At 39.4% G+C, this 60,948-nt stretch overlaps 1 protein-coding gene across 2 annotated transcripts; it reads right to left on the bottom strand.

The window, feature by feature from the left end:
• Window positions 1–2,075: 2,075 nt before the first annotated feature.
• On the bottom strand, window positions 2,076–50,526 carry SRD5A2 (steroid 5 alpha-reductase 2). Of its 2 annotated transcripts, XM_014866418.3 has the most exons (5): window positions 50,212–50,526; window positions 13,257–13,420; window positions 9,026–9,127; window positions 6,476–6,626; window positions 2,076–3,912 (listed from the first exon to the last, which is right to left on the bottom strand). In XM_014866418.3, the coding sequence occupies exons 1-5, from the start codon at window positions 50,490–50,492 to the stop codon at window positions 3,846–3,848; spliced, it is 765 nt and encodes a 254-aa protein (XP_014721904.1). In that variant the 5' UTR covers window positions 50,493–50,526; the 3' UTR covers window positions 2,076–3,845. The 2 variants fall into 2 exon arrangements, with proteins under 2 accessions (XP_014721904.1, XP_070368413.1); XM_070512312.1 differs by lacking the exon at window positions 6,476–6,626.
• Window positions 50,527–60,948: the final 10,422 nt, after the last annotated feature.

The raw sequence follows: 60,948 nt of genomic DNA, 5'->3' as shown, positions 1-60,948 counted from the left end.
AATGCTGAAAAAAATGCATTCCTATAAAGAAGGATCCTTGTTTTGGGGCCTCTGCAGTACAGGAAAACAAATCCCATGAAAAGGGATGACCCTGATGTTGGCTCATTCCTCTGGATGCTCTCATCTCCCCATGGGCATCACAGAATTTGGATGCTGCCACATGCTTCTCGGAACAATTCCTCCACCTCTTTCTCACAAGTGTCACTGCTGCACAGGCTTAAAACCATGTTTATGAGGTGAGTGGATACAAATAGAATTAAATTATTTATTGTGAGGCACAGCCATATGGCTTGTGTTTAAAGAAACTCAGCTTCTTGCCTTTTGAAAAAGGAGCTCTAAGAAGAGCTTATTCTCTTCTCTCAGAGGGACTTCCCTCCCCAGGAGGATAAGGAAAGGATGAGGGTTCTGCAACGTGGACACACGGAAAAGGGAAGCCCACTCTGTCAGGAAGAGGTCCTTTGCCTCACGTCATTGCCAGCTCTACCCCATGCCACCCCTGTTTCTCCCACATAACTCCTTACTTTTCTCCACTTTCCTTCTCTGTTCTTCTCCTCTTCCCAGCCAGCCTGCCATGTGGGAGAGGATATTGGATATCCTTCACCAAGACTCTGACTACACAGAGCAAAGCCAAACCCTGAGCCCAAAAACGTTAGGACAAATGAAACTAACACAGTTTAATACATAATTTAACCTTCTCCAACAATGTATTTCATTCATCCAAATCCCAAGCTGTGGTTGGTGGGAAGAAATGAGACACAATACAAATAACATAGAACCTTTTAAGATCGCAGCTCAGTGGACTTATAGAGAAAATGAGCAAATGTCTTATCTAGAAATGAAATCCACTCAATGGCTATTGAATCCTCCAAGTACCCACATTACCATCTGGCACCATGCCTCTTTCTTTTTTCATGGAATAATGGAGATGCCATAAAACAATCAGCAGCCTCCTCTAGAAGGTTTTGCTTTACATTTATTGTTACCCTGCTTATTTGCCATGCCTGGACCTCAGCCCACAACCTATTAGAGAATCAGAAGCCCAGGCAAGAAAGAAAATGACTCTTGATGAGTTCTTTCCTTCACGTGCCAAGAGCTTTCGCAATTGCTTCTTGGTGAGATTGCCATGAGGTTACCACAAACAGTCAAGGCAGCTATTGCAAAACTACAGGGTGGTAAAATCATAGGTTTATTTATTCATTCCTGAAAGGGTTTGAACCACCTAAATCAGTGTTTAATTGCAAACTTCTTGTTACGGGTCTTTTCTCATTCAGGATGCAGCAGAGCCAGCATTGCTCCTTGTGACGGTAAGTGTTCGGGATAAGGGGAATTTGTGACTTGAAACCTTTTCCATACTGAACACAATGTCATCTCTGCCACACCGAGTTCTCTACTACTCTTTCATTTTATCAAATAGGCCCATGATAAGGGCATCAGCATGATTCTCCCCACAGAGCGATGGAAACAGATTCCACGCAGCGGGCATGATAATCGGTGGCCATCTGAATTGTGGCTCAGCGCTTAAGCTCTGGCTATTTTTCTCCTGCATGAATTTTTCAAAGATCTAAATGGCAGCCCCTAAAGGGTAAGAATCATGACCAATTCAACAGTATCTTCCTACTCCTTACTGTTTTTCATATTATAAACACTCAATAAATGATTGTTGAGTGAATGAGTGTGTTCAGGCCTTAGATTCACACTCATCTGTGTAGGCTCAGCTGGATCTCTCTTATAAAAAAAGCCTGCTGTGCCTTCAAAAGGAAAAAAGACCAAAGGACAAGATAAGGTGGCTGCTCTGACCAGCCATGTGACCTTGGGAGGCATTTTAACACTGTGGGTCTCAGTGTCTCCATCTATAATATGAAGGAGTGGGACTGGCTGATGTCTTAAATGTGCTTCGGCTTTTAAATTCAGAAAACAAAACACTACATCTTCCAGAAGATCAGGGGGAAGACATTCCCTCTGTAAAAGTTTCAGCAAGAGCAAGAGTATCTCGTTAGCTAAGCCACTGTCACATTTTAGCCCCAAATCTAAAAAACCACTCCAAGGAGACCTGAATTAATCTTTTTTTTTTTTTTGCATTCTAGTTTTAGGAGAAAAGGGAAATATGTATAGGGATGAGCAGGCCTTCAGACCTTTGTTCTATTCAATCTGCATACACAATCTAACCCTACACAGAGAAAACAGATTGAAAACAATGGCCCCAGAGCACTGAGAATACCTCAGCTATCAAGGGAAGATTTGAGATTACACAAAGTTTATTCTACACTATATTTAAATTAAGAATCATGTCAACTTGAAATGACAACAGAGTTTTTTTAATTTCCAAATATGTAAGTCACCTTATTAAATCAGAGTTGGCCGAAGTAAAAATCTAGAGAGCACCCTCTAGTGGCAAAGAGTGCAATTGCTGAGTAGCAGTTTTGTCCTGAAATTGCACAAACTGGGCAAATGATAGCTGCCATTTATTGAGCACTTATTCCATTTCAAGGACTGGCCCAGATGTTTTATATGGTAATAAGATAAATGATTTCATAAGAGCAATTTTCAATGCCATAGAACTGGAAGCCTTTTATTTCACAGAGCCCAAGCTATACCTTAAGATTTATTTCACTGAGTGTGTTTCCACGCTGTCTTCCTGGACACTGGGGCGGCGTCCAGCCTCAGCACATTCTCCTGCACCTTTATGGCACCTGCCTGGAGTTCTGAGCTGTGGTGGAGATGCTCTATAAGTCATATTTCTCTTATATTTTCAGCTCAGAGCCCCTCATTTCAAGTTGGCAAAATGAAGACAGAAGAGAAAAAAGTAAGCAACACTGAAAAGAAACAGGAAAAACGGGGGAAAGATACAGCCCAACACCTTATAACAATTTTCATGAGTCCAAGGATCTTTTAATTCAAACAAAATTACTTAATATCCATGATTCGAGACGCATTTAATAAACAGCAAAACACTTATTTATATGATTACAAGTTGCCTTCGTCAGTGATCTACATCCTTCTCAGATCTTTCGAGTGTCCTATGTGTCTTATGTAGTGAATTTCTGTACTGAGCATCTCATCTGAGGAAACTGGTGCCCATTACTCAAAAGGGCTTGCCAAGTATTACCAACATTTGCCACAAACCGAGGCCTGAGGAGACGAATATTTTCCAACATTCTGATCACGAGTGTTCTGCCCCTTCCTTAGAGAGCTCGACGTCCCAGCACCCACGCCAGGGTGAGCCCTCCACAGAGGCTGCAGACTAATGCATCCTAGCTGACCAGGCTCCATTCTTAGCAGGCTCCATGGGCCCAGATCCTCCAACTTTCTAAACGACACTGGAATGTAGAAACCTGCTAATTTTTAAATTTTGGAAACTTTGAATGTAAAAAAAGAAGATCAAGCTATGTGTAAACACTGTCCGAGCCAGAGGTGTCCCTCCAGTCGCAGGTTTCTGCCTGTGCCCTTGGGAACTTTGAAGACTGAGGTTCCAGGCACCCTGGGAGATGCCTTCCTGACCAGATCCTGAGGACCGTGATGAAGACATCCAGAAGAGAAGAGCTGCTGGGTGCTTCTGATGTGCTCCACTGTCACCGTCAGTGATGCCTCGTTAAGGCAAGAAGCACACGCTCTTACTCACTAGTCCCCCTTACTTGATACTCCCTCGTTATTTGGATATTTCCACCAGTTTCCAAGAATATACAAGTTTGCAGTGTCTGTTGTAAATCACTTATTCGCTCTCTCTGTAGCCATTCAGAGTCATGCCTTTTTCTTTGTGGTCATTCAAACTCTTAAAAGTTACAAGTTCAGCAGCTTGATGGTTTTCAACAGTATTGTGAGAGCTGTTCTTTTTTCACTTAGTTTCTTTAAAAGATGAATGGAATGAGGGCTTTCCGAGATTTGGGGTAGTCCTCAAACATCTTGAGGTAGAACCTAAAATACAAGAAAGGAATAGTTATGAATATAATCAAGCAGTGGTCAACAGTTGACGTTTGCTGAGTCTGAAATCCCTGTTACAAATCAACCTGCAGTTCTCCAGGGCCTGACTCTTCCAGATGGCCATCTGTCCATCTTCTCCCCCTCCTGCATCCTATCTCTTATCAATGTTGAAGGTTCTTGTGTTGAGAAATAAAATGGTAAATTTTATGTAATGTATGCTTTACCATAATAAAAAAAAAAATAAGATATGCAGAAAGAAGTACTCAACGGATTCTGTTGAGAAATTCAGTGAGCCAGAGACCCCAAAGACCATGGGCAGGGTTAACCTGAGAAAACTGGCAATGTTCCCAGGAAAATATCCCCATGAGCCTAGGAATGCCAAGAAAACTTCACCTTGTATTAGGGGTTGAACTGTGTCCTCCCAAAATAGATGCTGAAGTCATAACCCCTAGTACCTAAGAATGCGACCTTACTTTGGAAACAGGGTCATTGTGGATGTAATTTACTAAGGTAAGAGGCACACAGATGAGACCATGTGAAGACAGAGGCAGAGATGGAGTGATGCAGCTACAAGCCATGGACACCAAGGATTGCCAGCCACCACCAGAAGCTCAGAGGAGGCGAGGAAGGAGTCTTCCCCAGAGCCTTGAGAGAGCACGGCCCTGCCCACAGCTTGGTTTCAGACTCCTGCCCCAGAACTGTTAGAGGGTAAGTTTGTGTTGTTTTAAGCCACTCAGCTTGTGGTCATCTGTTTCAGCAGCTCTGGATGACTAATACATCTTGGGAAAAGGCTTTCTCCTTAAGTGACCAGGCTGTCCTCTTAACTCGTTGAAGCTGGTAGCTCTCCAGTTATAATCAAGATGACACACTCTGTTAAAGCACCTTAATTTGAACTGGGGACAAATAGTAATAACATATTACAAGAGGTGGCCGACTTTCGGTGCTGTGATTTGAGAGGTCTGCTGAGCTGCCTCCCACAAGGCCCAGGTAGCCCTAGAGAAAGACGCCCTCAGGCCCTCCCTCTGGAGCAGCCTGACATACAAGATAGGGCCTCAGTTTGGATTTTGTTGTTGCTCCAGCTGGAACCCTCTGGTGGAACTGCTGTCCCTCCACTGACCAAGCCCAGTTGAGTCCTCCCTTCTCAGGGTCCCTCCAACTGCTAGATGATGCCCTTTCCTCCCCCACACCCTCTCTGCCTCTGGTGGGCAGCAGACCCTGCCTGACATGGGGAGAAATGTTATACTGACTCTCTAACAGGCTGGGGACCCTCTGCTGCCCTTTGACACCAAGTCCAGGAGGTAGCAGGAATAGCTCATGAGGAGAGGTGCTGCTTCATTCATTTCTGACAGGTCTCTGTGTAAACTCCACTCTGAGGAGAAGAACCCATGCTTAGTTTAACCTTCAAAATTATGAAATTAATCATTAGCTGGACTACAATCCCTATGCAGGAGCTTACAATGCTCCTTTCAGTCCTAGTTCCAAGTCCGTTACCCCTTGGGATAGTCTCTCTCTCTCTCTGTCTCCAGTAATCACTGGCTTTCTCTTTCCTCCAGCCACAAAAGGCATTTCATAGAAAAGATCTGAAATTCACATCTAAAGCCTGATAAAAATTAGTATGTTACCCTTTTTCTTCCAGTGAGACTTTTAGTTAGCTCTTCTGTACCCCATCCCAGGTGGGGGTTTTGGGAGAGAGGTGAGAGTTAGGAAGGCTTTAGGCTAGACCTTCAGAGGAAAGGTCCTAAACCCCTGCACTTCCTGGCATTCCCCAGGTGATGGGACAGTATTGAACTGGCACCACACAAGTAATTGCTCACCCTACCTTCCCAGGAGGCTAGCAATGACCTGGCTATGATTTATGGAAGGTGGGGATATGGGAAGGAGGGGGTACCAAAATAAGCCCTGGTTATTACACAGATCTTGGAAAAATAATCCTGGACTTGCCAGGGCTCTGTGACTACCTGAACTGTTAGCACCAAGTTTAGAATTAAAAATAACAGCCACACCAGGCATGGGGCTAGTGCTTTTCCCCAGTGGTTCTCTATCCTGGCTGTACCTCAGAATTATCTGTGAACCTTTAGAAAGTGGTGTCCATGGAACACACTTTAAGAAATGTGGCATAAGTAACTTGAAGCTTGGAAATGGAAGTTACTTCTTGTACCTCTTGACTCTTATGTATAGCCCACTGCCAACCAGAAGCCATGGCCAGGTGAGCCTGCTAGGAGGGCACAGAGGCTGGGTCAACTAACTCATGTGGACCAAGGTACTTCTCGCTGGGAAGCCTTCTTCAGCAAGGTGGCACAGTGCCTTCCCAAGTCACCTCGGGTGCCTATGTCTACACAGCTTTATTTTTGTTTATAGAAAAACATTGCTACTGCTACTTTCATCCAGCTAAATTCCAACTTCGGTGAAAGCCCAAGAAGTCAGAACTTACCAGTCCAGATTATTGTAACCTTACCTTATAAAAATAAATGTCTTAGGTTTCTACATCTGACCCAGTGCACTAAAAGCCTTTTTGGAGAAGAAAGCTACGTGCATGCTGCCACTTTGACAAGTTTACCTATGGTGGTGAAAAGCTCGCAGCCCAAGGAAACAAAGTGAGAAAAATGCAAATGCAAGTGCTGGGAGGGACCAAGAGGCCAGTGCATAGCCGCTCCATTCAATGATTTCACCAAGGAAATTGGCTCCCGAAACATAGGTGAACAAGCCACCTGCGTGCAGAAGAATCGACAAGTCAATCAACGAACTGGATCATTGTGACATTAAAACCCCTCTGCTTTATTCCAAAATACACAAAGACAGATAGAACAAAGGTTGGGCTGGAGACTCCCTTCACAGCCATTGAAGTCTGGTGGAATATTCTTGGGTAGGAAATAAAACAAAGCAACAGCAGCCTGTTGCCCTCAGAACATCCTGGAAGCCTGAGGAGTGGCCCCAACTGCTTGATGGGCCCCATCCAGATCTCTACCCACTGCTCTACCCACTGAACCACTGGCTCTGGACAGGACAAGGATGAGATGCAGGAGGTCTGGTTTTTGCTTTGTTATAGTAACGTTTCCAGGTCACCTCTAACCTGCCCACTCCTTGCCTGGACACCCACATGGCCAGTCAGCATCTTTCATGTTCACAGTCACACCAAGTGAAACAGCACACTACGTGAAAGTGATCAACCTGAACTGACGGGAGAAGTAACGAACTCTCTTTCAGCATTTGCCCTCCCGCCTCTGCAAAGCAGTGGGGTCTGTTCACGTTTATAGCAGGGAGTGGGAGCTGCAAGCCTTTGCCCTCCTGGAGGTCTGCTTCTACTGAGCTTCTAGACAGCCATGTGTTTCTGGCTGGCTTCTACGAATTTTAAAGGTTTACTTTTATATCCAACCAAGTATTTCTGACCTCAAAAGTATGTCTAGAAATCAGCACATTTCTAATGAGAGCAAATATATCTACATTCACACTTTCTGCCCCACACTAAACTGGGAAAGTTTCACTCAAAGCAAATATTTTCTTTTCATAATTATGTAAAGAATATTTTGTTTTTATAGTCTCTAAGAGCTTTTCTTAGAAAAGCAGTCTTTCAAGAGCTTTCTCTGTTTTTCTTTATTTGTCTAGTTACTGAGTAAAGATTTAAAAAATCAGAATCCTTTAAACTGATCTTTCTTAAAGATAACTTCACATCAGCAGTTCCCAATCTGTGATTCCCCAGACCCCAGGAGGAACCGCCGACCTATTGTAAAGGGTCTATAAATTGTCTACGAATAAAGCAAGTGGTATATCTCAACATATAGTGTTATTTTTGTTTGAAGTAGATACTGTTAGGATGTTAGCAACATTTAAATTCATTTAAACATGTTACTGAATTCATAGTAGCTTTGTCATTATTTCCTTAATCAGTGGATATTAACCTGCATTAACACCATGTTGTAATTCAGGAAACTTTTTTAATGTAAATAAAATGTATTTACATCGAAAAGGGTAGAGGCCATTGACCTACACAAATACCCACCCAAAAATATTGAAGGGTTACTTGGACTGGCTCACTCCCACTGCTTATATTTGTCAACTTCACACCCTGGTTCCTTAGGAATGGTTAGGGTTTCAAATATTCTGTGTCTTTAACTCTGAAAATGCACTTGTATTATAAGACCTCCCATCTTAATTTTTGATTAGGTAAATATGGTTCTCCAACCCTTTATGAATGTATAACTGGCAGTAAATACACAAGTACTACCCATGGCTACTCACTAGATCAGCCTAGATCAGTGGGAGGGGACGAATTGTTGTCCACGCACGATTCAGCTTTATTTGCTAACCTAGGAAGGATTGACACTCTGTGTATACATGATGGTTAATTTTTTGTGTCAACTTGACTGGGCCATGGGGTACCTAGATATTTGGTTAAACATTATTTCTGGTGTGTCCACGATGGTGTTTCTAGATGAGATAAACATGTGAATTAATAGACTGAGCAAAGAAGATTGCCGTCCCCAGCATGGGTGGGCCTTGTCCAATCCACTGAAGGCCTGAATAGAACCAAAATATGGAGCAAGGGAGAATTCACTCTCTCTGCCTGATTGTCTTCAAGCTGGGACCTCAGTCTTCTCCTGTACTCAGACTGGAACTTACATCACCTGCTCTCTTGGGTCTCCAACTTTCGGATGGCAGATCATGGGACTTCTCAGCTTCCATAATCATGTGATCCAATTCCTTATATTAAATCTCTTTATGTATTTATATCTTTATCTATAACATCTATATCCATATCCCATTGGTTTCTCTGGAGAACCTTAATACAGCACATGATAATCTTATTTACTGCAACTAGGTGGCAGCCTATTTCCACGCTTCCCTAAGCCTCACATTTCCCCCACCTTCAGGGTATTGTGATCTTGCACCTTCCTGAGGGCTCTTGGACCTCTCTTGGACTTCCAGGTGCAGATCAGAAATGCAAATGTGTTGTGGGGTAGGATGGGATGTGGAGGAGAAGTCAGGGGCAAATCGGGATATGTTGTGTCATTTGTGACCTCACTGTCCCCTCTCCATTTGTTACTCATAGCACAATCCATGGGGCAGGTTCCCAAGGAGAGAGGGAATCTGGAGGGTAGGGAGATATTACCTTGTGGAATTTTATAGATGATTTCTCCAGGCTTTCTGAGCTGCCGCAATATATAGTCACTATGAATGTTGATTCCCATTCCCAAGAGAAATAAGAAGACACCTTGGGAAAGAAGAGAGAGAGAAGTTAAAGAGCTATCCTGATTTTGGTGTTTTTCTCATAAGCTAAGCTTTTTTCTAACAATGAAGAAAAGGGCATTTAATTTTAATTCTAAGATTAGTACTAAGATATGGGGAAAAAAGTGGGGGGCAATTAGCCATGGTCCCAAATTTTGGTAGAAGGGCCATGCTGCTTCAAAGACCAAAAGACTGAAATTGCATAGTGTCATGTGATGCAGGAAGGTGAGAGAGGAGAGAAAGGGAGACAACACCATTGTCCAGCACTTAAATAAAAAAATAAGTAAATAAACAAATAAATGAATGAGTAAATAGCAAGCTTTGGGCTCATTCACAAAATAATCAAACTGTGGTTGGCAAACTCAACATCTAATTCCAAGACCTTCTCTTTTGCCATCCCATGCTATAGAGGCTGGAAGACTGGAAAGTGGTCATGTGACCTACTTCTGCCAAGAGGATGTAAAGGGAAGTCTTCTAGGGGCTTCCTCGGAAATCTTTTGTTTTTCTGATAAAAGGGTAGATGGCACTAGTGTCTCTACTGCCTCCCTCCTCCTTCATTGCCAGGCATGATGCCTTGAGCTGTAGCACTGTCTTCCAATCATGAAGTGACTATCATGAGGACCAGAAAGATGAGCAGAAAGATGGAAAGTTCCTGGGATCTTAATGACATCAGTAAGCAACTAAAAGAATGCAGAAGCCACCTATCTTTGGATATTCTTGTTATGCAAGAAATATAAATTCTTAATTATTTAAGCCTCTATGAGTTGGTTTTTTGTGACTTGTTGCTGAGAACATTCTTGATTGATACACCCATTCTCATGAAAGTAATGTGAGCTACATTGGAGAGCTTGGCACCAGCAAACTGGTTTCCACCACTGCCCGTTCACATACGCACTCTCCTTCCCCGTCCACTGGTACACAAAGGGCTCTGGTCTGAGGTGAGGGGAGCCAGGATCAGGGATGCTAGGTCTTACATCCCAATGGGCATCATTACAGCCCAGAAACACTCACTATTCCACATAGGTGCCCAATCTCACCTCTCAAAGAAGTGTATTTGTGCTGAGCAAATACAAGAGGCAAAAAGCAAGAACAGTTGAACTAAAAACTTTCAGATCTACTCTCACCTCATAAGTTGTGATATGAAACAATGATTTTTGATCTTGTCAAATGATCATTGGCCTGGAAGAAAGGGAAACTGAGGAGGGACACCAATGGTGGGGGTCGGGGGTAGAGAGAGGGAGGGGGGATAGCATGCACAGCAGTGGACAAAGCAGGAACCTTGGAAAAGATGTCTGTGTGTCCTTGGACAAGTCACTTAACCTCTCTCAGCATCAGTTTTCTCATCTGTAAAATGTAGATTCTAACAGTACCTATCTCACAAGGAAGGTATGAGACTCAGTCATGTGTTCATTCATTCATTCATTTATTCAACTAACATATATTGAGGGCTTAGCATATACTAAACACTGTCCTAAACACCAGGGATACAGTAGTGAGAAAAACAGTCAAGATGTCTGTTCTCACGAAGCTTACATTTTAGTGGAGGAACACAGGACTGAATTAAAATAATTTAATATTACTGCAGAGCAGAAAATCAAAGTAGGATAACAAGATACAAAGTGAATTGGGGTGGGGAGGAGGTGTTTCTAGTTTAGATGAGGTGGATAGCGAACGCTTTTCTGAAGACTGGGCATTTGTCCTGTGATTTGAACAAAGAGAATGCAAAGATCTGATGGAGAGCAACCTAGTGGAGGAACCGACAGGTGCAAAGGCCCTGAGGCTAGAACAGGTCTAGTGTGTCTGAGAAACAGAAGGAAGGCTGGGGCAGTTGAAGCTTTAAGATAGAACGGAAAGTGAGGACAGACAGGTAGAATAATAAGCAAAAAATCACATCAAGCATCATAGGCCTTGATGAGGTGTTTGGATTTTTAAGTGTAAAGGAAGCCATTGGCAGGTGTTAAGCAGGGGAGAAATAAGATCTGATCTCCGGTTTTTTATAATTACAGAAGAAGTATATACATTATGTGGAAGATTAAACAATTAGCAAAAATAAGAAAACAAAGACACTTTATTCCTACCACCTAGAAATTACCACCAATAAACACCTTAGTGTGTATCCTTCCAGATTTTCATCTTATGTAATATCTAGACCATATTCCAATTTCCTCAGATGTCCCCAAAACCCCTCTTATAGCTGGTTTATGAGAACTAAGGTCAATATAGGAGCACACCTGGCCTCAGGTCATTATATCCCTTTAGGATCTTTTAATCTAGCCCAGACCCCTGCCTTTTTGTTTATTTGTTTTTCAGGACATTGACTTCTTGGAAAGACCAGATAGTTGTTCCTCAGAATGCCCCTCCTTGGGAATTTTGGCTTACTTGCTCATGGTGGCATTTTACTTATTTCTTCATTCTCTGTGTTTCCTATAAACTGGCATAAATCAGTTTCCTGTGTGGTTACATTACCAGTTTAACAAACAGGTACATTCATTTATTTATTCTCAATTTTAGGGACTTTTTCCAACTAAGTTTTGAAGTTTCATGATCCAAAGGAGAGAATTACATTAAAATAAAGCTCTGTCCATCATCCCATTCTCTTTACCCCTAACCCTACAGGTAACCTGTAAGTCTCACACCATCCTTGTAAGATTTCCTTTTCCAATTTTACACACACATTTTCCTTTTATCCCATAAAAAGTAGCATACTATCTACACTGTTTACGCTTAATTTATTTTTATTTAAGCACATGTTCTGGAGATGTCTCCATAAGAGCACACAAAGATCTTCCTTGTTTTTATTTTATTATGTTTGTTTGTTTTTATGGCTCCAGAATACTCCATTGTGTGCATGCATCAGCATTCATACAGCTAATCCTCTGGTCGTTTGTGTTTTCAAATGTTCCCTCTGACTGCGTGTGGAGAAGGGGCTAGTGTGCCAGCCTGGTGGAGGAGCGGTTAAGTTCCCAAGCTCCATTTCAGCAGCCAAGGCTTCACCGGTGCCCATTCCAGGCGCAGACCTGCTTAGCAAGCCATGCTGTGGCAGGCATCCCACATATAAAATAGAGGAAGATGGGCACAGGTGTTAGCTCAGGTCAAATCTTCCTCAGCAAAAAGAGGAGGATTGGCAGCAGATGTTAGCTTAGGGTTAATCTTCCTCAAAAAAAAAAAAAGAAGATGAAGAAGAAGAGGCTAGTGACAGCCAGGACCAGAGGGAGGAAGTCTAGTTTGAAGGTCACTGTGGCAGTTTGGGCAAGAAGTCGTCATGGTTCAGACTAGGATGAAGTTAGTGCTGTTAGGGAGAAGTGAGCCCAACTGGCACCTGTTTTGGAGCTAGAGGCTGCAGTACTAAGCTGATGGAGAGAATGTGATCTGTGATGTAAAGAGAGGAATTAAGGATAATCCCTAGATTTTTTGTTTGAGCCAAGTTTTCAATTGCATGCCATTCTGAGCGGCATGATGAAATCTCATGCCATCCCACTCCATCCCGCCCAGGATGTGAATCACCCCTTTGTCCAGCATATCTATACTATGTAAGTTTTCAGATCAACCATCGTGGTATCACAGTGCTTGTGTTCAAGTAACCCTTAGTTTACTTAATAATGGCCCCAAAGCACATGAACAGTAATGCTGGCAATTCAGATATGCCAAAGAGAAGCAATAAAGTGCTTCCTTTAAGTGAAAAGGTCAAAGTTCTCGACTTAATAAGGAAAGAAAAGAATCATAGGACGAGGTGGCTAAGATCTACAGTAACTTTTATTACAGTATATTGTAATAATTGTTCTACTTTATTATTATTTTTTGTTTTTAATCTCTTACTGTGCCTAATTTATAAACTAAACTTTATTATAGGTATGTGTGTATAAGAAAAAACATAGTATATATAGAGTTCAGTAATATCCAAGACTCCAGGCACCCACTGGAGGTCTTGGAATGTAACCCCCAAGGATGAGGGGGCACTACTGTATAGAGAAAAGACCGGGGGGGAAGGGTGAGAGAAGGGGAGAATGGAATCTTTGGGAGGTTATTGCAATAGGGTGAAAAGAGGTGATGATGATTTAGACTGTGGGAAGGGGTGCTACCTGGGGTGTGGGTGAGAAGTGGTCAGGTTTACTTACCCACGCTAAACCGTAGGTCTGTGTACCACTCAGCAGGATATTCAGCACAGTAAACCAGGTAGTAGCCTTGGAGGAGTCCATTTCCCACGCAGAAGACAAAGCCTCTGAAAAGGAATGCAACTGGAAAAGGCCTCCCTCTAGTGAGAAATGAGTAAACAAATGTCCTGGGATATATGGAGAAGAAAGGTCAGGATCCATTAAAAAAATCAAACAATGAGATTAAATAGACAATCGCATCAAACCCATTTTTAAAAACCATTTTCCCTAAAATTTGTGCAATAACAGAATATTATTATCTGGTTCTAGAGCAATCATTTATACTATTATTTTCCTTGTTTCATTAAAATCCATAGTAGCCACCATTTATCACCTTATTTTATTCTCACAACAGCCTTGAAAGGTAAATTTCATCCCCATCCCAGTACTTAATAATACAAACCTATGAGCTCAGGATTGGAAATCAGCTTTATTTAAATCTAGATGTGAAATACAGTTTATTCTGGAAGAAATGTAGAGCCTGGCTTACCCCATGAAGCAGTGGAATGGCATTTTGGTAGCAGTCACTCAATCATATGGCTTTCCATAATGTTTCTCTAATATGATTTAATTACTGATATTGTAGCATTCCCTAGAAAGTGGACAGCAGAATCCCTTAAGAGAGATTCCTTTAAATGTTAGAAACTATGAATCTAGAAGAATCTAGGAAGACAGGCTTAAAAAATATAAATAGCCTCAAAATAAAAATTTGCCCAAGGGGTAGGCCTGGTTGCATAGTGGTTATGTTTACATGCTCCACTTCAGCAGCCCAGGGTTCATAGGTTGGGATCCCAGCCGAGGACCTACATGCTGCTCATCAAGCCAGTCTGTGGTGGCATCCCACATACAAAATAGAGGAAGATTGGGACAGATGTTAGCTCAGGGTCAATATTCCTCACACACACACACAAAAGTTTTGCCCAAGATATAAAGCTAAATACTAAACATCAAACTATGTCATCTTTATAATTTTTCTTCTGTTGTGGTGCAATATAACTGTCATACAGGAAAGTTCATGAGCCTATGTGAATAGTTTAATGAATGACTACCAAATAAACACTCATATAGTCACTAGCCAAGTCAAGAAATAGAACATTGTCATCATCCCAGAAGCTTCCCATTGGTCCCTCCCTCTTCAAAGTACCACCATCACCCCAGAGATAACCATTATCACCCCAGAGGTAATCACCATCTTGATTTTTTAATAATCATTTCCTTTTGCTTCTTTACAATTTTACCACATTTGAATGCATACCTAAAAATATAGTTTATTTTGCCCATTTTTAACTCCATATGAATGGAACCATAATCTATGATTTCTAGAATATTCTTTAGTGTCTTGTTTCTCTCACTTATCATTTTGTTTCTGAGACGGAAGCATGTTGCAACGCACAGCTATGGTTCATTTATTTTCACTGTTGTATATTATTATGTATGAATATACCACATGTATTTATCTATTTTACTTTGATGGGTATTTGGGTTGCTTCCAGAGTGTTCTACTCACTCACGGATTACTGTCCCATTATTTTGGTGATTTTCCATTTTATGTTTAAATCTTTGATACATCTGGAACTTATTTTGTTGTAAGAAGTTACATAAGAATCCAACTTAATTTTTTTCCTAATGTTAGTAAGTTTTAAATATCTCTTTCTCCCTAATATGCATTGTCATTGGTATTATATATTAAATTATCATATATATATCAAATTATCATATATATAGTCTTCTGCACTCTTGATTCTGTTCCATTGGTCTATTAATTGCCAGTACTACACTGTTTTAATAACTGTACTTTTAAAATATGTCTTAATACTGGGTAGTACTAATGTCTTAACACTTATATCATTCCACTTTTTGAGGACTTTCAAATTACTTTTGATTGTGTATTTGTCCATGTCAACTCTAAAACCAACTTGTAGGACATCCCCATCCAAATTTTAGAAATATTCTTAAATTTAAAAATTATTTAAGAGAGTGAAATGGCAGAAGGAGGACCTCCAAGAGTTCTCTCCTTCATGAAAGCAAAGAAAAAGCTGGCTGGCAAAAAAAAAATTTCAGAAGCAACTTTTTCAGAACTCTGGATATTAACCAAAGGCTTGCAGCAATGTGGGGAACATTTAGGCAAGAAAATGGCTGAATCTCAGTAAGGGCTACAAGCTTACTTTACTGGCTTTAACTTACCCTAGTCCCTTCTGCCACTTTCCAGCGCTGCATGGCCTTGAAAAGTTACAGCCCACATTCAGGACTGGAGGGAGCAAAACAGAGCTTGAGCTTTTTAAAAGCCTCATTCTCAAAGAGAAGTCATTATTTTACCTGTTTAGTTGTTCCCTGGAAGACTCCGCTCATAAGGTTTGTCTTTATTCCACTTCACTCAAACTTACCCAGTGCTAAAAGTTTCTGGGGAGGGGAGATGATTTTTACTCTTTTAAAAGCACAGTGGCCTGAGGCAATGGATTACAGGTAGGGCAAACAATAGACTAACCAAAAAGCTGAAAAGGGAAGATGAGGAATGAGAATGCCCATAAGGGCTTCAAAAATCTCAGATATATTTCTGGAAATATAGACAGCCATGCATATGCACAAGGCTATAAAGATGCTCAAAAAAAGACCTGAAAATGTCCTAAGCTCTCACCTCTGATTGACCTTGAGGTATGCACAAGTAGCAAGTGAAGCTAAAGCAGAGTTGTAAACTATGTGGGTGGCTTCTGAAAGAGTTCCCTAATATGCACATAGAAGCCCTTGGCAAAGACCAGGAGACATGCTGATTCCAGGTGTTTAAGGAAATCTCTGTTCAATCATTAATCCATCATCAAGATAACCAAGCAGTATCTTCAGTGACCACAACAACAAAAATAAAGGCTTCATAGAATGGGTTCCAAAAAGTCACTAAGTAAACAAACAACTACTACAACCAACAAACTGCAACCAACCACTACAACCAACAAACACTGGGAGGCAGAAAGAATCTGATTTCCAGAGTTGCCACATAGCATTATTTGAAATGTTTTTAGTTTTCAACAATAAACTATGGAACATGCAAAGAAATAATAGAGTATGATTCATACATAGCAAAAAAAACGACCAGTAGACACTGTCCCTGAGAAGCCCAGACACTGGACTTGTGAGACAAAAACTTTATTTTAAATATATTCAAAGAGCTAAAGGAAACCATGTCTAAATAACTAAAGGGAAGTATAAGAATGATGTCTCATCAAGTAGAGAATATCGATAAAGAGATAGAAGCTGTAAAAAGGAACCAAATAGAAATCTGGAGTTGCAAAGTGCAACTGAAATGAAAAATTCACTAGAGTGATTCAGCAGTGGACTTCAGCAGGCAAAAGAATGAATTAACAAAATTGAAGATAGGTTGATTAAGATGATCCAGCCTGAGGAACAGAGAAAAAGAAGAATGAAGAAAAATGAACAGAGTTTCAGAGGTCTGTGGGACACAGAAGGAGAAGAGAAAGAGAAAGGGGCAGAAAGAATATTTGAAGAAATAATGTCCAAAAAATTCCAAAATTTGATTAAAAACCTGAATCTACACGTCCAAGAAGCTCAATGAACTCCACATAGGCTAGACTTATAGAGATCCACACCTAGATAAATCATGATCAAACTGATGAAAGCCAAAAACAAAGAGAGAATCTTAAAAACAGCAAGAGAGAAGTGACTCATCACATACAAGCTATCCTCAGTAGATTAACAGCTGATCTCTCATCAGAAACCATGGAGGCAAGAAGGCAGTGGAATAATATATTCAGTGTGATAACAGAAAAAGAAATTGTCAAACAATTTTTTTATCTGCAAAACTATCCTTCAAAAGTTAAGGGAAGAAAAAAACAAATATATTGACCTTTATCAAAATTAAGAACTTTTGTGCAACAAAGAACATTACCAAGATAGTGAACAGACAATCTACAGAATGGGAGAAAATATTCATAAATCCTATCTGATGATGATTTAATATACAGAACACATAAAGAACTCCCACAACTCAACAACAAAAATACAAACAACCCAATTAAAAGGGCAACAAATTTGAATGGACACTACTCCAAAAAAGATAAATGAATATCCAATAAGCACGTGAGAAGATGCATTAGAGATTAGGGAAATGTCAACTAAAACCACAATGATATACCACTTCAAACCAACTAGGAGAGCGATAATAAAAATAACAAGTGTAAAATGGTGTGGCCACTTTGAAAAATAGTCTGGCAGTTCCTCAGAAAGTTAAACATAAAGTAGTCATATGACCCAGCAAATCCACTCATGGGTATCTATTCAAGAGAAATGTAAACGCATGTTCATACTAAAACTTGTACACAAATGTTCATCGCAGCATTATTCATCGTAGCCAAAAAATTTAAATAATCCAATGTCTATCAACTGAAGAACAGATAAATAAAATGTTGTATATCTATACAATGGCATATTATTAAACCATAAAAAAGAATGAGGTAGTGATATATGCTACAACATGAATGAACCTTACAAACAATATCCTACGTGAAAGAAGCCAGTCACAAAAGGCCACATATATCATTCCATTTATATGAAATGTCCAGAACAGACAAATCCTTAGAGACAGAGAGTAGATGATAGTTGCCAGAGAATGAGGGATGGAGGAATGGGGAATGACTGTTACCAGGTACAGGATTTATTTTGGTGGTGATGAAAATATTCTGAAATTAAATAGTCGTGGTGGTTGCACAAGTTTTTGAATATACTAAAAACTATTAAACTGGACACTTTAATATGGTGAATTTTATGGTATATGAATTACATCTCAATTTTTTCAAGTTAATTAAGAGAAATTTCAGACAATGTTGCACAGAGGTTAAATGTAAATTTAAGAGGTTAAATGGTAAATCCCACTTACTAGCTGTGTAACTGCCACTTAACTTCACCGTGCCTGTTTCTTCCTCTGCCTATCTCACAGGGTTCTGTGAGGATTAAGGGAGTCAGTGGAGGTAAAGTGCTTAGAATAGGATAAATAATAAGAGTTCAGTAGATGTGTTGTTTTTGTTGACATTATCTTTATTAGCTTGTTGTTAACATTACCTTTCTATTCAGGTACAGGTGGTTCCTTTCCACTCATTCATGTATTTTGTGTCCCTCAGTAGGTTTTTAAGTTTCTTCATATAGATTTTGCTCATTTTTTGTTACATTTAATTCCAAGTTCCTTATCTTTTCTAATGCTGTTATGAGATTTTCCATTTACATCTTTTAACTGGTTATTTTACATATAAAAGAAGGCCTTTGATTTTTTTAATATTAATTTTGTTTCCAGTCGCTTCCTGAATTCCCATATTATATATAACAGGGGTTTTTTTTCCCAATGTATTTTCTAGGATTTCTCAAGTATACCAGCATCTGCAAATAATGTTACACTTGTCTTTTTGAAGAATCTGGAAGCCTTCATTCTTTGACCACGCTCTGGAATGACATATACAGCACTAGAATTAGCCAGTCTTTAAATATTTGGTAGAAGACCTTTGTGAAATCAATCCAAGAAAGTATTATTGGGAGGAGGGGTTGTTAATATTATTGGCAATATCTCTATCTCTTTCATGGTAATTAGTTTATTTAGATTATCTATGCCTTCTGGAGCATCTCAACAAATTCTGGAAATTTTATATTTTCATAGAAAATCACACATCATTCAAGTTTTTAAATATATTTGTATCAGGCTGAGAAGATAATATTTTTATGATAACTTTTAAACTCTCAATATATTTTCCTATTACTCCATCACCACAAGAATCTCTTATGCTGTCCTTTCATAGCTATAGCCACGTGCCTACCCTCTCCCAACTCCTGGTAACACTGATCTGTTCTCCCTTTTCAGAGTTTCGTCATTTCAAGAACATTATGTAAATGGAATCATACATATGTTACCGTTCAAGAGTGGCTTTTTTCATTGAATAATTCCCTCAAGATTCATCCAAGTTCCAGGATATATTTGCAAGTGAAAAAGGAAAGTTGCAAAATAGTACCTGTAGTATGCCATCTTTTTGTAATCAAGAAAGGGAGATGAGACAATATGTATAGATATGTAGATGTATACATATATGTATATGTTTCAAACTGAAACGTGAGCCCATTTGTATGTAAAATTGGTAACTCAACTACATCTACAAAAGGCATCATTTCAAGTGATTTTTCAGCACAGTCCTCTGTCTGTATATCCTTAGTAGGATATATTCTAAGGATAGAAAGAATAGCATAGAAATAATAAACTTTAATTTATTTTATTTTTATCAACAATACTGGTACTGTAACTTATAAATTATCTTATGTATATTGTCAGATAGAGCAAGAAAGTAAATATGCTACTGTGATTGAGAACTAGGATTTTCAGTGTAAAAGAAAAAGATAACAAATATAAAATCAAACGTAAAGTTGTAACGTTAAATTTGAATTGGAAATTTCAAGATGGATTCATGACTTTTAAAACTGGCCCACTCAAACACCCAGGACTAATGACACACCAGCAGCAACAAGCCCACTGAGCAACCATGTCTTCATGCTAAATATCATTCCCTGAAGGAAGCGAGGCACCATGGAAAAATATCATGATCATTGCACATCAGAGGCAGGAACAGTTCAAGGTGAATCAGAGATGTTTTGTTGTGTTGGAAAGTAAGGAGACAATTGAAGATTACAGGAGAGACAAGGGTTCTCAAAATTACATAGATGCCAACTGGAAAGGCGACTGGCTAAATTTGTGATAAATTGGATATCAAAAGGAATAATGACTGTAGTTGATCATAAACATCTGTAAACTGAGGTTAATCATTACTATCTCATTGGATTCTTGTAAAAATTAAATAAGATGACGCAAGAAAAAGTGCCTGACACAGGATAATTGCTGAATAATTTGTTTCTCCTCCTATTAATTCCCCGTGAGGAATTTGAGGGCCTGAAAGTAGCTTAAGTTTTTAGAGGAAAAGCGTCCTGAAAGTCTACAGAAAGGCCTTAAAAAACAGTTGTTTGCCTCCCAATGTGGCCTGCCAGTGCCAACAATACCTCTAAAACAGATCCAAAATACAAAGTCTTTGCCTTCCAAAAACCCAGGGCATAGTGCACACAGACATGCTTCCAAATTTAAACTAGGCATGCTCCCCACAACTACTCTCTGGCCTTTGTAAGTCTGAATGCAAAGTCAATACTCATCGCATCTCATCCAAAGGAGTATGTCTGAGGTAGGACAGGCTCACTACTATAACAAACAATCTAAATTATCAGAGATTCCACATACTAAAAGCTCATTTCTTGCTCCTGCCACAGTGCAATGCAATTCAGGGTGATGCTCTGCTCCACCATCATTCAGGACCCAGGCTCTTTCAGGGACCTTCCTCCTCTATCAGGCAGACAAAGGAAGAGAGAGCATGGAGGACTGCATAGAAGGGTTTATTAAGGGCCAGGCTGCAGGCTAGAAATGCCATGTATGACTCGCACCCTCATTCCTTTGGCCTCCCTCAATTACAGGGGAGACTGGGAAATGTAGCCTAGCTGGATTTCCCAGAAGGAAAAGGAAAAGAGGTTAGGTGAGCACATAGCACAGGCAAAAGGCTCTGGAAAGCCAGGAGTCCTGGAGAACAAGTGAAATTCTTCTGATCAAACTGACTTTGCTGTTGGAAAGCTGGAAGCAGTTCAAAATAAACGTTTCCATGTAGAAAGTGATAAAAATAATGAAGAGAAAGAGAAAGAGAGTCAAATAGCCCAAGAGGTTCACAGTGAGTGCTGTGGAGGTTTGCAGATGAGTTTCAACCTCAGATCCCATGCCCGACATAATAGCTGGAGACTCAGTTTCCCTGATTTGGGACCACTTTGCCTTAATTTCCTCCTATATTTCTAATATAAATTTTCATTCTTTTATGTTTGTTCTGATATGGAGATTGATAAGTACTCTGTAAATATAAGGTTTTCTATCACTGCTAAGTAAATATTCATTTAGGGAAATTCTTATTGGAAAGGGTTAACTGAAATTGCAAATCAAAATTAAATCAAAGAAAAAACCTTTAAAATTACACATCTTGCATACACTAACTCATATTTAACTAAGTCTTCTTCAAATATAAATGCTATTGCTAAGATTATCAAGCCTATTGAAGACTTTTTACTATATGAAATTTTAGACCTCATTGTCAATCAAAATAAATCCAAATTCTATATACAAATAGAAGGCTTCAATAAACATATATTTACTTATTATGTATAGTAATAATTCCTTCTTCAATTCCATCCCCCATTCATCCACCACCCCATTTTTCCGGTTTTTTCTTTTTACGGCAAAACTCCTCCAAAGAGATGTCTACATTTGCCATCTCTGTCTTCTCCTCTTCTTTCCACTGCCTCATGGAAACTGATCTTGGTGAGACCGTCAGAGACCTCCACATTTCCAAATCCAAGAGCCAATGTGAGCTCTCTTCTTACTTGGCAAGTTAATCATCCCATCCTTCTGGAAACTCTTTGCTCAGCTTCCAGCACACCACTTTCTCTTCATTCTTCTACTTCTCTGATTTCTCGTTATTTTCCTTTGCTGGTTTCTCTTCATTCCTTTGACCTCTAAATATTGGACTGCCCAAGGGCTCAGGACTCTTTTCTTCTTTATTTACTGTGTATGTGATCTTTGTCTAGTCTCATATCTTTAAATATCACCTATAGAATGACAACTCCCAAATTTACGTCTCCAGACAGGATGTCTGCAGTCCTTGAACTCACACTCATATAGCCAACTTCCTACTAGACATCTAGTTTGAAGAATATCTCAAACTTAATACATCCAAACCGAAACTCCTGATTCCCCACCCCTCCCAAAACCTGCACCTCCAGGAGTCTACCCCATCTCTGTAACCAGCAAGTTCATTCTTCCAATTGCTCAGACTGAGGACCTTGAACCATTGCTGATTTCTCTCTCCCTGTTATTCTCTCTCTCTCACTCTCATACCCCACATGAAATCTATTAGCAAATCCTGTCAGGTCTACCTTTAAAATATTTCAAGAATCTGGCCACATCTCACCAACTCTGAGTTCAAGCCATCATTAAACCCTCCTGGATATTTACAAAAGCCTCCCCACTTGACCTGTACCTCCTCCACTGTAGTATCCTCCATAGAGCAGACAGAGTAAAGCTGTAAGCAGGATTATATTATGTTCCTCTGCAAGAACCCCTCACAGCAAAGGAAAAGCCCAAATCCTTTTGATTGCCTTCAAGTCTCTACAAAGTCTGGTTCCCCAACTACAATCCTGACCTCATCTACCACTTTTCCCCCTGCCCACCTCACTCTAGCCACTCCAGCCTCCCTGCCGTTACCTGAACAGGCCCAGCATGTGCCACCTCAGCTCTTTGTCACTTTCCTGAAGAGCTCTTCCCCCAATTTCCATAGGGCTCACTTTTATTCATGTCTCTGCTCAAATGTTATGTTTGCTGACCACCCTATATAAAATACCAAACCTCCAACGCCTCCAGCACTCATTGTCCTCCTAAACCTGCTTTCCTTTTTCCGGTAGCACCTTTCACTATGTAATATACTATATTTTGTTTGTTAATTGTCTGTCTCTTCTCACAAGAAGCTCTCTTTTCCTCTGTAGGGAGAAGAATATTATCTACTATGTTCACCACTGTATCTGCAGTGCCTTGAACAATGCCTGGCACACAGTATGCCTAGAATGAATGGTGAATGAATAAAAGAGTCTATCATATGCTTTAAACAGTATATATCATATGCATACAAATCTTCAAATTATATCCCATGCATATCAAATATGCATCATAACTTCCACTTTCAGGAAGGTGAAGTAGATGTACTTTTCCCTATTCCTCCTGCTGAATACAACTAAGTCCCCATACATTATATATAAAACAAACAGAAGAAGACTCTAAAAGGGGAGAAAATAAGTCACATAGGCTAGAGAACTTGGGATTTGAAGAACAACATGGCAGTCTGTTCTCTGGGTTTTCTTTTTCCCTCATATATCCTAGAGTTGGCGCTGAAGAAGCTGGTGCCTAGTAAGTGCCAATGGGCACAGATAAAAGAGCCCCAATAAAAATTTACTCTCTCTAGGCAAGTGAACCAGGAAAAGGAGAAACGTAGTGAGACAAAAACTTTTAGAAAATAGCTGCTCTACTACAGCCAAACATCACAGAAAAACTGTGGCCCCACCCTTACCCCACCAGCGAAATTTGATAGGGAGCCTATTAAAGGAGAACTATAAATGAATTCAGTAATGTTGCAAGATAGAAAATCAACATACAAAAGTCAGTGGTGTTTCTACACACTAACAATGAACTAAAAATGAACCTCTGAAAAAGAAATAAAGAAAATTGCATTACAATGGCATCAAAAACAACAAAATATCTAGGGATAAATTTAATCAAGGAAGTGAAAGATCTATATGCTGAAAATTATAAGCCATTGGTAAAAGAAATTGAAGATGACACAAACAAATGGAAAGATATCCGATGTTCGTGAAGCAGAAGAATTAATACTATTAAAATGTCCATACTATCCAAAGCCATCTATAAATTCAACGCAATCCCTATCAAAATTCCAATAACGTTTTTTTCATAGGAATAGAAAAAAACAACACTATACTTTTATGGAACCACCATAGATGCTGAAGAGCCAAGGAAAACCTGAAAAAGAAGAACAAAGTTGGAGGCATCATACTTCCTGATTTCAAACTATATTACAAAGCTATTAATAAAAACAATGTGGTACTGCCATAAAAATAGACACATAGACAAATGGGACAGAATCAAGAACCCAGAAATAAACCCATGCATATACAGTTAACTAATATTAGACAAGGGATCCAAGAATACTCAAGGGGGAAAAGATAGTCTTTTTAATAAACAGTTTGGGAAAACTGGATAGCCACACCCAAAAGAATGAAACTGGACCCCTATCTTACACCACTCACAAAAATAAATTCAAAATGGATTAAGGCTTTAAACACAAGAGTTGAAAGCTTAAAAGTCCTAGAAGAAAACATAGGGATAAATCTTGACATTGGTCTTGGTGATGATTTCCTGGATATGATACCAAAGCTCAAGCAACAAAAGCAAAAATCAACAAGTGGGATTACATCAAACTAAAAATCATCTTTACAGCAAAAGAAACAATCAACAAAATGAAAAGACAACCTGAAAAATGGTAAAAAAAAAAAAATATTTGCAAATCATATATCTGATAAAGTGTTAATATCTAAAATATATAAGGAACTCATATGACTCAATAGGATAAAACAAATAATCAAATTAAAAAATGGACACAGGAACTGAATAGACATTTTTCCAAAGAAGACATTGAAATGGCCAACAGGTACATGAAAAAGTGCTCAACATCACAGATCTTCAGGGAAATGCAAATCAAAACCACAATGAAATTTCACCTCACACCTGTCAGAATGGCTACTGTCAAAAAGACAAATTATAACAAGTCCTAGCAAGGATGTGGAGCAAAAGGAACCCTTATGCACTGTTGGTGGAAATGTAAACTGATGTAGCCACTATGGAAAACACTATGGAACTACTTCAAAAAATTAAAAATAGAACTACCATATGACCCAGCATTCCCACCTTTAGGTATATCTTCAAAGAAAATGAAAATAAGATATCGAAAAGATATCCACACTCCCCTGTTCATTAGAGCATTATTCACAATAGCCAAGACATGGAGACGACCTATGTGGTATATACATAAAATGGAATATTATTCAGCCATGAGAAAGAAGGAAATTCTGCCATTTGCAACAACATGGATGAAACTTGTGGGCATTATGTTAAGTGAAATAAGTCAAGAAGTGACATCAACATCATGGCAGAGTGAGTTGTTCCCTTTGTCTCTCCCCTCTAAGTTACAATCAACCGGACATCCATTCACCAACAGAGGAATAAGTCCAACAGAGAAAGACAAATACTGCATGATCTTACTTATATGTGGACTCATAAAAAAGCTGAACCCATAGGGGCTGGCCCCGTGGCTGAGTGGTTAAGTTCGCGCGCTCCGCTGCAGGCAGCCCAGTGTTTCGTTGGTTCGAATCCTGGGTGCGGACATGGCACTGCTCGTCAGACCACGCTGAGGCAGCGTACCACATGCCACAACCAGAAGGACCCACAATGAAGAATAGACAACTATGTACTGGGGGGCTTTGGGGAGAAAAAGGAAAAAATAAAATCTTAAAAAAAAAAAAAGCTGAACCCATAGAAACAGAGAGTAGACAGGTGCTTGCTGGGGCAGGTGTAGGGGTGGGAAAATAGGTGAGGGTGGTCAAAGTTCATAAACTTCCAATCATAAGATGAATAAGTTCTGGGAATCCAATGTACAGTATGGTGACTATAGTTATAAATTCTGCAGTGTATACTTGAAAGTTGCTAAGAGAGTTGATCTTAAATGTTCTTGGGAGTGATGTCAGCAAAATGGCGGAATGAGCTGTTCCCTTCGTCTCTTCCCCTTTGAACTACAACTAAATGGACATGCGTTGACCAATGGAGGAAGCCCACACAGCACAACAGGATGCCTGAGAGACAGACACAGCCATACATCTGAGGGTGGATTGACTGGCCCTCCATGAATTGGTGGAAATAGCTGAGCACTCCCTGCCATCCCCCAGCCACAGGCATGAATGCTTTCCAGCCTGGCATGAGCATCCCTTAAGAGGTAACACACCCTGGGGTGACTGTAGGAAGAGGTGGCAGCATCCCTTAGCACACACATGATCACTTTCCCAACAGTGGGGGACCCCACCGTGCCCCTGAGGCCCCAAGGAGTGGCCCTAGCTCAATTCCCATGAGGAAGTCCTGCCTACCAAGCACAGCAGCCTGTGGGACTGAAAGCACTGTCAGTGGCAGATCTACATAACAGGGTAAGCACACTCCCAGCCTGCACGAGAGCCCATAGTACCACTGAGCCCCAAAAGTATGAATGTGCCCCAGGATGACTGTAGGAAGAGGCAGTGGCAGCCCTTAGCCCATTCACTCATGATCACTTTCCCTGTGGTGGGGGAGCCCACAATGACCCTCTGGCCCCAAGGGGTGGCCCTGGATCAGTCCCCACAAGGAAGTCCCCCCCACCAAGCACAGTCTACACCAGCACCTGAATGCTCTCCAAGCTGGCACAAGTACCCATAGTACCCCCACAACTTCCAGCAGACAGGGTGGAACCAGAAACTCTGCTCCTGCTTCCCTATAGGAGTAGCAGGTGGAATTGGTGACTTAATACTACCACAAATGCCCCAACAGATTAGTTCACCAAACACCATGAGAAACCATAGCAACAATTCAAACCCGAAGGAAAATGACAACTCACCAGAAACCAACCCAGAAGGCATAGAAATTTACAATCTAAATGACAGAGAATTCAAAATAGCTGTCATAAAGAAACACAATGATTTACAAGGGAACACAGACAGTTGAATGAGCTTAGAAAGAAAATTAATGAGACAAAGGAATATTTCACCAAAGAGATTGAAATTATTTTAAAAATCAAGCAGAAATTCTGGATATGAAAAACACAATTGATGAAAAAATCTAGAATCCTTATGAAACAGAGCTGATGTTATGGAGGAAAGAATTAGTGATTTAGATGATAAAAATATAGACCTGCTACAGGTGGAGGAGGAGACAGAACTAAGATTTTTTTAAAATGAAGGAATTCTTTGAGAAATGTATGACTCAATTAGGAAAAACAACTTAAGGATTATAGGTGTTCCAGAGGAAGAAAGGAGCAGAGAGCTTGTTCAAATAAATAATAGCTGAGAACTTCCCAAAACTGGAAAGGGAACTGGATTTACAAATACATAAAGTAAATAGAAGGCCTAATCAATGCTAATCAATGCATCAATGCTAAAAGACCTTCTTCAAGGCATGTAATAGTAAAACTGGCAAAAGTCAATGACAAAGAAAAAATATTAAGGGCAGCAAGGCAGAAGAAAATAGGCTATAAAAGAACCCCCATCAATCTGTCAGTGGATTTCTCAGAGGAAACTCTACAGGCTAGGAGAGAATAGAATGATATATTCAAAATACTGAAAGACAAAACCTTCTTTCATCCAAGAATACTCTACCCAGTGAAACTTTCCTTCAGATATTATGGAGAATTAAAATCTTTCCCAGATAAACAAAAGCTGAGAGAGTTCATTGCCACTAGACCTCCCCTACAACAAAAGATTAAAGATGCCCTCACACTGGAAACAAATAGGCCATGGTCTACAAGGCTTTGAGCAAGGAGATAAATAGACAAAATCAGAAAACTGTAGCTCTCTATCAGAACAGGGAAGCAAACACTCAATTATAACTTAAAAGATAAAAGGGAAGGAAAGCATCAAAAGTAACTATAAACACTTCAACTCAGTCACAAACTCACAACATTAAAAACAGAATAATTTTTAACAACAATAACTCAGAAGGGAAGAGGAAAAGGATGGAACCTGTTTAGGTTAATGGAGATAAGAGGCTATGATAAAATTGACTATTTCGTCCATGAGATATTTTATGCAAACCTCATGGTAACCACTAAAGAAAAAATCAGAGCAGAGCCACAATTCACAAAAAGAGAGAAAACCTCATCAGAAAACCACCAAAATTAAATGGCAGTCAGAAATACAAAGGAAGAGAAATGATGGAAACATAAAACAATCAGAAAACAAGAGACAAATGGCAATATTAAGCCCTCATATATCAATAATTACTCTAAATGTAAATGGATTGAATTCTCCAATCAAAAGACACAGAGTAGCTGGATAGATTAAAAAAAAAAAAGCAAGATCCTACAATATGCTGCCTCCAGGAAACACATCTCAGCTCGAAAGACAAACACAGGATCAGGGTAAACAGATGGAATATGATACTACAAGCTAATGGCAAACAAAAAGACAGGAGGTGTTGCCATACTTATATCAGACAAAGCAGACTTTAAGTTAAAAAAGACAATGAGAGACAAATAGGGGCAGTATATAATGATAAAAGGAACATTCCACCAAAAGGACATAACACATTAATAAAAATGCACCTAACACAGGGGCACCAAAGTACAGAAAGCAACTATTAACCAACATAAAGGGAGAAATTAACAGCAACACAATAATTGTAGGGGACTTCAACACTCCACTTACATCAACAGACAGATCATCCAGACAAAAAGTCAACGAGGAAATAGGAGATTTAAATTAAATACTTGATCAGATGGATGTAATAGATATATAAAGAGAGCATTCGATCAAAAACAGCAGAATACACATTCTTCTCAAGTGCATACAGCTCATTCTCAAAGATAGACCATGTGTTGAGAAACAAGGCAAGCCTCAATAAATTTAACAAGATTGAAATCATCTCCAGCATCTTTTCCAATTACAAAACTAGAAACCAACTACAAGAAAAAAACTGGGAAGGTACAAAATATGTGGAGACTAAACAACATGCTACTGAACAAACATCAGATCAATGAAGAAATTAAAGGAGAACTTAAAAATACCTAGACACAAACAAAAATTAGAATACAACATACCAACTTTTATGGGATGCGGCAATAGTAATAAGAGAGAAATTCATAGCAATACAGGCCCACCTCAATAAACAAAAATCTCAAGTAAGTAACCCTAAACTGCAACTAACAGAACTAGAAAAAGAAGAATAAACAAAGCCCAAAGTCAGCAGAAGGAGGGAAAAAATAAAAAACAGAGCAGAAATAAATGAAATAGAGACTTAAAAAATAATAGAAAGGATTAATGAAACTAAGAGCTGATTCTTTGAGAAGACTGACAAAATTGACAAACCTTTAGCCAGACTCACCAAGAAAAAAAAGAGAGATGCCTCAAATAAATAATTTTGGAAATTAAAGAGGAGAAATCACAAAAGATACTGCAGAAATATTAAAGGTCTATAAGAGAACACCATGAAAAACTATATGCAAACAAATTGTATAACCTAGAGGAAATGGATACATTCTTAAAATCACAAAACCTCCCAAAACTGAATTAAGAAGAAATAGAGAATCTGAATAGACCAATCACAAGTAAAGAGATAGAAACAGCCCAAAAAACAAAACTTCCCAAAAAAATCTCCCAAAAAACAAAAGTCCAGGACCAGATGGCTCTCTGGAGAATTCTACCAAACATTCAAAAAGACTTAATATCCATCCTTCGCAAACTATTACAAAAAATTGAAGAAGACAGAACACTTCCTAACTTATTCTATGAGGCCAAAATTACTCTGATACCAAAACCAGACAAGGACAATACAAAAAAAAAAAATTACAGGTCAATATTGCTGATAAACGTAGGTGTAAAAGTACTCAACAATATCAGCAAACCAAATACAGCAACCTATTAAAAGGATCACACACCATGATCTAATGTGATCTATTCCAGGGACACAGGGATGGTTCAACATCCACAAATCAATCAATGTGATACACCACATTAACCAAATGAGGAAATAAAAATCACCTGATCATCTCAATGAGACAGAGAAAGCATTTGACAGAATCCAACATCCATTTCTGACAATAACTGTCAATAAAATGGGTATAGAAGGTAAGTGCCTCAACATAATAAAGGCCATATATGACAAGCCCACAGCCAACATCATACTTAATGGTGAAAAGCTGAAAGCCATCCCTCTGAGAGCAGGAGCAAAACAAGGGTGCCCACTCTCACCTCTCCTATTTGACATAGTACTGGTTGTTTTAGCCAGAGAAATTAAGCCAGAAAAAGAAATAAAACAAATCCAAATTGGAAAGGAAGAAGTGAGACTCCGCTGTTTGCAGATGACATGATTCTATATACAGAAAACCCTAAGAATCTATCAGAAAACTATCAGAAATAATCAACAACTACAGCAAAGTTGCAGCGTACAAAATCAACTTACAAAAATCAGTTGCATTTCTATACACTAACAACGAACTAGAAGAAAGAAAAATCAAGAATACAATGCCATTTACAATCACAACAAAAAGAATAAATATCTAGGAATAAACTTAACCAAAGAGGTGAAAGACCTATACACTGAAAACTTAAGGCATTATTGAAAGAAATTGAAGAAGACATAAAGAAATGGAAAAATATTCCATGTTCATGGGTTGGAAGAAACAACATAGTCAAAATGCCCATACTACCTAAAGCAATCTACAGATTCAATGCAATCTCAATTAGCATCCCAATGACACTCTTCATGGAAATAGAACAAAGAATTCTAAGATTTATATTGAACAACAAAAGACCCCGAATAGCCAAAGTAATCCTGAGAAAAAAGACCAAAGTTGGAGGCATCAGAATCCCTGACTTCAAAATATATTACAAAGCTATAGTAATCAAAACAGCATGGGACTGGCAAAAAAAAATAGACACACAGATCAATGTAACATAATTGAAAGCCCAGAAATAAACCCACACATCTATGGACAGTTAATCTTTGAAAAGGAGTCAAGAACATACAATGAAGAAAGGAAAGCCTCTTCAATAAATGGTGCTAGGAAAACTGGACAGCCACATGCAAAAGAATGAAAGTGGCCCATTATCTTTCTCCATACACAAAAATTAACTCAAAATAGATTAAAGACATGAATGTAAGACCCAAAACCATAGAACTCCTAGAAGAAAATATAGGCAGTACGCTATTTGACATTGGTCTTGGCAGCATCTTTTCAAATAATATGTCTACTTGGGCAAGGGAAACAAAAGAAAAAGTCAACAAATGGGACTACATCAGACTAAAAAGCTTCTGCAAAGCAAAGGAAACCATCAACAAAACGAAAAGACAACCCATCAACAGGGAGAAAATATTTGCTAATCATTTATCTGACAAGGGGTTGATCTCCAAAATATATAAAGAACTCACACAACTCAACAACAACAACAAAAACAATCAAAAATGCGCAGAGAGTATGAACAGACATTTTTCCAAAGATATACAGATGGCCAACAGACACATGAAATGATGTTCAACATCACTTACTATTAGGAAAATGCAAATCAAAACTACAATGAGATATTACCTTACACCAGTCAGAATGGCTATTATTACCGAAACAGAAAACAACAAGTGATGGGGAGGATGTGGAGAAAAGGGAAATGCACTGCTGGTGGGAATGCAAACTGGTGCAGCCACTAGGAAAAACAGTATGGAGATTTCTCAAAATATTAAAAATAGAAATACCATAGGAGCCAACTAACCCACTACCAGCTATTTATCTAAAGAACTTGAAATCAATTATACAAAGAGATTTATGCACCCCTATGTTCACTGTAGCATTATTCACAATAGCCAAGATGTGGAAGCAACCCAAGTGCCCTTCTATGGATGAATATAGATAAAGAAGAAGTGATATATACAATGGAATACTACTCATCCATTAAAAATGACAAAATCATCACATTTGCAATAACATGGATGGACCTTGAGTGTATGATGTTAAGCAAAATAAGCCTGACAGAGAAAGACAGATATTTCATGATTTCATTCATATATGGACTATAACAAATACATGGATAAAGAGAATGATTAGTGGTTACCAGAGGGAAGGGAGCTGGGGCATGGGCCAAAGGGGTAAAGGGGCATATATGTATGATGATGGACAAAAATTAGACTACTGGTGGCGAGCATGATGAATTCTATTCAGAAATTGATAAATATCATACATCCAAAATTACACAATGTTATAAACCATTATTATCTCAACAAAGTTACTGGGAAAAAAATTTAAAAAAAATAAAACAGAAAAAAATGTTCTCACCACACACACAAAAACATGGCAACTATGTGAGGTGATGGATGTGTTAAACAACCTTATTGTTGTCAACATTTCACAATATATACATATATTAAATAATCACACTGTACATCTTAAAATTACACAATGTTATATGTTAATTATCTCTCAAACTGGAAAAGTGTTTTTTAATAAAAATAGAACAATAAATGGAATAGATAAGTCAAATTGGAATTTTTTTAAATGTTCAAGTAATCCACAGGAAGCAGAGGAAAGAAATTAGATATGAAAAACAGATAGAACAAACAAAAAACAAAAAATAAAATGTCACACGAGCTTTAACATATTGATAATTACTTAAATTTAAATGGTCTAAATACACCAATTAAAAGACTGAGTTGATCAAAATATGACTAAACTATATGCTGTCTACAAATCTCACTCCAAAAAGCATATAGATAGGTTGGATGTAAAATGATGCAAAAAGATATATCATGGAAATATTAACCAAAAGAAAATAGGGACAGCTATACAAATTTAAGATACAGTAGACTTCAGAGCAAAGAAATTACCAGAAGCTGAAAGAGACATTACATAATGATAAAAGCGTTAACCCACCAAGAAGACATAGCAATTCTAAATGTGTATGCGCCAAACAACACAGCTGTTTTGTGAAGCAAAACTGATAGAACTGAAAGGAAAAAGTAGACAAATCCACAAGTATAGTTGAAGACTTCAATACTCTTCTCTCAACAATAGGTGGAAAAACTTTGTAGCTATGAAATCAGGAAAAATATAGAGGAACTAAATAACATCATCAGACAACAGAGTATAATCAACATTTATATTACACTCTACCCAACAACAGCAGAACACACATTCTTTTCAAGTTCCCACAGGACGCATATCTAGACAGACCACATCCTGTGTCATAAGACAAACCTCAATAAGTTGAAAAGAAATAAAATCTTATAGAATATATTATTTGACCACAATAGAATCAAACTAGAAGTCAAACAGAAAGATAACAAGAAAATCACCAAAACTTGGAAACTTAACATCACACTTCCAAATAATTTATGGTTCAAAGAGGAAGACTCAAGAGAAATCAAAAATGACATTGAACTCTATGAAAATGAAAAATACAATATATCAAAATTTGTGGGACACAGCTAAGTCAGTGCTGAGAGGGAAATTTGCAGCACTAACTACACATAATAAAAAATAGGAAAGGTCTCAAGGCCTCCACCTTAAGAACCTAGGAAAAAAAGAGCTTAATAAATCCAAAGAAGGCAAAAGGAAGGCCATAGTAAAGAGTAGAAATCAATGAAATTCAAAACATTAAAACAATAAATAAAATGAAGAGCTATTCTTTGAAAAGATCAAAAAAAATTTACACACCTCTCATAAGACCAACAAAGAAAAAGAAAGAAGATACAATCAGGGATGAAACAGGGAATATCATTACAGAACCTGCAGACATCAAAAGGATAATAAAGAAATCTGCAAACAACTCTACATACATAAATTTGACAATTTAGGTTAAATGGACCAAATCCTTGAAAAACACAAACTATCACCACTCACCCTAACAAAACAGACCATTTGAATAGTCTTATAACTATTAAGGAAATTGAATTCATAATTTTAAAACTCCCCCCCAAAAATAATCTCCAGGACCAGATAGTTTCATTGAAGAATTCTACCAAACATCTAAAGAATTAACAGCAATTCTACACAATCTCTTGATTTTATAAAGCCAGTATTACCCTGATACAAAAACCGACAAAGACAGTACAAAGAAGAAAAACTACAGGTCACAAATCCCCATGAGTATAGACACAAAAATATTTAACAAACTGTTAACAAACAGGCCTCAGCAATATATAAAAATAACTATACAGCATGACCAAGTGGGTTTATTCCAAGGATGCCAGACTGGTTCAATATTCAAAAATCAATCAATGCAATCCACCATATTAACAGAATTAAAAATGAGAAATATTATGATCATATAAATAATTGTAAAAAAAAAAGAACCCATCTGATTGAAATTCAACACCTATTAATAACAAAAACTCTGAGAAAATAGGAATAGAGGAAAACTTCCTGAACTTGATAAAGCATATACACAGCTAACATTACCCTTAATGGTCAATGACTGAATGTTTTCCCTCTGAGATCATAAGCAAGACAAAGATGTTTAGTCTCACTACTCTTATTTAACAAAGTGCTGGAAATTCTAGTCAGTGCAATAAGGCAAGAAAAAAATAAAAAGCATGTAGATCAGAAAGGAAGAAATAAAACCCTCCCTGTTTGCAGATGACATAATTGTCTCTATAGAAAATCCTAAAGAATATACAAGAAATAAAACCTCCTAATAAGTGAATTCAGCAAGTTTTCAGTATACAATAAGTATAATTACATTTTTATATGCTATTAATGAACATATGGACACTGAAATTAAAAATGCAAAGTAATATTTATGATAGATAAAAAAACTTAGGTGTAAAACTAACCAAATATGTACAGAACTTGTATGGTGAAAACTACAAAGCATTAATGAGAGAAATAAAAGAAGATCTAAATAAATGGAGGCATACTATGTTCATGGATTGAAAGATTCAACATAGTAAAGACGTCAGTTCTCCCCCAAATTGCCAATGAAATTCCTATTAAATTCTAGCAAGGTTTCATTTATATACAACACAATTCAAAAATTTATATGGAAAGGCAAAGGAATTTGAACAGCTAAAACAATTACAATAAAGAACAAAGTGGGAGGAATTAGTCTACAGATTTCAAGACATTGTATAGCTATAGTGATCCAGTCTGAGTGATACTGGTGGCAGGATAAACACATAGATCAATGAAACAGAGAAAAGATGTTGATACACATGAAAAGATGTTCAACATCATTAGCCTTTGGGAAATGCAAATTAAAACCATAATGAGACATTATTGCAAACCTATCAGAATGGCTAAAATAAAACCTGACTATACCAAATACTGGCAAGGATATGAAGAAACTGGATCACTCTTACATTGCTGACAGGAATGTACAGCCACTCTGGAAAAAAGTTGGCCAGTTTCCTCAAAACCAAAACATGAAACTACCTCATTACCCAGCAATTGCATTACAGGGCATTTATCCCAGAGACTGAAAACTTATGTTTTCAAAAACCTGTATACCAATGTTTATAGCAACTTTATTCATAATAGTCAAAGACTGTAAACAATTCATATGTCCTTCAATTGGTGGATGATTAAACAAACTGAAGGACATCCATACCAAGGAATACTATTCAACAATAAAGAAGAATGAACTAGCAATACATACAGCAACCTGGATGAATTTCCAGATAATTATGATGAGTGAAAAAAGCCAATTCCAAAAGGTTACATGCTGTATGCTGCCATTTATATAACACTGTTGGAATCACAAAAGCATAGAAATGAAGAACAGATTAATGGTTTCCGGGAATTTAAGTGGGATGCTACAGGAGGAAAGTGAGTGTGGCAACATTAGGGATCCTCCTGGTGATGGAAATGTTTGGTCTCTTGACTGTACCAAAGTCTCAATATTCTGGTTGCGATATTGTAGAACAGTATTGCAAGATGTCACCTTTGGAGGAAACTGGGTAAAAGTTAGACAGGACCTCTATTTATTATTTCTAACAATTACACGTGAATCTATAATTACCTCAAAATAAAAAGTTTAATTACCAATATGCACTGTCCAAATGTATATATGTCATGGCCAATGGTGAGTGACTAGGAGAATCAGTTTTTAGCTGTACCAGCTGTGTCCGGGGACATCTGTAGAGAGATCCTCTCTGTCTGGCTTACGAGACAGTCCCTAAATTCTCTAGGTCAGTGGTAGATGTGGCTGAGTATCAAAATTATCATGCACAGTAAATTAAACTCTCTTGGGGATTTATGAAAGCTCTCCAGATGATTTTGATGCCATAGCTTGGCACTCATCCACAGGTGAGTTCTAAGAGCTAGGCCCCAGAAAGCTCAGTTGTATGAAAGCTAATCCAGAGCCTGGTACATTTCTTGATGAAAAAAGTACTCAATAAATAAATACTGAAGATAAGTACTCAATAAATAAGTAATGGATTACTCTAAGTTTAATTCACTATATTCTATTTGGTAGTTTCTATTCAGGTAACAGTTTAGGCAAAGTGAAAGTGGTAGAAGTGCCACTTCCTAAATATGTGACTATTTCAGTTATTTACTGCTGCATAATAAATCACCCCAAAACCTAGTGGTTAAAAATACCAACACACATGTATTTCATTCAGAGTTCCTATATGTTAGGAATCCAAGAGTAGCTTTGCTGGGCAGATCTGGTTAAGGGTCCCTGATGAGACTGCAGTTAAGGTGTTGACCAGGCCTGCAATTATCTCAAGGCTTGGCTGGAGCTAAAGGATCTGCTTCAAAGATGCCTCACTCACGTGGCTGAAGAGTTGGTGTTGGCTGTGGGCAGGAAGCCTCATCTTCTCCTCACATGGACCTTCTCCACATTGACTTCAGCCAAGGGCAGATTAAGCATCCTCATGACATGGTGGCAGACTTCCCCCAGAACAAGCAACCCAAGAAAGAACGCCAACAGAAGCTATCTTTTTTATGACCTAGTATCGAAAGTCACACACTATCACTTCACCACACTGTAATTGTTAGAAGCTAGTCACAAATTCTGGTCTCCAACCAAGGAGAAGGGAATTGGGTATGATCTTTTCAAGGAAGTCATATGACAAAAAATTGTGAACATGTTTTTTAACTACCACAATGACCTTGGCAACTTAACTCCTCTAAACTTCAGTTTCCCATTGATAAAAGGAGGATAATAATGGTACCAACTTCAGAAGAGTGTTGAAAGAATTAAATTGTATAATTGAATGTAACTGGCACATATTCTAACCTAATGACTGTGTTTTTCTCTCCCCAACCAAGGAAATCTATCATTAGAGTTTCTCTGTATAAAACCTAGGGCCAGCCTAAGACCGATGGTGAAGCTGGTCTTTGTGCCCTAGTCTTTGTGTCTGCTCATATCATATCCCCTGTGGGGCCCTCTCCTCCTGCTTCTCTCTTTCTCCTAGGTTCTCCAGATCCCAGACAAGCATGACAGATATGCATGTCATACCCCAAAAAGATCATTGTTCCTGGAAATTTCCCAGTCTTCAAATATTTCCAATTATCTTATTGAATCTACCATTCCTTTGTCCCAGTCCCTCAGGATGTTCTACTTCCTATTATCTTCTAAGTGATAGTTAAAACCTCCAGCCAACAATCTTTCAGAAGTGGAGTTAGCACCTGTTGTTGAGTACATTTGCAACTGATCTTAGGACACTAAGAAAGAGACCCAAGTATCCTTCTCAAAAAACCTCTTACACCAAAGGAGAATATTGAAGATAAAAACTATCCTCTGAAAGAATTTTGAGCCTGTCATTCATGCTTCACATGAATAGTTTAATCAAATAGTAATCAGATGGCACTCACCCTACCTAACATCAGCTCCACTGTGAAAATGAGAATTGTGATTACGGAGGAGAGAGGTCATTTTACAATAGACGACACTTAGAGAAACGAAAACTCTAGACAAAGTTTTCCAATGTGGAAATTCCCTATGGCATTGGGTATCTCCAGGGACTATGAAGGTCCTACCTGAGTGACAGGAGAAGTAGTAAGAGAAGAACCCTAAATAGATGTGGAAGGAGAGGGAGATCATTTTTAGCTAGTTCTTGTGGTTGCATTGCATGTGGCAACAAAAATCATCTCACAAGGTGACTTTGTCTGGCTTATCCCCTCCAAGATGGAAGATGAGGGGTACTCAGTGGTAGAGGATTTCACACTGTTTCTCCTTGGGATCTGTTTGAATTTGCTACCTCGCTCTCCGGAAACACGTTGCTTTAAACCAAAGAAAACGGGTCGGCCCCATGGCCGAGTGGTTAGGTTCGCGCTCCACTGCGGCGGCCCAGGGTTTCGCGGGTTCGGACCCTGGGCGCAGACATGGCACCGCTCGTCAGGCCCCGTTGAGGCAGCGTTCCACATGCCACAACTAGAGGACCTGCAACTAAGATATACAACTATGTACCGGGGGGATTTGGGGAGATAAAGCAGAAAAAAAAAAAAAAGAGAGAGATTGGCAACAGTTGTTAGCTCAGATGCCAATCTTAAAAAAAAAAAAAAAAGAAAACACTTGAATGATAGGAATTTCAGACATATTTCAGGGCCACAGAAAAGAGTTGGAGGGGCAAGATGGTTCTTTGGTACCAAATCAGACTGTCTTCAGATAGAACTATTCTGTTTATGCACCCTGATGGTAGATGGTCCTGATAAGAAGGCATCTATCCTGAGTGTGTGTGTGTATGTATATCTTTGTGTCTATGTGTTTGTGTATGTGTGTGTGTTACTGCTGGGCCAGTGAAGAACATGAGGTTCAGAGAGGTGTGGTAATTTTCCTAAGGCCACACAGCTACAAAGAAGCAGCAGAGATGGGATTTAAATGAAGGTTCTCTGCTTCAAAACAACTTATTTTCAATTGGAAAGGGAAATTGAGATCAAAGTATACAATTGGAAAAAAATCCCATATGCCCTTCAAAAGGTTTTCAGTCATTTTAGCCCAAGGATCTTGTTGCACCTATAGCAGTCATTTGTTATTTTTGCCATCCAACATTCATTCTTCACTCTGATGTAACTACCCTGCTTCTCTACCAAGGACTCAGTGCCTTCCCCAGTCTTAGCCCATGAGAGGGTTCATCCTCTCCAGCGTCCTCAGCCAATCATAACAGGGATAGCCCTATCACACTGGTTGTTTCAGGGATGTGTATGTGACTGAACAAATCTCAATAGGTTTTGTTTACATTTTTTCTAGAACTGTTCTTTTCTTCATCTTCTTGGATCTGAGAGGATATAAGCTCTTGGATGCTACAGCTGTCTTGCCACCACCAAAGGACAGCCTTTCTGAGAACAGAGCCAGTAAAGAAGTAGCAAAGAGCTGGAGAGAGAAACCAGGCCCTGATGGTATCTTTGGAACCACTGCATCAATCAGACCTGAGGTTGGAATTTTCCAGTTATGAGAGTTAATAAATTCAGGTCTTACTTAAGCCTACTTGAATTGATTTTTCTGTCACTTGGAACTGAAAGAGTCATGATTAATGCACCATTCTCTTTTGAAGTAAGTATCAAGATTTTCCAAGTTTAAAGCCAGAATTGGTGAGGTTTGGGGGTTGCATTTAGTCATAAAATAGAGTTTTCCCAAAATTATTCTCTTTGAAGCAGAACCCACCAAGAGGTCTTCCCTTGTGGGAGTCTCTCTGTATGCCAAAAGGCATTAGACCAACCAGTCATCTGAGCCCTTGGCCCACTTCCCCAAGTTCTTCCTAAGAAATAAACACTGACAATGAACAGTCACTTGTCGGTATACTCTGATGGTACCTGTCATTGTAAATAATGGTTTGGGACATATTAGAGAGTGGGATGTGCAGGCCAAACACAAAGGCGACTAAACACAGAATGAGTCAGTTGGGCAACCCATCCAAGCTTACATTTTACTGTGGACCTTGTGTAGTGGGTTTAATGGTGGCCCCCAAAAAGATATGTCCACACCCTAATCCTCAGAACTTATGAATATTACTTTATAGCAAAAGAGTGAATATGATCTTATATGGCAAAAGATGTTGTTAAATTAAGGATATTAAAAAGGGGAGCATATCCTGGACAATCTGGGTGGACTCTAACTGAAATCACATGCTTCCTTATACGAGAAAGGGGCAGAAGGAGAGAAGAAAGTCACACAGAGAAAAAAGTGATGTGAAGACAGAGCACAGAGATGCGACCACAAGCCAAGGAATGCCGACAGCCACCAGAAGCTGAAAGAGGCAAGGAACATATTTTCCTTTAGAGCTTCTGAAGAGAGCACAGCCCTGCCAACACCTAGAGTTCAGACTTATGGGCTCTAGAAGGGTGAGAGAAAGATTTCTGTTGTTGTAAGCCACCCAGTTTGTATTACAGCAGCTAACAAGCTAATACAACTTGTTAGAGTAATATTAGGCCTTTGAAATTAATTTAAGCTCAGACATGCAGTAAAGGAAATACCAGCAAAAGACCACAGACAACTAATATTCATACAGTGCACACCATGTTCCAAATAATGTTCTAAGTACTTTGCACATAATAAGTCATTTAATCTTTATAATAACCCTAAGAGATAGGTATTATTATAATTGTCTCCATTTTACAAATAAGGAAATTGAGGCACAGTAAAATTAAGTTAGCACAAGGTCACACAGCTGTGAAATATCAGAGCTGGGATTCAAGTCCAGGTGGACTAGTTCCAGAGTTCACATTCTTGAGCATTTTGCTCTTCTACAGTCACTGTGTGAAAAAAATGAGTCAGTTGCATAGACATTTGTCTACACCAGAGGTTCTCACCACTGGGTGCATATTCAAATCACCTAAGAGATTTTAGAAATGCTAAAGGGGATGAGGCACTGAAGACAAGTTAATCAGAATCTCGGGTGTAGGACATTGAGCATTAGTAGCATTTAAATATTTCCCTAGATGATTCTAATGTGCACCGAGGGTTAAAAACCACTGACATAAAAGCTCCAGTGGCATATTTAACCAATTCTTTCAAATTAGCATTGACCCGATGTTTTGGCTTCTCCAAAGGCTATGTTCACACAGAGAAATTAGATTTCCAAATCTAGTAAAAGAAAGGCTCAATTCAATAAAACCACATTTTTCCCTTGCAGTGGAGTGATTGACCATTTTCTATCGAGGGCTGTATCATGGGAAAAATTCGATGTGAAGTTTCCCTCAAGGCTCCTGGGACTTCTTCCCATCTTGCTCTGATGCCCTGGAAGCGAGGACAGCCAGGTCCCATTGTCAACCCCCTGCAGATGTCATCTGATTTGAGTTATCTAGCGGTCATGATCCAGCAGATCTATTTAAATTATGAAAAACATTGAGATGCTTAGCTCATGAAGACCTAAAATATGATACATCATTTTTAAGTTTTCTGCTTATATGTTTTTAAATGTTCATATGTGTGTCCCGGTGGTATTGGAAGACCCTGGAACAGCTCACTTGCTCATTTTACCTCTTTATTCCTGCATCTATGTCAAAACAGAAGTTGAGTCTGAACATCTAATGAATTACCAAGGTTTTAAGAAACTTTGAGGATTCCTCTGAGAGATAGAAAGGTAATCATCATGGAGATACAACAGCCTATAAGAGACGGGCTACTGACTGCTGACTCTATTTATTTATTTATATTTCAGTACCCAAGAAGATCAAAATATGAGTATACAAAAAAATCAGATCAACCTCTTGGCCTGAGTAACTAATCATTTCATTTGAATAACTAGCTTATCTTTTTTTTACGTTGATCAGTCTGGGGTGGGTTTTGGCATTGTGTAGGCACACCTCCTCAACCCTCATGCTAACTGGTCATGAACAAATTAATAAATTATAAATGGTGACATGGGTGGTTTTCAGCTTGAAGTTCAGCATGCCTGTTATGGTAGGCTCAGGACAAGGCACGTTCACTGTTGGACACAAATATATCATTTCTCTAAGCCATAATTTTGTCTCCTTTATTTCTCATTGTTTGCAAAAAGAAAGTCATGGTTTTCTAATTCCAGCTTTTTGGCTTCATACGGAAGCCCAGGTTTATAGGGCTTCTGATGTATTTTGGAAGCAAAAAGCTCTGTACTGCCATGCAGCAATGAGGCCTAGATGTTGCCATCATTCTGAGAACTTTTAAGGAATTTCCACTTCACTTTCATTTAAATATTTTCCTGGGACTCGGTAGTCCTGATCAAAGGACACAACATTCAAAGATGGATCGGCCTCAGCACATCTCCTTCCTATATCTACACTCCATTATTCACTTTGACAAAAAAAGAAAAAGCATTTTCTGAAGCTTATGTGGCAGAATTTACTATATGAAAGTTTTAGACCTGTCATTCATAAGTATCTGCTGTTATCTCCCATACTCTATCCCCTGCCCTATAGCCTTAGGACCACCTGGCCAGCCACAGCTACATGGAGCCATAGGATTCGAGTAAAGGAAGCCACCTCCTATCATGCTTAGCTCTCCACAAGTTTAGAAATTTGTAACACAGGGCCCAAGGTCATTGCATATTAAGCCTGAGAATGGAAAAAGCGATAGGGTTACAACAAAACAAAAAAGACTATTATGGACTGAACATTTGTGTCGCCCCAAAATTCATATGTTGAAATCTAATCCCCCAAGTGATGGTATTTGGACATGGAGCACTTTGGAGGTAATTAGGTCATGAGGGTGGAGCCTTCATGAATGGAATTAGTGCCCTTATAAGAAGAGGCCAGAGAGCTAAAACAGAGATTGTCAGAGCTGAGCAAAAAGCAAGACTCAACCATAAGCTGCCTTCAAGAAACACGCATTAAATTTAAAGACAGAAACATATTAAAAGTAAAATGTTGAAAACGTGTAAACCATGTTAACCTTAGTAAAATAGAGCTATAGTGACTATATTAGAATCAGACAAAAGTAGACTTCAGAGCAGAGAATATTACCAGGGATAAAGAGGATTAATCCAGAGAGCTAACTTACTCTCTTTCCACTACGTGAGGATAAACAAGACATCAGTCATCTGTAACCCAGAAGAAGTACCTCACCAGAACAGAACCAGACCTTGCTGGCACCACAATCTCAGACTTCTAGCCTCGAGAACGGTGAGAAACAAATTTTGTTGTTGATAAGCCACCTAGTTTATGATATTTTGTTATAGCAGCCTTAGCTGACTAAGACAGAAACACTCTGGACAAATTGGTGGGAAAATAAGAACTTTGATTCATATTTCTAACTCCATATGAAAATTAACTCGACATGGATCACAGACCTAACATAAAACCTAAAACTTTAAGTATTCTATAAGGAAACATAAGAGAAAACTCTTGTGACCCTAGATCAGGCAAAGATTCCTTAGATATGACATCAAAAGAACAAAAATAAATAGAGAAGTTGAAGTTCATCAAAATTAAAAACTTCAACTTTTCAAAAGATACTGTTAGGAGAATGAAAAAGACAAGCCACATAGCCTTTGAGAAAATATTTGCAAAGCATGTATCTGGTAAAGGAATTGTATCCAGAATATATAAAGAACTTTCAAAGCTCAATAATAAGAAAACAAAGGACTTAATACTCTAGTATTTAGATTTGCTTATCAGATATTTAACTTTGGGCAAGTAAAGAACATTCACTGAAAGACTAAAGTGAGACCATGCACTGTTGTTAAAAGAGGGCAGATAGAGGCAGGAGAGAGAAAGAGTCTGTACACAGAAAAGGATCTTGAGATGTTTCATGGTCAGATAGGAAAAATGTCCAAAGCAAATTGGCATATTTAACTTCACAGTAACTTCTAGGATCAGTCTTGACAACATGGAGCAAGTATAATGGAAGAATTTTGAAAATGGCCCAGAGCCTGATTTAAGACTTGGATAGTAAGATTGGATATTATGGCATAGATGCAAAAGGTTTTTGGAATTAAAAAGAGGAGTGGTATTCCAAGACAGAGTATATAGAGCACAGGGCAATTTTAAGTCATAGGTCACCAAACAGGTCCCTTTTTCCTGACTGAAATCACATTCCCACCCACAAACCTTGGGAGAGACCACCCCATGAGGACCAGCTCAAGGACTTGCCCATTACTCCCACCCACTGCCACCAACCACTGCGATCGGCAAGAGTGAGGTCACTTGTGAAATAGCATTAATAATAGCGGTTGTCTCAAAGACAAAATGAGATAACCAATGTAAAACACATAATATGATTCCTGGAACACCCAGAGCTCAATAAATATCGGTTATGCCTTCCCTCATCCCCCTCCATAACTAAACAAAAGGCAAATTGCACTGTTGGCCCCAATTCAAAGCGTTTTAAAATTTAGAGCTCCTATTCTGAGCTGAGTCTCATTAAAGGCTCCTGGGTTGAGCACAGCAACTTCTTAAACAACTTGAGTCCAGATTTTGATGTTCCCATTGCCATACGTGGCAGGGAGTCAAAAAGCAGAATGGGAAGTGCCCCAGGTTCAAGAATCAAGTTGCCAGGCTCTGGAAAATATCAATAGCTAGACAGCTTTTGTATTCTATCTAGTAACAGAAAACATTTATGCTCCCCCTCCTGCTTGCTGGGGGTCCTTCATTGGAGTATCCTTCTAGACCTTTCTTCTGTCCCCACCCATTCCTCCCCAGGGAAAGAAAAGTGAATTACCTGAGTGGTAAATTTGAAAGCAGGACCTCTCAAGGCACGTGTACAGTTCAGCCCTTCTCTCATTCTGCTGTGTTTTTCAGAATGTCCACCACTGGGAAAGGCCTGTGGTGTTCAGTCACGGTTGTTGCTGAGTATTTTTAAGGTAAAGTATTAGGAGGCCCACATGATTCAAAATGTAAGCCACGTTCCCCCAAACCAGCTTTACCACTAATAAGGGTGGTAATTTGTCTCTAGCTGCCTAATTCCAAGGTCTATCTCTCAGTTGCTTCTGGACTTCAGTGGGGAAGAAGAGTACCATTTATTAGGGTTCCTCAAAACCACCCACCCATCAACCCTCTCAGATTCATGCACACTCAAACACAGACAGATGCCAGAGACCTCATATGTTCAGTGGCATGAAGGTGGTCCCTCTTAGATCCACATCTCCCTCAACTTGCATTTTCCTACTTGTTCTGGGCCTCTCACACTGACACTGCCGCCATCCAACTTTCACACCATAATGAGTGCTAGGCACACAATGATGCTCTTTCTTGCCTTGCTCCTGGAGGGCAAGCACCACATCTTATATTTCTTTTGTGTCTCCCATAGGATCTAGCACAGTTCCGAACGTGCAGAACTCTGACAAAGAATCAGGAGGGGCTGGCCTATGGCTGAGTGGTTAAAGTTCCACATGCTCTGCTTCGGAGGCCCAGGTTCATGGTTAGGATCCCAAGTGCAGACCTACTCCACTCATCAGCCATGCTGTGGAGGCATCCCACATACAAAACAGAGGAATATTGGAATGGATTTTAGCTCAGGGCAAATCTTCCTCACTTAAAAAAAAAGAAGAAGAAAATCAGGAGACTTGGGTTCAAGCCCCACTCTGCCCTTTCCTCGTCATGCAACTTCGTACATGTCACTTCACCGGTTTGGATCACTATTTTCTTATCCTGTTTGTTCTTTGTAAGCGACATTAAGTTAGATGTAAAATGAGCAAGATGGTCCTTTCTTCAATGTGGTAAAAGTGAAACAACCAAGATCTCTAAACTTGTTTACATTTTTGGCGAACATAGCTCTACATTTTTCAGATGTACTTATGATGTCATCCCATTTAGAATGTAAATGGCAAGACTCCTACTATTTCCCAAGAGGGCTCAAATAAAAGACTTGGAACCCAGGAATTCTCAGAAAATGATGCTTACTACCAAATTCCTACTACTAATTAATTGTGGTAGAAATTTTCTAGAATACGCCCACTGCTTTGCTATAGGATTTAACAAAATTTTATTATAGAATTACCAGGGCACTAAATGTAAAGCTATGCCATTCGTAGTTTTCTTAAGAAGGGGCCGGCAAAATATAGCCCACAGGCCAAATACAGCCCACTGCCTGTTTTGTAAATAAAGTTTTATTGGAACACAACCACTCTCATTTGTTTACATATTGCCTGTGGTTGCTTTTACGCTACAACAGCAGAGCTGAGTAGTTATGACAGAGACTATATGGTTGCAAAGCTTAAAATAGTTACTATCTGGCTTTTTACAGAAAAGGTTGCTGATTCCCATTCTAAAGAATCCTTCAGTTAATCAATCCAACAATGCCTCATGAATGTCCTTAACACATGATTAAGTGACCACAAGAATGTGGCTTATCCTGCCTGGTCTTTCTTCTCAATCTGTAAGAGGAGAGATTTGTGTAGATAGTTTCCATTGTGGCCATTAATCATTCTGGTTCTCAGTCAATGAGTGATTTCCTTTTGAGGTTTGATTACTTCTGAATATTTGAGACATCTGTACCTCCTATGAGATTGGAGAAACATTGGCAGGGCACACCAGAAGGCTCAAGTTCCAGTCCCCTCTTTGCCCCTAATTGGCTAAACCTCTTGGTGCTTTGCTTCTGTAAAATGAGAAGGCTGCACAGACAGGATGAAATTTCCTTAGGTCAGATAATTATGCTCCAGTGTGTGAAGTGTCTCGTGGAAGGCCACACTGGCTGCTATGAAAGCCCAAGGAATGGACTCATAGAGAAGGGACTCAGAGAAGGCTTCTGGGAGGAAGTGATGCCTAACCTGAGTCTTGAAAGATGGGAAGGAAGTCATGCTGCTGGAGAATGAACTGACCAATAAAGCAAAAAGGTATCTTATTGAAGCCATCATTTTATTTGGTTGATTAGGAAATATCATCTGTTTCAGCATCTACCCTAGGAAAGCTCTCTCAAAATTCAAACAGACTCTAATATGTGCCTTATACTCTGCTTCTGGAGGCACATCATGGAAGGTCACCCATGCCAGTAACTTTTCACAATATAGTCACCTTTTTTTTGAGAAGAGATTTCTTTTTCTTTTTCATCCAAATACCAAGTTCCCATCCAAGGCTTGAGAAAGACATCAGCTGCCACTGGCATAGGTCATGTGATGACTATTGCACAGAACACCAAGGCTTCTTGGGAAAATGAAGATTAATGAGAGAGTATGGGCAAAGGATCCTTCCAGGGCTGTAGTCAAGGTCAAGGAGAAGTGAGATAACTCTAACTTCAAACAACTTTGGCAGTGGGATTAGGCAACATGCTTATGCAGCAGTCATTTTCACAGGGCTAAACCATCCAAACATCCACAACAATAGATTCTGAAGGGAGGAGAATTATCTGAGTTGACTAGCCATGCAATCTCAATGATTTCTAAGCAGTCACTAGCACTGCCACAATTCTAACTGCCTGTACTAATGTCAGAAGTAGAGTTCATTCATGCATTCAACAAATTTTAGTGAGTACCAACACTTTTCTGTATACTGTATACAACCATGGACAAATGAGACAAAAATCCTCGCCCTGCGAAACTTACATTCCAGTATGTCACCCTTGTATGGAGAAAAGTGCAGAGAGTTTTAACTTCTAACTAACGGGACATACGGCTATTCTGAACAGTCCCCAAGGGACATTGTGCAAAAGAGTCTAAGCCACACCTGAGCCAGCCTTCTCCTGAGCCCTTGTCCCTCGATCTTACTCTCTGTGTCACAGCTATGCACTAGAGGGTGTAAAGCAAGACAGCCTGATGCTTTTCCCTTAATGTGCCCTCATTATCAAGCCAAATGACTCCTAAAGCCTCAGTGCAAAAATGCTCACAGCTTTTGAACCACTTCTGGGAATCTCGACTAAGAATACAGTCCTGACTTCTGAAAAGCATATAGGTGCAAAAGTTCACATCACAGCCTCATTTAACCTAGCCCAAAATAAACAAATAGATAAGAAAGAAACAAGGGCAAATTAAATGTCCAACTATAAATTAACAGATAGGTAAATTATTGTTTTTATGAGAGATGAAATAACAAGCAGCCATTAAGATGATTTTTATAAAGATTCTATGATAATGTGGGAAAATACTTATTATAAAATGTTAAGTAATCAAGTAAAACAAAAACCTATATATATATATTCAACATAATGAGCACGTGTAAAAATCTACTATGAAAAATAAAAGTATGATGGAAATGTTCTAAAACATTAACCATTTAATATACTTAGGCATTGAAATTGTGAGCATTTTTATCCTTTTTGTATTTGCCTTTTTTCTTTAATGAACATTTATTATTTTTATAATTAAGAAATAATCATTTTAAGCCTAAATATAGTTTTTAAAAGGCAAGGATGAGGCAGTAAGAGCAAGTATAAAACAGTTGATCCTGGTAGCAGAGTCTGCGATCTGCGTTCAAACTCCCTGGGTCTGAACCCTGGCTCCCCAGGCTACTGTGTGACCTTAAGCAAATCATTTAACCTCTTCTTGCTCCAGTTTCCCACCCACAAAATGAGGGTGATAACAGTGCCCACCTAATGGCTCAGTATGAGAATGAGTAGATAATCCATCAACAGTGGTTAGCACAGAGCACTCACAATGATAACAGATCCAATACTCCAGTGGCCTCAACAAAAGAGTTCACACAAAGGGAAAGGCAGGCACATATCACATCTTCATGCCTCAGCGACAACTCACTCAGAGTTGTGTTTTCAGTGGGCAATTTCCCCTCAGGCAGAATCAATCTCCAAATCCTTTACTCCTATTTTCCATTTTCCCCAGGAGAAGATGGACAGTGTGTTGATACTCATTTTTATGGGCAATTACTTTGGCTTTCTTAATGTACTGATCATGATTTATTGTGCAAAGTACCTTTCGATTTTAAAAACAAGTCTAAAAATTATGTTAATAGGACTATCAGAAAACACTACTCATTACGTTAAAAGGAAATGACCTCGTGAAAATACTGTTTATGGTGCTGACAGTAGTTAACTCGAAGATAAAAGTAATTGTCTGACAGAATCATATTTTTTCGTGTAATGTCTGTTCCAAAAACATTGAAGTCAAAACCTATCTCCTGAACCCAACATCCTTCTTTCTGTTCAAAATTAAACCATCAAAATCTGAATAAAATAAAGTGGTTGTTAACTAGGCCTGCACCTTGTCCACAAAAGGCTTTTAGAAAATATTTGAGGAAAGGACATCCATTTCTGAAATTTTAGTTCTTATTGCTTGCCAATACTTATCTTTTCAAAAGACTGAGAGTTCAGTTAAGATTGCATAAATATTAAATCTTAACCAATAAAAAAGATCCAGAGTCTAAGAAGGGATTACAAGGAAAGACAGGTTACAATTCTTCCTTTACACCCCCTTCCTCTGCAATGGGCTCCTTTTCTCCTTTGAGAGAGACATTATGCCTTTCAGCTTCCAGAGGCATTCTTCACCCCAATTTCTAATCCAGATTTTCTTGATCTTTTGACCCTACAAACGCTCTACTCAAAATAAGGCTGTGATTCTGTTACGTTCTTGATTTGGTTTGGCAGCCTTTCTCTATCCATAGACTCTGTTTTCTCCTTGCATGGAGCATCTGCCTGCTTAACGTGTCAAAAGGTCTTGAGCTGTGGAGTTTCACGGGCTTAGATTTGAATCTGGCTGGGCACCAGCTGTATCATCTCCATTCAGCCATTTAACCTTACTCAGCCTCAGGTTCTGTCTATAAAGGGGGCATGATAACTACGTATCTCACAAGGTTACAATGGGGCTGGATGAGACGACAGATGCTAAATGACTGGGCGTGGTAGGCAACTCAATCATGTGTTCTTCCTTTCCCCTGTGAGACTGTTTTGGGGTTCGGCTGTCGTTCCAATCCTTAAGGCCCTTTTTTTTCCTGTCTTTCCTTCTCAGACCAGAAGGCAAGGTTCTTCTAAACTTGGGATTTTTAATTTAGAAGAACATTTGAACTCTAAATTAACTTCGACCCATTTACATTTATGTCCCAGTGGAACTGGAAAGGTAGACGAGTTGGTGGTGGTCCCCTTGGGTGGGACCTGAGAAGAGGGGCTTTCACTCAGGCGGCTGGGTTCCCAGCACCTTCTCTTTCCCACCATCGGAGTCTGGGTCTGGCTCTGCCCACCGCCCTCAGACCCGAAAAGATTAAGTTGATCAGTCCTCCTGAGCGAGGTTTCCTTCTGAAGGTGCCAACACAGACTCTCTCAAGATCCCAGAACCAGCCCGCCCCCACCTAACAAAGGAAAAGTGAAGGAAGAACGAGAAGGGCTGGGGGTGAGGCGCCACAGGTGACGCTGAATCGAGCGGAGTTGGAGAGGGAACCGTCCGTCCAACAGCTCCACCCAACCTGATCAGTCCGGCTCGCTTCCTGCCCTGCTTGACCTCCTTCCCCGGAGCAGCCGGTGGATTTGGAGCGGGCCCGAGAAGCGCGCGCGGCCGGGGGGAGTGAAGTCCGCCTCTGCCCCGCGACCGCTTCTCCACTCGCCTGCGTCCCGCCCGCAGTCCCGGCCCCGCCAGGCGCTCCCCGCGAGCTCTGCCGCGCGCTCCGGGCAGCCGCCCGCGCCCCCTCTGCGCTCCTCGGGGCGCGCGGAGCGCTGCGGTCTTGGACGCCGGGAGCCCGGCAGGGCGCTGCTCTCCGCGCCCGCGGGAGGGAAACGCTACCTGTGAAAGTAATGTGCGCAGAAGAGGCCCAGAAGCACAGTCGCAGGCGGGCCGAAGACAGAGCGAGGCTGCCTGGCGAGGATCCCTGCGGGCACCGCGAAGGAGGGCAGCTCCTGCAGGAACCAGGCGGCGCGGGCGGGCAGGCGGATAGCCGCGGGCATCAGGCTCTCCGAGTACTTCCCGTAGCCGGAGGGCTTCGCGAGGTACAGAACCAGCGCCCCCAGGGCGGCCAAAGTGGCGCTGCCTGCCAGCACCGGGCTCTGCTGGCAGTGAACGGGCATCGCGACGTGTTTCCCGCCGGTGGCCACCGCCTGCGCAGAGGAGAGGCGGCCCCCACGGTCCCTTTATGGAGCGCTAGACGCCACCCCGTGTCCGCCCCTTCGGCCTTGGCTCCCTCCCCTCTATCCTGCCTCCCACCTGGCGCAGTCAGCCCTGGCTTGCCTCAGCAGCTATGCCCCTTTCGCGGGGCTGGGGCTTCGGGGGCCTGCCAGAGTGGAGGGGTGGACGAAGGCTTTGGTGGGGCCAAAAAACATTTCCCGGGGCCCCCAGGCCTTCGACTAGCCCGTATTCGCGCCTCACCAGCGCGCCCGCCCTCTCCACCGCCTGCCGCAGGTCTCCCTTTTAGAATGCTCTTCGATGACTTGTTCCTCACCCGTCAACCTTTGATGCTCCAACTTCTGGAACTAGACAATCAGGAGAGAAAACCAGAGGGACAATTTAGCCGGGGTCGTTCTCCCGCCCCAACACACTTTCTCTGTGGCATTGTGAGCAGCCCCCACACTCAGACCACCCCAGCCCAGGATTTGCCCAACCCCTCTGATTCCCTAGGCTCCTTCACTCCCCGCCCGCTTCCAGTCAATGCTGCAGCCTTCCTTCGACCCTGGACCGGACATCCAGGCGCTTCTCGCGTCCTCCAGCCCCTTTGCATTGGGGCACCACGCTCCTTCGCCACTTTCATCATCAGTGCCTCCTCTGCACCACTCTTTCCCAGGCAGGTACCAGCCTCTCCCGGGCCCTAATTACTCCACGGTTTCTCTCTGCATCCCTGGGTGCTCCCCTGGGCCGCCCGCCTCTGTTAAAGAGGCGCGTCCGCTGAGCGCGGGAGCGAAAGCACGGATTGCGGCCAGGAGTAGTGATCGTGTTGGTACCTCCTTGCTCTTCTCCTCCCAAGGACCCCAGGAGCTGGCCAGACTCAGGCTAAGGTCTAGGACTTCTGCCACGGGATGACCTCTCCTAGCTCCTAGAACGGGTGAATGGGGTTCCATATGGTGGTGCCATTGGAGATGCCAACTGCACTCTGAAAACCAGATGTGGTTCTTTCTGTCTTCCTTCTATTTGCCACCCTTCTCTCCTCCTTCACCCCCTCGTTCATTACCTATTTCCTCTTTCCTTCTAGCATTCAGTATCCAGACTTCCTCGGCTGCCCTTCTTCTATTTTGTGCCCCTTTTTCTCTCTACCTTCTTTCCTTGATCCGGCTTCCTCCTTCCATGTCAGCCTCCTCTTCCCACCTGCTGTTGACTTCACTCATCCACCTTCTTGTCCCACCTTCCTTGATAACTTTATCCCTATTAATTTTCTCCTCTGGTCACAACGTCAAGCTGCATCTCAGTCTTTCCCCTTCTCCCTCTCCCCTTTCTTGGGTGCTTTCTTCATCCCTCTTTCTTAGCTCCAACTCATGGCCTCTCAAGAGCCCCACTCGGTGTTTCCCCATCCACTCCTGCCCTGTCCTACTGGCTGTTCCAATGAAAGGCGCTGTTCCAATGAAAGCCACTGTCCCAACTGCCCAGTTTAGGGGTGTTTCCAGATACCTGGGACACGTGGTATAAGGTGATGCTTTAGTCCTATGGGGCACCCTCTGCTTACTGACCAAGAGTTATTGATCATCTCTCTGGTGGGTTAAAAATGAAGTAGTAATCATGTGCCAGTTTTCAATTGATCACCACTAGGAACCACCCATACTGGTTAAAGTACTTCCCATGGAGTAATCAGTTGTTGGCTCTCATGGCTCCCTGGAGCTGTTTTTGTGCTGGCTTTGTATTGCACATCTCGTCCCAGCTTTCTCAGTTACTACCTGCTAGTTGAGGACACCCAAATCTCGATCTCCAGCAAAGATCTGAGCTTCTGATCTGCATTTCCTCCCTGCTGGACAACTCCACTTGGATGTTCTTCAGAGACCTCAAATTCAACCCCACCCAAAATGAACCAATTTATCTTCCCCTCCACACTCGAATGCTCCCTGTGTCTTCCTGGTTGTTACCTCTTCTCTGTCCGCAATAGCCATAGCCTTCCTGGGAGGCTGGCTTGTAGACTCAGGAAATTATACACTTCTGGATGCCATACAGTATCAGGATAAGAAGCAGTATGACGTTTTAAACCCAACTCAATGGAATAACTTTTCTTTTAACGAAATTTCTCCCTCCTTTCTCCTAACTTTGCGCAACTTTGGTCCTCATTATCCTTTTCTGCTACTGTATTAGTTAGCTTTTGCTGCATTACAAACTGCCCTAAAAGTCAATTATCTTCAGTTTATGCATCTCTGAGCTAGCTGGGTATCAGCTGACCAAGGCTGGATTTGGCTGATCTTGACTGTGCTCACTCATTCATCTCTGGAGCAACTGAGAGCCCTGCTCCAGGCTGGATTTGGATAGAAATCCTTAGCTGAGGCAGCTCTATCCCACACGGCTCTTATCCTAAGATGAGTGAACTAGCCCAAGCATGTCTATATATAGTCTCAATAACAGAAACACAAATTTTAGTACAAGAAATATACCAGACCTCTTGAGGCTCAGGCCAAGAACTAGTACACTCTTACTTCCTATTCATTCTGTTGGCTAAATAAAGTCACATGGTGTATTCCAGCATCAGAGTGGGAGGGTATTGCAAAGTTACATGGCAAAGGACAGGGATACAGGGAGAGGTAGAGAATTGGAACCAATAATGTAACTGTTCTGTATTATATACATAAAGAAAGTGCCCAAATTGTAAATATACCACTTGATTGATTTGCACAAACTGAACACATTCTTGTAACAAGCACCTAGGTCAAGAAACAGATTATTCGCATACCAGAAGTTCCCCTCATGCCTCCTTACTTCCTCTCCCAGAATAACCACTACTCTGACTTCTAATGCCATAATTAGTTATGTTTGCTTTTGAACTTTATATAAATATAATCATACGGTATTTACTCTGTGTGTGTTTTAATGGTGTTTTACCTGAGATTTGTTTTAATCAGGTATGCTGAGCCACACAGACATGGAAATGACTGTCATGAAGAAAGTTTATACTCACAGATCCCTAGAAATAGGAGGCACAGGATGCCACACAAGACCACACGCAGAAGAATCATGATGTCAGGAGACAGAGGGAGTGAGAGGAAAACGTAGACAAGAGCTTTTATTGTGGCTCCCACAGGGAGGAATAGATGAGGCAGTGTGAGCATGATTGGTTAGTTTGAATAATTGCAGTGAGCTCTTGGTTCTAGGGGCTATCTCCAGTTGTCTGGTACCTGGCTTTGTGGTGATTAGGGCAGAGGAATAGTGGTCCAGAGTATAAGAGTTTGATGTAAGAGATGGTTGGGATCTGATTGGAGTGTGTGTTGGGGGGGAGGGGGTGAGAGAGAGAGAGAGAGAAATCACCTGTGAAATTCAGTAGCAATCCCAGGGTATGCTTAGGTGGTATAATAATCTATTTTTTGAGTGAAGGCTATCTGTCTAATGAAATGTTAAATCAATCCCCTATATGTATCAAGATGATTCATAAGTAATTTAACAAAGCTCAACCCTTTTTAAAGGAAGACAAATTCGGACAAGTAACAATGTACCTTCACAATGTCCAACGTCCCCAAAATTATTAGACATGTTGCATTGACTTCTGATATCAACTACTAGAGTTGAGCCAAACTTCACAGGTTTAGGACACAACCTGCACAAGACTGGCCTCACTTCCTACACTATCAAATTTAGGGGTCTCCAGACCACATACACTTCTGAGAAGCTGACTAAAATTTGGGGGTCCCCACTAACCCTTAGTGTTCAATAATTCACTAGAACAACTCATAGAGCTCAGGAAAGCACTATACTTATGATTACAGTTTATTACAGCAAAAAAAAGATACAAATCAGACCCAACCAAAAGAAGAGATGAATAAGATAAGGTCTGGGAGTAGGGGTCCCAAACATTAAGTTTGCTTGTCTTTTCCCCATGGAGTCAGGATCCACTACCTTCTCAGCACATCAGTGTGTGACCATATGCAGTGCACTGACCACCAAGAAAGCTCACCCAAGCTTCAGTGTCCAGAGCTTTTATTAAGGTTTCATTATGTAAGCATGATTGACTCAATCATTGGCCATGTGATTGAACTCTTTCTCCAGCCCCCGTCTGCTCCCCAGAGGTCAGGATGCTATCATGTGGCTTAAAGCCCCACCCTCTAATTACATAGCTGGTATTTCTGGCATAGCCAGCCCCCATTCTGAGTCATCTAGTTGGTATAAACTATCAGGGCCTCCTTGAACAGCAAAGATACTTCTTTCACTCAGGAAATTCCAAGAATTTAAAGGCTACTTCTGAGGAACTGGGGACAATGCCAGCCAAACTCTTTATCCCAAGTGTTTAGAGACTATCCCCCAAGGACCCAGGACAAAGAGCAGACCTATCTTTGGGTAAAGTTAATTATTCCCTACACACTTGTCAAGAAGCCAAAAAATGTGACACATAATCAAGAGGAAAATCAATCAACATAAACAGACATAGAAATGACAGAAATGATGGGTTAACAGGCAAATACTATAGAATATCTATTTTAAGCATACTCAATATGTTTAAGGATTTTTTTAATGAACATAATGAGATAAACGGAAGATATAAGAATGGAACTTCTAACCGTGAAAAAAGTTTGAAATGAAAAATTTGCTGGATATGATTAACAATAGATTAGACACTTCACAGAAAATATTGGTAAATTTGAAGACATAGTAACAAAAAATATCTAAGAGAAAGCATGCAGAGAAAAAAGAAACTGAGAGGTAGAGAGGAGGAGGGGAAAGAATGACAACTCAATGACCTGTGTGACAATATCAAAAAGTCTAAGATATATGTAATAGAATCCCAGAAAAAGAAGGAAGGAGGACAGAAAACAAAATTGAAGAAATAATGTTTGGAAACTTTCCAAATTTGATGAGAACGCCACCTTACAGATCCAGGAAACTGGATAAACCCCAAGCAAGATGAACACATACACACAAATCACAGAAAAGTATATCATAATCAAATTGCTGAGAACCAGTAATAAATGGGAAAAATCTTAAAAGCAAACAGAAAAAAAAAGACACAGAGGAACAAAGGTAATAAGTACAACAGATTTCATAGAAACTATGCAAGCCAGAAGACAATAGAACAAAATATTTTAAATGCTGGAAGAAAAAGTTTTTCAGCCAAGAATTACATATTCAATAAAAATACCCTTCAAAAATGAAGGTGAAGGTATTGTCTTCCAGACATGATGGACTAAGATTCTGCCAAACACAAACACACACACACACACACACACACACACACACTGCAGAGTGCAATGATAAACCCTGGGAGGAAAAAACCTACCTGAAGTTACTGGAGAATGAAAAGCAGCAGATAGATATTGATAAGGAGTTCATGTTCACATGGAGGTGGGACATGGACAGCTATAGGCATAAGTTCCTTTTTCTGAGATTTTTAGCCTTGGCTAAGTGCAGTCTGAATAGTTCTCACAACAGCAGCAGAGACACATGTGAAAAAAAACCCTACCATATTCCTGAAAAGGAAAGAGCCAGAGAGAAGAATCCCCAAGTTCTGTCTACCAACATCTCTGACTCCTGAACAGCACACATGCAGAACAGACTCAAGGCAGCTTATCTCAAGACAAAAGCTCTGAAGAGAAATACAAGAAAAAAAGTTTGAAGTTCAACCCCAGCCAAGGAAATTACCAGCTAAAACAAAGGAAACAATAATCATGAGAGAAAAATAATACAACCCATAATCTCTACAACTTAATATTCATAAGGTCCAGGAGACAATCCAAAATTACCTAACATAGGAAGGATAAATGAAATGAAATACATTCTCAAGAGAAACAAAAATCAATCAAGTCCAATATTAATATGAACCAAACTTTAGAATTATCAGACAAGAATTTTAAATTGGCTATTAAAATTGTATTAGTTTTCTAGGGCTGCTATGACAAAATGTCACAAACTGGATGGCTTAAACAATAGAAATTTATTGCCTCTCAGTTCTAGAGGCTAGAAGTCCAAGAACAAGTTGTCAGCAGGGTTAGTTCCTCTGAGGGCCGTGAGGGATAATTTGTCCCATGCCTATCCTCTAGCTTCTGGTGGTTTGCAGGCAATCTTTGGCATTCTGTGGCATATAGAAGCATCATTCCAACCTCTGACTTCATCTTTGCAAGGCCTTCACCCTGTGTGTGTCTCTATGTGTCCAAATTTCTCCTTTTTATAAGGACACCAGTCATATTGGATTAAGGACCCACCCTACTCCAGGATAATCTCATCTTAACTAATTACATCTTCTATGATCCTATTTCCAAATAAGATCACATTCTTAGGTACTTGGGGTTAGGACTTCAACATGGGAATTTGGGGGGGAAAACAGTTCAACCTACAACAATAATTAGCCTCAGTAAAGTATAAAACACAACATGCTTTCAATTCATGAAATCACAGCATAGAAATTGGAAATATCAGCAGATATATTGAATTAATTTTTTAACAGATGGAAATTCTAGTACCAAAAAATACAATTTATAAAGTGAAAAACTAAGGGATAGACTTAACAACTGAATAAAGAAGACAGAAGAAAGAATAAGTGAACTTGAAGGTGGATTATTGGAAAAAAGATGGAAAATAAATAAACGTAGTGTTAATGACCCTATAAATGAAATCAAACAGTCAAATGTACATATAATTTTAAATATTAGAATAAGAGAGACATATTGGCATGTTAAAAGTATGCAAAGCAATAATGGAAGAAATATTCCCAACTTTGATAAAACACAGATTTACAGATTCAAGGTATGAGCAATTAGCATAAAAACACATAGAAGCCCATGTTGAAGTAAATCATATTTAATTTATTGAAGGTCAAAGATAAAGAACAAATCTTGAAAGCAGCAATAGAAAAACAACATATTACATACAGGAGAACAACAAACTAATTCACAGCTAACTTCTCATCAGAAAACATGCCAAACAGAAGAGTGGAACAACATCATTAAAATGCCAAAAGAAAAAATCTCTGCCCAGAATTCTACCTATACCAAGAAAAAATATTGATCAATTCTGAAGGAGAAATAAGGACATTTTCAGAAAAACAAAAACTATAAGGATTCATAACTTCATTACAATAAATGATAAAGTTCTTCTGGATGAAGAGAAAACATGGATCTTCAAGAAAAAAAATAGAGAGTATCAGAAATGAACATCTGGATAAATGCGAAAGAAAAACCTATTTGTGCCTTTTTCCTCTTAATATTCTTTAATCCATATAACTGTTTAAAAGCTAACATTGCAACATGTTTTATGAAGTGTATAAAGTATGTTGATGTATCACATATAACAATTATAACATAAATGATGGAGAGATATGAGTTTATAAGATTGTAAGATTTCTATTTTTTAAGTGAAGCAGTTCATTGCAACTATAACTACACTGTGAAAGTTGTCAATATATGTTGAAATCCATAGGACAACCCTAAAATAAATTTAACAAGAATAACTACTATATATGGGGAGGGATATTAACTAGACTTATTGTGGTGATCATTTCTTAATATATACAAATATCAAATCATTATATTGTACACCTGAAACTGTTATAATGTTACTTGCTGATTATACCTCAATAAAAAAAAGAACAACTACAAATCCAACAGGAAAATTAAAGTAAAATCTAAAAAAAAATTCAAATAATCCAAAAGGAAAGGAATAACAAGAACAAAACACAGACAAGTTAAATGGTTGGGGCAGCTTGCAAAGGAAGAAGTGAAATTATCTCTATTAGCAAATGACATGATCTTGTATATAAAAAACACTAAGGAATCTACTAAAAAACTATTAGAAGAAATAAATGAGGTCAGCAAGGTTGCAAGATACAGGATCAACATACAAAAATCACTTATATTCCTATAAACTAGCAGTAAATATCCTAAACGAATTACAAAAACAATCCATTTACAATAGCACCACAAAAGAACACAATACTTAGGAATAAACTTAACAAAAGGAGAACAAGACTTGTACTGAAAATTACAAGCCATTGTTGAAAGAAATAAAAGAACACTTAAATAAATGGAAAGTTATCCCATGTTCATGGATTGGAAGATTTAATATTGTTAAGATGTCATACTCCCTGCTATAGACTGAATTGTGTTCCCCCCAAAATTTGTATGTTGAAGCCCTAACCCCCAACATGACTGTATATGAAAATAGGGTCTTTAGGAGGTAATTAAGGTTAAATGAGGTCATAAGGATGGGGCTCTAATCAAATGTAGCACTGTGGCCTTATGAGAAGAGGGAGATCTCTCTCTCTCTCTCTCTCAGCAGTGTGAGGACACAGAGAAAAGGTGGTCATCTCCAACCCAAAAAGAGATCTCTTGCCGGGCCACCAACCCTGCCAGTACCTTGATCTTAGATTTCTAGTCTCTATAATTGTGAGTATAATTTCCTGTTGTTTAAGCCACCCAGTCAATGGTATTTTGTTATGGCAGCCTGAGCAGAATAAGGCACTTTCGAAACCTATCTACGTATTCAACTCAGTCTCTATCAAAATCCTAACTGACTTTTCAGAAATGGAAAGGTTGAGCCTAAAATTCATATGGAAATGCAAGCTACCTAGAATAGACAAAACAATCTTTAAAAAGAAGAAGAAATTGAAAAACGTACTTCCGATTTCAAAACTTACAAGGAAACAGTAATCAAGATAGTACTAGCATAACAAGAGACATATAGATCAATGGAATTAAATTGAGAGTCCAGATATAAATTCATAGATCTATGGTCAACTCATTTTTAACAAGAATGCCAAGGACATTCAATGTGGAAAGAATAGCTTTTTCAACAAATGATTTTGGTACAAATAGATACCACATGCAAAAAAAAATGAAATTGGACCCCTACCTCATACCACATGCAAAAATTAACTCCAAATGGGTCAAACCCATAAATGTGAGAGTTAAAAGTATAAAAGTCTTAGAAGAAAACAGAGGTGTAAATCTTCAGGACCTTAAATTAGGCAATGGTTTCTCAGATATGACACAAAGCACAAGTGATGAAAGAAAAAATAAATAAATTGGGCTTCATTAAGACTAAAAGCTTTTCTGCAAGTAACACCATCAAGAAAGTGAATAGATAAGTCACTAAACTGTGCATTAGATCTCCAGAACTTATCTACTAGTTGCAACTTTGTATCCTTTAACATCATCTCCCCAATTCCCCCACCCACAAGCCCCTGGTAACCACCATTCTATTCTGTTTCTATGAATTCAACTTTCTTACATTTCACATATAAGTTATATCATCCAATATTTATCTTTGTCTGGCTTATCTCACTTACCATAATACCCTCAAGGTCCACCCATGTTGTTGCAAATGGCGAGATTTCTTCTTTCTCATGGCAGAATAATATTCCATTGTATATATACCACATCTTCTTTATCAGTTCATCTGTTGATGAAAATCTACATTGTTTTCATGTCTTGGCTATTGTAAATAATGCTGCAATAAATATGAGAGTACAGATATCTTTTTGATATCCTGTTTCCATTTCTTTTGGATATATACAGAGAAGTGGGATTGCTGGATCATGTAGTAGTTATGTTTTTAATTTCTTGAGAAACCTCCATACTGCTTTCCACAGTGGCTGAACTAACTTACATTTCCACTAACGGAGCACAAGAATTCCCTTTTCTCAACATCCTCATCAACACTTGTTATCTCTTGTCTTTTTCATAATAGTCATTCTAACAGGGGTGAGGTGATATCTCATGGTTTTGATTTGCATTTCCCAGATGATTAGTGATGTGGAGCATCTTTTCATGTCCCTATGAGCCATTTGTATGCTTTTTTTGGAAAAACGTCTCTTCAGTTCCTCTGCCCATTTTTTAATTGGGTTGTTTGTTTGTTTTGTCATTAATTTGTATGAGTTCTTTATATATTTTGGATATTAACCCCTTATCCGATATATGGTTTGCAAATATTTTCTCCCGTTCCATAGGTTGCCTTCATTTTGTTGATTGCTTCTTCTGCTGTGCAGAAGCCTTTTAGTTTGATGTAGTCCCACTTGTTTATTTTTGCTTTTATTCCTTGTGCTTTTGGTGTCATATGAAAAAAACCATTGCCAAGACTAACGTCAAGAAGCTTCTTCACTATGTTTTCTTCTAGGAGTTTTATGGTATTAGTCTTATGTTTAAATCTTTAATCCATTTTGAGTTAATTTTTGTGAGTGGTATAAGATAGGAGTCCAATTTCATTTTTCTGCATGTGGTTGTCCAGGTTTCCCAGCACCATTTATTGAACAGGGATCCTTTCCCCATTGAGTCTTCTGCCTCTCATGTCAAATATTAGTTGGCCATATATACAGGCGTTTATTTCTGGGTTCTCTATTCTGTACCATTCGTCTATTTGTCTATTTTAATGCGAGTACCATATTGTTTTAATTACCATATATTTGTAGTATAGTTTTATTTTCAA

This window comes from Equus asinus, chromosome 6 (genome assembly GCF_041296235.1).
Source record: "Equus asinus isolate D_3611 breed Donkey chromosome 6, EquAss-T2T_v2, whole genome shotgun sequence".
In the NCBI taxonomy this organism is placed as follows: Eukaryota; Metazoa; Chordata; class Mammalia; order Perissodactyla; family Equidae; genus Equus; species Equus asinus.
The sequence above is the reverse complement of the archived record's forward strand: the minus strand, read 5'-3'. Positions and strand labels throughout refer to the sequence as shown.

Bases quoted from the DNA above. Each gene is read 5' to 3' on its own strand.
- SRD5A2 (XM_014866418.3), bottom strand. From the start codon at position 50,492: ATGCCCGTTCACTGCCAGCAGAGCCCGGTGCTGGCAGGCAGCGCCACT. The intron at 9,128-13,256 runs GTAAGTAAACCT...TTCTTTCCCAAG, and splicing joins AGACCTACGGTTTAGCGTGG to GTGTCTTCTTATTTCTCTTG. The intron at 6,627-9,025 runs GTAATATCTCCC...TTCTGCACGCAG, and splicing joins CATCTATAAAATTCCACAAG to GTGGCTTGTTCACCTATGTT.